Genomic DNA, 72,089 nt, shown 5'->3' with positions numbered 1-72,089 from the left:
ATCAAGAGTATCAAAGTCAAGGCATGAAGAAACGTCACGGAAGTTAGTCACTCATGAACCAGACAGTACATTGAGTGTCAACATTGAAGTGTGGAAGTGATTCATAATTATCAGAAGATTTTCAGAAGAATGGTTGCTGTTCAAGAGTAGTATTAATTCTCTATTAATTGATTAAGTCGTATAATTTAATTAAGAAAATAAATTATATCTGCAAAGATTAATTTATTGATTAATTGAATTAATTGATTAATTAATTCTGAATTAATATTCTGTATTTTCAGAATTGATTTTGAATTAATATTCTATATTAATTCAGCAAGACTATCTTTTGTATTAGCAAGACAATCAATATGACAATCAATAGTCATACCGAAAGTCATGCCAGTTCATTTGATTGTCTTGCCAGTTCAAATGGATTGTCTTGCCGAAAGTCTTTCTAGTTCAAATGAATTGTCTTGCCGAAAGTCTTTCTGGATCAAGTGGATTGTTTTGTTTACTTAACAACAGCAGCTAATTTTTCAACAGAAAGAATTGAATACAGCCAACTACTCAAGAACACAGAAAGAAAAACAGAAAGCAGTGAACTTATTATTCTCAACTGCAATATCTCAGGACATTCATTTCTAGTATTTATAGTTAAATATTAACCACTAGAAATCATTCTCTTGTTCTTCTGTAACTATCTAGCGGATCGAAATCCTTAGAACTTAATCTCAAATCGCTTTTAACATTTGATCATTTTATTGCAAAAATAGAAAAAGTTCATGTCGAATTTATTCTAGATTTGTGATAATTAATTTGAGATTAATCCCTTGTAATAGATACCGTTGTTGTAACACCTTTCAAGTTTAATAATAGTTTTATTTAACTTGAATTTTGTTTCACCTTTTTTATTCCGCATTTTATTCGATTAAACGGTATTGTTTGTATTCAACCCCCCTTCTACAAACATATTGAGACCTAACAATTGGTATCAGAGCCTTCTGATTAACGAACAAATCAAGATCCTAGACTTTTGTGATTCTTTCACTCCTTGAATTTTTATTTACTCAAAAATTCATAATGACTACACAAAAAGTTGGAACCGTTAAAATTCCACTATTCGATAAAGAAAATTATGTTATGTGGAAGAAGAAGATGCTATTATTTTTACAAGTTGCAAATTCCAAATATCTGGAAGTGTTAAAGAAGGGTCCAAAATTCCGATGGTTATGAACCTAGAGGTAATTGAAAATGATGTGGTGATTACCAAAGCTAGAACTTATGTGAAAGATCCTGAGGATTTTTTCTCCTGCTGAAAAAGAAGAAGCCTCCCTGGATGCTAGCCTTCAATTAATTTTAGTAGATTCCCTTGATCCCTTGATGAATTGTAAAGATTCCAAACACATCTGGGAAACTATTGAGGTGATTAATGAAGGCACATAGGAAGTTAGGGAGAACAAGTTAGAAATCCTAACCTCTGAGTATGAATACTTTAAATCCAATCCAGGAGAAGGAATCACTGAAGTGTTTGAGAGGTACAATACATTGATCAACAACCTGAACATTAATGGTAAATATTATTCCATCAGGGAGGTCAACAAAAAGTTCCTTTTAACACTGCCAACTCATCTCGAACATAGAATCACTGCCATAAGAGAAGCAAGAGATCTGAGTGAGATTTCTTTGGAAAGGCTCTATGGTGTGTTAAAGACCTTATGAGTTGGAGCAGATTCAGCAGAAGGAAGTCTACGGGAAAGGAAGAGTGGTCAGCACGTCTACTGCTCTAGTAGCTGAAGAAAAATAACAACAACCACAATATCAACAACAATCTCAACAGTCAGAAAGAATGGTACAGTCTTCCAAGGTTGAAGAAAATATGATAGTAGCAGAATTTGATCCTCCTACTACAAATCAATCAGGAGATGATTTTTATTCCTTGGAAGAACTGAAGCAATTGGAAGATGAGTCAATGGCCCTGATTGTCAAGAGATTCTCCAATGTCAGATTCAAGAGGAATCCCAAGTTCAAGTACAAGTCCAACTACAACAGATTCCAGAAAGGTGGATCTTCATCCTCTAACACCAACGGTGGTGGGTACAAAACAGGGATGGTTGATCGAAGCACCATTCGATGCTTCAACTGCAATGAGCTTGGGACACTTTGCCACATAATACAGGAAGCCAAAACTAAGTTAGGAAGAACTCTTATGATTCTAATCAGAAGAGTAAATCTTGAAAGGGCTTACCTGGCAAAGGGGAAGAAGCTGGGATGATACTGACAGTGAAGATGAAGAAGTTGGGAAATCTTGCTCTCATGGCTAGTGATGCAAACACCTCATCGTCAAGAAAAGAGGTAAAATTTACTGATGCTGAATTAGTTTATCATCTAGGAGGTTCCTTAGATTGTGCTCGTCGTGATAATGAAATGTTAAATCAACAAATCAAAGACCTTGAGAAAGAGGTCAATGAATTAAGACTTGTGCACATTAATCAAGATAAATTAAAAGAACAAGTATCTTTTCTAGAGAATAGAGTTGACTATTATAGACAACTCGAAACTATTCTCAAAGACAAGATCACCGGTCTTGAGGCTAAGGTTAAAGCTTACTTTAATTCTTGTTCGGAAGTCCAAAGAGTTTTACAATAAGCAAGCTGTTAATCAAATATCTGGAATAGGTTATGATTACAATGTTGCTATTGGAAAATTAGGCATAAACTCCCCTCCTCATGTCTGATGCTAAAGGTAGGGAAGTACACATAGTGCTTAAGGGTAGTTGATGAACCCTCTATAAAGAATCAATTGCTGAACCATTTGATGAGACCTCATTTATTATTCAAGAAGAAATCCGGGCTGAAGATCTTGCTAATGAGAAAGCTGTTTCCAAGTCAAGTGTGTCAAAGGTTCCAGTCAAAGTTGTGAAAGCAACTGAGACTAACTCAGACACACATGAGTTGGATAACACAAATGCCATGTCTACCATGCATAAGTTGCCTATTGTTAATCCCTCTCATAAAGCATGTGGTGTTCCTGATTGTATGTCTTGTGCTTTTAATTTGATGTATGCTTATTTTAATGGTAAGCATGTTTCTAGTGATAAGACTACTCCTCGTCAGCATGTGAATAATAGGAAGCATGATAGGTCTAAGACTGCTAGTCCTCCTAAAGCTAGAAAGGAGACATTTATGCCTAAGCCTAAACAGAAATTTGTCAAGGCTGTTCACAAGGTCAAATGTCCAGTCATTGAGAAAGTTGAGAACATTAAAGTTGAGAACAAAGACTTCATGAAAACTCCTTATGAGATTATGAATGAACAGAAATCTTCTATCAAATCTTTCATGTATTTGGTGCCAGATGCTTCGTGCTCAAGGATGGAGATGATCGTCGTGGTAAATTCGAGGCAAAGGCATATGAGGGTATTTTTGTTGGATATGGAAGAAGATCATACAAGGTGTATATCATTGATCAACACAAAGTAACTGAAAGTGTCAATGTTACATTTGATGACACTAAACTCCCTAGTATCCAAACTGAAGATCCTTATGAGAAACTGAAGTTTGATGATATGTCAGATTCAGAATCAGAACATGATCAAGAACCTGAGGTTGTTGCTGGTGAAGAACCTGTTAATCATGATGATACTCAAGGTAATGGTGATGGAAACTTTGGCAACAATGGAGATTCCACTGCTACTGACGGAGAATCTTCAAGTCAACATGACAACAACTCAGGGGGAGATGCTGAAGGATCAACTAGTAGGACACAACATCCCAATGAATTTAAAGGCAAATCATCAAGATCAAATCTTCCAAGACAGACTGTCTAGAATAAAGCTCATCCTTTTAAGTTGATTATTGGCAATCCAGATGTTGGAGTCAGAACTAGACGTGCTACTCAAAATGAGTGTCTGTTCTCAGGATTTCTTTCTGAGATGGAACCTAAGAAGATTGAGGAAGCACTGACTGATCCAGATTGGGTGATTGCTATGCAAGATGAACTCAATCAGTTTGAACATCAACAAGTCTGGAAACTGGTACCTAGACCTACACACAAGAAAGTTGTTGGTACTCGGTGGGTATTCAGGAATAAACTAGATAAAGATGGTGTGGTTACAAGAAACAAAGCAAGACTGGTAGCTAAAGGGTATTCTCAAGCTGAAGGCATTGATTATGATGAAACCTATACTCCAGTGGCAAGACTAGAGGCCATCAGGATATTTCTGGCATTTACAGCATTCTCTAACTTTAAAGTTTATCAAATGGATGTCAAGAGTGCCTTTCTGAATGGAAAGCTGGATGAAGTGGTATATGTAGAGCAACCTCCTGGTTTTGAAGATCCAGATCATTTGGATTTTGTCTACTTTCTTTTCAAGGCTATCTATGGACTCAAACAGTCTCCGAGAAAATGGTATGACACTCTCTCTGAATTTCTTATTGAAAATAGCTTTATTAGAGGTGTCATAGACAAAACTCTCTTCTCTAAAAAGCATAAGAATGATACTATATTAGTCCAAGTCTATGTGGATGATATAATATTTGGGTCTACTAATGATAATCTCTGTAAGAGATTTGCTAAGTTAATGCACAACAAATTTGAAATGAGCATGATGGGAGAGCTGAAGTTCTTTCTTGGATTACAAGTAAATCAAAGGTTAGATGGAACTTTTATTTGTCAATCCAAGTATCTCAAGAAACTCCTTAAAAAGTACAATCTAGAGGATTCTGCATCAGCAAGGACTCCATCAACTACAGCTGTCAAGCTTGGACCATGTTAAAACTCCATTAAGGTAGATGTCACAAGCTACAGAGGTATGATTGGCTCGTTACTCTATCTTACTGTAAGTAGACCAGATATTATGTATGCTACATGCTTATGTGCAAGGTTCCAAGCGGATCCTAGAGATATTCATCTCGTTATTGTTAAACGAATCTTGAGATATCTTAATGGAACACCAAATCTAGGTATTTGGTACCCTAAAGAATCTAATTTTAACCTTGTTGGATATACAGATTCAGATTACGCAGGAAGTGTTGTTGATAGAAAAAGCACCTCAGGGAGTTGTCAATTCCTAGGTAGCAGACTAGTCTCATGGTACAGCAAGAAACTGCAAACAGTTTCAAATTCAACGGCCGAGGCTGAATATATTGCTGCTGGAAGCTGCTGTGCTCAGATCTTGTGGATTAGGAATCAGCTACGGGACTATGGCTCTGTATTGAACAAAATACCTATTCTATATGACAATACAAGTGCAATAGCCATCACCAACAATCCTGTGCAGCATACAAGGACCAAGCACATTGACATCAGGTATCATTTTATTAGAGAGCACGTCATGAATGGTACTGTTGAACTATATTTTGTTCCAACAGAAGAACAAATAGCATATATTTTCACTAAACCTCTTGATGAATCCATATTTACCAAATTAGTTGGTAAATTGGGTATGTTGAATAGGTTTAGTGATTAAACTTGTGAATATCTGAAATCTGTTCTTGAGTGAATTTACAAATGAATTTTTCATAAATGAAAATTTCATTTGTAAATTTATTTTATCATATTTTCCATAATTTCTTGCTTATTTCTATGTAATTTTTATTATCTTATCTTATTTATTTATTCAACTTGTTAATTTTAATGTCTCAGAATATCTTATTTTCTCTAAAAATATTTTTCTATGAATTTTATTTGCTAAAATTCAAAAGAAATCTATTTTTGGACTGAAAATATAATTATCTCTGAAATATTTTAATTTTGTAAATATTCTCTGCAATTTTATTTTTATTATTTTATATCAGTCTTTATTTCAGTTTTCAATAACTGGTTATTATATATCTCTGTGTTTGTATGTCTTTTATATCTACAATGATAATCGGCAAGACAATCAATTGTCTTGCTGAAAGTCATTCCAGTATTATGTCTGTGCATAAGTTTAATTTATACTAGAATGACAATCGGAAAGACAATTGAAATTGTCTTGCTGAAAATCATTCTGGTACATATATGTGTTTAATTTTAATTCAGTTTAATTTTATAACTGGCAAGACAATCGGTATGACTATTGATTGTCATGCCAGTAATAAAATTTATATTTGTTTTTATTTTATACTGGTATGACAATTGGTATGACTATCAGATTGTCATACCAGTTATATTATTACTATTTTTTTGTTTTCTCAAATTGCCTGGTATGACAATCGGTATGACTTTCCTCGATTGTCATACCAGTTGTCTACTTAACAATTTTTTTGCTTGTAAAATCATTCCGTTCTCTTGTTTTTCAAATTCCATCAGTTTTTTTCCTCTCTTATTTCACTCTCTCTCTCTCTCTCTCATTTCGAACAGATCAAAAACCGCCTCCATTGATACTTCTTGCTCGAGTTTTTACTCAGCAAACAAAACTTCACTCCTGTTATATATACATACACGTATATTCATACAGAAGTGCTGCCCATTTTTTTTTATACTTCAATTCGATTTTTCCCCAAAATCAGTTTTTTTGTGTATTTCAATTTGGTTTTGTATCTTGTGATTTTGCATATCTGCTTTTGTGAGTTAAGAACATTAACGAGATACATTACTTTCTAAATTTTTCGGATATAATCGATTTAATTCGAATTATTAAATTAATTTAATTAATTCGAATTTTCTTAATATTACTCTTAAAATTCTGAAAGTGTGCGTCTTATTATAATTTTTAAATGGCTCTCAATTTCCAAATTGTTTCGCATAATCTTGTTGGTTATTTTAATCCAGATAAATGTGATGTGGAAAAATTTAAGCCGTGGATTAGATTTTTAAATGACCATTCGATTGTTAGCTCTGCTATTAAATCAAATGTGATTTTAAATGTCGATCTGCTCAGACTGATTTGCACAACCTCTACTGTGGCCGATGATTTTAAATCTTTTTCATTCACCGTGGCAAACACACAGTATGTGGTTAATGAAATAGTCGTCAATCGGGCGTTAAATTTTCCATTGGACAATTTCTGTAATTTGCCCTCTGAAAATGATATTTTAAACTTTTTCCATGCTATTCACTATCAGGGGGTGATTAACTTAACCAAGTTGTCTAAATCCAATTTGGTTTCTGAATGGGACATTTTCTTCGATACACTTTCTAAAGTGTTTGCCAACTGCACTAAATCCAACTTTCGCAACATCACTTCCACTCTGCAGTATATTGGTCTTGCGGTTGTTTTCAATCAAAGGATCAATTTTGGCAAACTACTTTTACCCATTCTTCTGAGACGTCTCATTACTGCTTTACGTGATCATTCTACAAATCGTAGGGTTTCATGCTACTATGCTCGTTTTCTCATGCTCATAGCAGAACATCTTCTCTCACCTGAGCATAAAGCTCTTTTTGCTAACTCTTCAGTAACTGAACCCCCTCCAGTAAGCAAAAAGATTTACACTCGCCAAGACACAACCTTCAAATTCATGCAAGTTCCAGTACTTGTATTTGCTTTCATGGCCACTTATATTCCTTTACCTATCTTCAATCTTCCCGGTCATGAACAGCAAGCTCAACCTCCAGTGGTTCAAACCACCCAGGATCAAACATCAGATGCTCTTCCTCTGTAGGTAATAATTCCTCAAACTCAAACTATTCCTCCTTCTGTTGAAAGACCCCCAGTGGTTGATAGGACTGACCATGAAGTTGTAGAACCACAGCTTCAATCCCAGGTCATAAAGCCCAACACAGAGTCACAACCTATCTCAACCTCTCCCCCACTGTCTAAAATGTTGCCTAGAAGGTTAGTAGGAAGTAGTATGTTGTTGGATGTGAATGAACCCTCAGCTCTACCTCCACCCAAGAAAAGAAGAACATTTACTGAGGCATCTGAAAGCCCATCCTTGTCCTCCCAACAGGACATGGACTTTGAAATGGCCAATGAACAGTTACTAGAGACATTCTCTCAACAGGATGAATCTATTGAAATTCTCCATAGGGCCATGGCATCATGTACTGAGTCAAGCAAACTTCCATTACTCACAATGGAAGCATACAGACCAATAGATGATACTCAGGACACGGAGCGAGGAGTGCACATTGAGCCGGTTACAGTGCCTGCCATAGTTACGGCAGAAGATCAGTCACATGCTTCTGAGGGAAAATCTGACTCTCAGCCACCTTTAATAGAGTCATTTTCTCCCCTCCCAGATCCAACACCTCTGGCTCCCTCACGGGATTCTCCACTCACAGATTTATCTGGAGAAAGTGGAGGGCAACTCGGTCAATCTATCCCTGAAGCAATTCAGACATCTATTTCACATGAAAAGATAGGTTTGACTGAGGATCGGGACTCGCGAATTCCCATTGCACCACCACTGACCTCTCTTGAAGAGGCTAGGGTGATTTTAAATGTAGGTACAGAAGATCAGCATCAGGAAGACTCCTCACGAGCAATTATATTGAGAGATACACAAGCACGTGAGTTGAGTAAATCAAACAGAAGAGATATTCAAGTGAGCGCACACATAGACACAAACACTGAAAATCTGTTAGCTCAAATTGCTGATCTCAAGGAATAACTTGCAAAAAGTCAGGCTAAAGCTAAATCATTCAAAGCACAAGTGGTTGAACGGTCTTCTTCTTCCACCTCTGTCAATAATCAGCTGGCTCTCATCAGGACTGAAATATCAGATTTAAAGACATCTGTTGTACCAAAGCTTAACTCAATCCAGGCATCTCCAACGTTATCAGCTGAAGACATTTCAAACTTCTGCTCTCTCCATACAAGAATGACTTCTCTTGAAGACTTGGTTGAAATGAATCATTCATTGGATTCCTCCAGATTTCTGAAGATAGAGACGGGTATGGAACATCTGAATGAAGGGATGAAGCACTTGTACTTCATGATCAAAAATTCTCACTGCCCTAATGAAGAACAAAGGACTTTCTTTGAAGGGCCGTTTGGTGGAGGCTCAGGCTCTGGAGGTGGTGGAGGTCATGGAGGATCTAAGGGAAAGTCTGTAGAGGATTCATCAACTAAGGGGGAGAAGGAAGGGAGAAGTAGAAAGGGAAAAGAAAAAGATTCTTCTGCTGGAAGCACAGGCAAGCCTGATGATATCTACTATAGTGGAGACTAGGATGACTTTGATATTTGTGACGTTCCCACTGAACCAGTCTTGGAAAATAAAGATGGTTTCTTTGAAGCTGAGGAGGAAAGTGATTTTGGAGAATGGGAAGAGGAAGCGCAAGTGGATCCTGTTTTTGAGAAAGAGTTTCAGCAGCAGCAATCAGAGTTGAAAAGAAAAGAAGCTGAACTCAAAAAGGTATCCCAGATCATTGACATGAGGAAAGACATCCAAAGAACAGAAACTCTTCAAAAGCAACGTCTTCATGACATTAAAGCTAAAGAAAGGAGAAGAGATGTCAGACTGAAGATTGGTGAAAAATGGGATGAAGCTAGGAGAGTACTTGATATGCCTCAGCTGAGCACAAACAATGATAGGCAGTTTCTACATCTTCTAGACAAGCTGGAGATCTCTAATCCAAACAATGACGTGTACATGAATGCTATAAAGACTGAAGTCTCAAGGATCACAGCTGCCTTTGACAGGTCTCTAAATGAAATGAGCATATTTGTATATTGTCAGAGCGAAGGATCTTTCAAGGTAACACTTCATCTGTTTGAGAATCGTTCTTTATCAGAGATTTGGGTTCTTCTCAACAAAGTCAAAAGAAGCTTAAAATTGAATGAAGTTCTTCGAGAAAGGCTCAAAGAGTTTGCCAGCAGGGCTAGTCCTCAAGTGGTCAACAATCCTCATCAGGTAAGATTCTTTAAGTCTGACTGTCTTCAAATCTGCCAGCTCGATTCACAATCTCTTAAAGACTACTCAGCTAGGCATCTTGTCTGGATGGAACATCACTTAAGAACTGTTGGATATTCATCTATGTTGAAAACTCAAGCAGCTGATTTGATTCAAGCTTATTGTAAAAAGAATATTAAAAGGTACAATCAGTTCAAGAATAAGCTAAAGTCAGTTGGAGTTCAACCAGTCAGGCCAGCCAGCTTCACTTCTGAAAAGGATCATGTCTTTGACAAGGAGTTGCTTCAAGATTTGGAAGAAGGTGAATTCGGAAGGGAAGACAACTGAATTCAAATAGCTCAAAACTCAATGTAATATGATTAGAGCTTTATGAATCAAGATAGACTAATGTAGTTATATGTTCAGACTAGAGGAACATCTATCTTGTATTCACTTGTAAATTTCTTTTGGAATCTGGAAAATGTTAAATATAATCCAGAACTTTTCTGCTATTTACTTTGCATTACTGTTTATATCTTTTTCTTATTTGTTAGTTGAGTTATCCTCTAGGTATTTGTTGTTATTGTCTAACAAACAAATAGGGGGAGATTGAAAGACATATTTCATATCCTATTTCTTTATTCGAGGATTTAACTCAACTCAAATAAGGATGTAACTAGTAAATAGTGGTTCTATCATCATAGAGATCTCTCAAAGTAACATATGTCAAAGGATTAAGCAACATTGTTCTTCTACAGACTTGATGACTTAATTCACTGGAAGAAGCTCAAGAAATTGATCAAGCCTCAGTGATATAAATCAAGATTATGGATTTAATCAAGTGACAGAGATCTCGTCAGGGTATCAATTAATTACAAGGATTTAGTCTGAAGAAAATCAAGGGTATCAAAGTCAAGGCATGAAGAAATGTCACGGAAGTTAGTCACTCATGAACCAGACAGTACATCGGGTGTCAACATTGAAGTGTGGAATTGATTCATAATTATCAGAAGATTTTCAGAAGAATGGTTGTTGTTCAAGAGTATTATTAATTCTCTATTAATTAATTAAGTCGTATAATTTAATTAAGAAAATAAATTATATCTGCAAAGATTAATTTATTGATTAATTGAATTAATTGATTAATTAATTCTGAATTAATATTATGTATTTTCAGAATTGATTTTGAATTAATATTCTATATTAATTCAGCAAGACTATCTTTTGTATTAGCAAGACAATCGGTATGACAATCAATAGTCATACCGAAAGTCATGCCAGTTCATTTGATTGTCTTGTCAGTTCAAATGGATTGTCTTGCCGAAAGTCTTTCTAGTTCAAATGAATTTTCTAGCCGAAAGTCTTTCTGGATCAAGTGGATTGTTTTGTTTACTTAACAACAGCAGCTGATTTTTCAATAAAAACAATTGAATACAGCCAACTACTCAAGAACACCAAAAGAAAAACAGAAAGCAGTGAACTTATTATTCTCAACTGCAATATCTCATGACATTCATTTCTAGTATTTATTGTTAAATCTTAACCACTAGAAATTCTTTTCTTGTTCTTGTGTAACTATCTAGCGGATCAAAATCCCTAGAACTTAATCTCAAATTGCATTTAGCATTTGATCCGTTTTATTACAAAAATAGAAAAAGTTCATGTCGAATTTATTCTAGATTTGGAATAATTTATTTGAGATTAATCCCTTGTAAACGATACCGTTGTTGTAACACATTTCAAGTTTAATAATAGTTTTATTTAACTTGAATTTTGTTTCACCTTTTTTATTCCACATTTTATTCGATTAAACAGTATTGTTTGTATTCAACCCCCCTTCTACAAACATATTGAGACCTAACAAACTTGCTTAACTTGTAAACCAAGAAAGTAAGTTAGTTCTCCCATCATACTCATTTCATACTTACTCTGCATCAGTTTGGCAAACTTTTCACAAAGTTTCTCATCTGTAGAGCCAAAAATAATATCATCTACATAAATTTGAACAAGTATGCAAGAGCCATTAACATTTCTGAAAAATAAAGTTTTATCTACAGTACCTCTTGTAAAGTGATTTTCCAAAAGGAACTTTGATAAAGTGTCATACCAGGCTCTAGGTGCTTGCTTCAGTCCATAAAGTGCTTTCAGTAGATAATAGACATACTCTGGAAAATTTGGATCTTCAAAGCCAGGAGGTTGACCAACATACACTTCTTCCTCCAAATCTCCATTCAGAAAGGCACTTTTGACATCCATTTGATAGACCTTGAAATTGGCATGGGCTGCATAGGCTAAGAAGATTCTGATGGCTTCAAGTCTTGCAATAGGAGCAAAAGTTTCATCAAAATCTATTCCTTCTTGCTGGCAATAGCCTTTAGCAACCAAACTGGCTTTGTTCCTTACTATAATACCATTTTCATCCATCTTGTTTCTGAATACCCATTTGGTGTCTATTGGATTCTTTCCTTTAGGCTTGGGTACCAGCTTCCAAACTTTATTCCTTTCAAATTGGTTTAGCTCCTCCTGCATAGCTAAAATCCAATCAGGATCTAACAACGCTTCTTCTACCTTCTTTGGTTCTTCCTTTGATAGAAAGCTGATGTATAGATATTCTTCCTGAGTTGTTCTTCTTGTTTGAACTCTAGAAGAAACATCACCAATAATCAGTTCAAAGGGGTGATCTTTTGTCCATGTCCTTGGTTGAGGTAGATTAGCTCTAGATGAAGAGACCTCAATGTTGTCTTGATGTGTGATTGAGTTTTGATTGCTAGAAACTCCCCCTGAGTTTATGGATCTTTAATTTGAGAAAGGGGTACTTTCTATGGGTGATCTACCTTGACTTCCTGCTCCTTTTGATAACCCGACGGATGGTGAATTTTGAGTACCGACGGATGAGGCATGTTGTCTACCGACGGATAACACAGATTGCCTTCCGATGGATGAAGCATTTTGTAACTCGACGGATGTTGAGTTTTGTGCTTCATTGGTGGTAGATTTGTCTGTATTATCCTTAGACACTGTTTCTTGATCACTCTCATCATCACTTCCATCACTGACCATCTCAACATTGTCGAATTTGAGGCTCTCATGGTAATCTCCATCTTTCAGTCCTTCAATCTTTTTATCATCAAATACAACATGTATAGATTCCACAACAATGTTGGTTCTTAGATTGAAGACTCTATATGCTTTACCAACAGCATATCCAACAAAAATTCCTTCATATGCTTTAGCATCAAACTTCCCATTTTGATCAGTTTGATTTCTCAGAATATAGCATTTACAACCAAAGACACGAAGAAAGTTTAGAGTTGGCTTCTTGTTCTTGAACAATTGATAAGGAGTCATGCATCTTGCTTGATTAATCAGAGAGATGTTCTGAGTGTAGCATGCAGTGTTTACAGCTTCAGCCCAGAAATATGTTGGTAATTTTGATTCTTCAAGCATTGTCCTTGTAGCTTCAATAAGAGATCTGTTCTTTCTTTCCACTACTCCATTCTGTTGTGGAGTCCTTGCTGTTGAAAACTCATGTAAGATCCCATTTTCCTCACAAAATGCTCTCATGACATAGTTCTTGAACTCAGTTCCATTGTCACTCCTGATTCTTCTAACTTTGAAATCCGGATGATTGTTAACTTTCCTTATGTGATTGATGATGATTTCACTAGCCTCATCTTTAGACTTTAGGAAATATATCCAAGAGAACTTTGAGAAATCATCTACAATTACTAGGAAAAATCTTTTCTTTGAAATTGACAATACATTGACTGGTCCAAATAAATCCATGTGAAGCAGTTGCAGAGGCTCTTCAATTGCTGAATTAAGTTTCTTCTTGAATGATGCTTTGATCTGCTTCCCTTTTTGGTAGGTATCACACAGTCCATCCTTTGTAAACTCCACTAGAGGAATGCCTCTTACTAGTTCTTTCTTTACCAGCTCATTCATGGTCTTGAAGTTTAAATGGGGTAGCTTCTTGTGCCATAGCCAACTTTCATCTTGACTTGCTTTACTGAGAAGACAAGTTACAGATTCTGCTTTAGTTGAGTTGAAGTCAGCTAGGTACACATTTCCTCTTCTCACACCAGTGAGAACCACTTTGTTGTTTTGATTGTTAGTCACAACACAGGCTTCTTTGTTGAAGGTTATTGAGTTGCCTTTGTCACAAAGCTGGCTGATACTCAACAGATTGTGTTTGAGACCATCCACTAAGGCAACCTCTTCAATGATGACATTGTCCTTTGAAATCAAGCCATATCCCACAGTATAACCTTTGCTATCATCTCCAAAAGTAATACTTGGGCCAGCTCTCTCCTTAAACTCTGTGAGCAGGGTAGAATCACCAGTCATGTGTCTTGAACAACCATTATCCAAGTACCAAAGATTCTTTCTGTTTCCCTGCGCACATCAAAATCAAATCAAGTTGATTTTGGTACCCAAGTTTCCTTGGGTCCTGCCTTGTTAGCTTTCTTCTTCTATTTCTTAGGTCTTAACTCATTTGACTTAGGAATTTCAGATTCTTTCTTAGTCATTTGAGTTGGGCCTTTGAAACCATTTAATGCAACAGAATTATCATGCATATTATGGCTAACAGGAAATGACATGCTTGGTGCAAACATGTTATTCCAGTAAGGCATGCTAAATGGCATTTGAGGCATATTGTATGCAGCATAATATGGATTAGGTGCAAATGACATATTAGCAAACTGTGCATTCATGTTCTGTTTAGGCATAGCATTAACAGGCATGGGATGAATGGCATTCATGTTAGGAAATTGAGGCTGAACAGACATGGGAGTAGGCATGGCAAATTTGCAATTAACAGACAAATGATTTACACTACCACAGTTGACACATATTTTTCTAGGGGCATATTTATCAGGTGTGTAGTTATTGTGTTTGTTACTCCCTACTTTACCATTCCTATTGTTTTTCTTTTTAGTATCTGTTTATAACTCTATTTTCTCAAGTCTGTCACTTAACTATTTGACAGTCATGTGACCAACATTAGCCTTTTTCCCTTTCTTAGCTTGACTTGACTCTCCTGAAATAAAGTTCTTGGAAACAGACCCATACTTATCATTTAGCTTGATTGATTTAACTTTGTTAATGGGTTTGCTTACAACCGACGGATGAGGATTTTTATCATTCGACGGATAACACTTTTTGTTGTCCGACGGATAGTCCTCATCATCCGTCGAGTCTACATATGTCAGCAACCCATCTACCAAAATAGGTTTTAGTTTCTCTTTATTCTTTTTCCAGGCTTCATCACAAAAAGACTCAATTCCTTGAACTTTAGTGATTTGAGCATGAACATCCCTGGATGTTTTCCATGCTTTAATCACCTCTTGTTCACGCTCGAGCTGCTTCTTCAAAATTTCTTCCTTTTTTAAGGACTCAGTTAATTCCTCCTTGGCAATCTTACACTCAATTTTTAGTTTCCCAAACTCAACAAACTGAGACTCAAGCACATTATTCCTCTCACTGAAAAACAAGTTATTTTCTTTGATTTTAGCATTTTCTTTAGTGAGAGACTTAAGTGTAACACGCAAATGATACAATTCTGTAGACATGTCATTTATTGCATCATTACACTCAGTTTTAGATAAATGTGCAAGGTTTGTAGTGATTACCTGGTTGCTTGAGGAACTTGTCTCTGTTTCATCAGACTTGGCCATTAGGGCTAGATTGACATAGCTGACATCTTCATCTTCATCCAAACCATCAGCTGCCCAGTCATTCTCTTGTGTAATAAAAGCCTTTTCCTTTTGTTTGAGTAGATTAAAGTATTTTTGTTTATAATCCACAGACTCAAACCTTTTCTTACTGGAATCTGACTTTCTACACTCATTTGCAAAATGCCCTGCCAAGCCACATTTGAAACATTTGAATTTTGACTTATCCACCATGTTTCTATTTGGCTTGGTTGCTCCTAAGTTCTTCTTGAACTTGAGCTTGGAAAATCTTCTTGAAAGAAATGCTAGGTGTTCATCAATGTCCTCCATGTCATCTTGGCTCAATGAATTTTTCACTTTCTGCAGCTAGCCCCTTACCCTTATTCTCACAGACCTTTGAAGTTGATTCTACAGCTTCCATCCTCACTTCCTTCTCCTTTTCCAGATCAGCAACTAGTGCAATGGATCCTCCTTTCTTCTTTCCTCTCTCCAATCTTTCATCCTGCTCTATCTCAAGCTTATAGGTCTTCAGAATGCCATATAGTCTCTCCAAAGTAAACTCCTTATAATCTTGTGAGTTTCTCAATGAGACTGTCATTGGTTTTCATTCCTTTGGAAGAGATCTGAGAAATTTCAGATTGGAGTCTTTAGTCTGATAGACTCTTCCATGCAACTTAAGAGCATTTAGTAGTTTTTGGAATCTACTAAAAATGTTAGTGAGTGACTCACTTTCTTCATTGTGAAAATGCTCATATTGCTGAATCAGGAGCTGCATTTTATTTTCTCTAACTTGCTCAGTGCCATCACAAATTATCTGTATTGTATCCCAAACTTCCTTGACAGTTTTGCAGTTGATGATGTTATCAAACATGTCTGCGTCAACACCATTGAACAGAATGTTCATGGCCTTTTTATCTTTCCTGACTTGTTCAATGTCAGGATCAGACCATTCATGTCTTGGCTTTGGAACAGATGGCTCGTTTCCTGTTGCAGCTCTCATTGGAACATGAGGGCCTCTTTCTATGCAGTCCACATAGGCCTCATCTTGAGAAAGCATATGAAGATGCATCTTTACCTTCCAATGATGGTAATTATCTTTATCAAGAAAAGGAATCTTGACTCCAACATCTTTCATGTTCATCTTGCTGAATTGTTTTGATCTTTAAACTCTTTGTAGATTAAGAGCTTGCTCTGATACCAATTGTTAGTCCCTTAACAATATAGCAAGAATTACAGAAGGGGGGTTGAATGGAATTCTTGAACCTTTTTCTCGAAATAAAAATGTTCAACTCGATTATAAATATATTTGTTTTGATTAGCACAATGTGGAATGTGAACTTAATTGAATCAAAACATAAGTAATTAAAAACAAGAGTCTTTAAAAACTTTCTGGTGGATTTAAACAATTCCACCAGAGATTTATATATAATATATTGAGAGGACTCTGTGTGTAGAAATGCTCACAGCTGCTTACAAATGGAACTACTGAGAATACAGGAAATGCTAAAGATTCTGCTTACAAAGATTTCTCTGTTTTTGTGTTTCTCAACTATCTCAGTTATGTTTCTATTTGCTACTCTCTTGGTTTATATAATACCAAGATTACAAAGTCAAAAAGACCGAACAAATATAAAATCTAACAGTCTTAAGCTTTGCTGCTTTTCGTCCTCTATTACCTAGTTAATGGGCTTCCACAGTGTGTTTGTATACATCTCGACGGCTGTGTGTCAGCTTTCACTGTTCAACTGTTGTTTGAATTCTTCATATGATCATCCATCGACTTTCAGAACATCCGTTGATGATTTGATTGATCATCCGTCGACTGCTAGATTAAATATCCGTTGATAGTCATTTGATCATCCGTCGATGGCTTTGTTAATCATCCATCGGTAGCTATTTTGGCACTTGACTCTATTTCACTTATGCAGAATTACAAGACATCGTTTATGTACAATTAATCAACCTATTCTGCATATCTAGTTAAAGTCAACATGACTTATATGCTACTACAGATTCTATACAAAGGTGCATACATAACTGTGCTACAAACTTATTATTACATAAGCTACTCACTCGATGGATAATAAGTTAATAATCCGTCGGGACTATAATGAGTTATCCGTCGGGACTATAATTCTTATCCGTCGAGTGCTACATCATTTCACTAAGTAAAATCTACTTAGATTTTTTGTTTATGGAATCATCAAGTACACAACATATGCACAACAAATGTAACTCAAGTTCTTCTTGTAAGTTCATTAGATTAGTTTATATTTTCATTTGCGTAATGTACTTGAAGACTAGAAGAAGGAGTCTATTGAAGGTGATCTAAGGAAGCAAATAAAGCAATAAGATATATGATGTAATAAATATTTTTATTTATATACTTAACCACCTTAAATTGACCATGATCTTTATCATGAGCTTGATGAAGATCACATTGGATGGGGTCATAATCTACCATGTTTATTTTAGAGTAGTTAGAATGATGCATGCTTAATTAGATTAACAATGTATGTATATATTAGATACATCACCCATGCCATGCCTGCTAAACAAGATAAAATCTATAACGATTCAAGATTTTAAAATTTAGCAAACGATTATGAGATTCTCGTGTTTATGAAACACATAATAAAATATGAAATTTCTTTATTTCTGACATGGAGCGATTTTGTCACAAGTGGGTTCATTGAACTTGTAAGGTTGTGGGTTTTAAGCGAGACCGTTGTGACTTCCTCACTACATGGAAATTAAACCATTGACATATATTGATTTGAAGTATTTTGTTCAAGAAAAAATTAGGAATCTCTTTATGATGGGATCATGATCGTTTTAATATTAACAAAACCCTAAAATTTATATTAACTTGTTTAAATGCCTTACAATATGTCCAACGCGTTAACCACTAGATTGATAATGAGTGAGTTCACCAAAGCAAAGTACTCCTATCTATCATGGGGGATACATTGAAGTATATTGATATTTTCTGACTACTGGGTTTGACTTAACTAAGTTACCACAATAGGATTTTGAACTTAATGGCATGAAGTTTGGCGAGATTTATTAAATAATTATGAATAAATATTCTTCCACGATACTATCCAAGAGTTATATAGGAGATATAATTGACAAATGTTGTCTACCTCATTAAATCATATTTTAGGATCAAAGCCAAAGTTGAACTAAGACGTGGTAAAATTTGGTTCTTGGCTCACTAGAAAGGATATAGAAGATACTCTTTTCGAATTAATAGTTAGGGCTATTGATTTGATAAAAATAGTGGGAGATATATATTATGAATATATATGAATAATCACTTGAAAATTATTTAATGATCATCAATAGATTAATTCATTTTATGCATTTTAATATTTTAGATATCAAATGGAAAATAACTCAAACAACTTTTCTGTGCGATCAATCCTTGAGAAGGACAAACTAACAAGAACAAACCTCCTTGATTGGCAAAGGAACTTGAGGATAGTCATCAAACAGGAGCGAAAGCTCCATGTCATTGATGTTTATTACCCTTTACCTCTTCCTAAAGGTGCAACGCGTATTCAACAGACTGCTTATCAGAAGCATAGAGATGATGACATGGATGTCACTTGTTTGATGCTAGCGACTATAAGTCCTGACCTTCAGAAATAACATGAGCATATGGATGCTTATGTCATGATTGAGCTTTAGAAATAACATGAGCATATGGATGCTCGGCCTTTTTGGCCAAGCAGGACCTCATGCAGGTTGGTCCAGGGGGTCGTGCAAGTTTCCCGGAGACTCTCCTGCGATTTTTTTTGATTTTTTTGCAAAAATCGGAAAAAATGGGAAAAATTCGATTTTTTTAAATATTCAAGATTTTAAATTTAGCCTCGAATAGGGCCGATTAGTGAGATTTAACCCCGATTAGGGCAGATTTTTGAGATTTAGCTCCTGATTAGGGCCGATTAGTGTATATTACACATAATTAACCTGAATTAAGGGAAATTAGTGACTCGTGTGACATAATTACCCCGATTAGGGTCGTTTAACCTATTCACTCACATGATTAGTGTGAATTAGGCATAATTAGTGTCCTGTGCTTACTAATTAGTCCTGATTAAGATAAACTAGCCCTGATTAGGGCAAGTTAGCCTCGATTAAGACCAATTAGAATGTTCTATCTTAAATTTAGGCTATTCTAATCCTAGTTAGTAGCTTATACATGGAAATTAACCCTGATTAACCCCAATTAGGGCCTCTTAGCAGGTTTCACCCTATAATTAACCTTGACAAAGGTTAAAGGGTGATAAACGCTCATTTTTTAGTCCTGATTAGGACCGTTTAGTGTTAAACAGTGCTCAATTAACATGTGCAAAAGCCTTAAGTGTGTATGCTCACACTATATAAGTCGCTATAAACCTGGAGTTCGCTCCAGACTTTAAATTAAAATGACGATAGCCATGAAGGGCCGATATCCATGCAGAGTTGATACCCATGAAGGGCCGATACCCGGGAAGGTCGGGCTGAAAGTATCATGAGTCGTAAAGAGACTATTGTAACTTTTACGGAAACCCAGGTAGTCACCCCGGAAGTTGGGGGCAAATAATATGGATAAAAAATACATCCTAAAAACACATTAAATATCACATTAATTACACTTGGGCTTCTTGTCGTCTAAACTCATAACAAACTCAAAACGACCCAAGTAGTCCGGGCCCACTAGTAGAGGTCGTCAAGATCCACGAACATGAGTCGTTCATGGGCTAGGCCCGATACGGATAAAAGAGCAGAGACATGTGTCCAAAACGAGCACACACTCCTACAAGGAAGGATCTGGAAGTCCTTCCCTTACAGGAGTCCTAATTACCATCTAAATTGGAGACTTGTCCACCAAGTATTCCAACACAAGTCTAACCCTAGATTTATCTCTATAAAGGGTTCTACCCCTCAACCTAGAACTACGTTTTTAACTTGATTATCTACAATACAGAGATACGTAGACATCTTACAAGGACATACAATTCCAAACGCGAGAACAACCATTAAAGTTCGAAATTCACAAACCCTAACATTAATTATTAACGCACCCTAGTTTCTATTCCACGACTGAGGGTATATATTTAGAAGAAAGTCAACCAAGATCCTAATATCATTTTTATGAATCACAAGTTCAATACATAGTTATATTTAGTTATAACAATAATACATGATCAAAATTATAAAACTCAATTTTGATGCATACCTATAAATGAATGAATAAATGCATAGTTGATCATATATTTAAGATTAAGTAACTGTATATATATGATAATCATTATCATATCATCAATTAACTAATAATTGAGTGCAAAGTCATCCAATTTAAATGAGTTCCATTTTTAAATTAAAGTAAATAAGTTAGATAAGATATTAGCTAAATATATAATTTGATTGTAAAATGTAAATAATACTGGGGTGCAAGTGCCATTTAAACACCAAAATTATTTTTTATTGTTATATATAACAATGTATATATTTATTTTACATTAAGTATTGGACTTGCTATTATGTTTGATAATCCTAGATCACCCCGGGGCCTTCTCCTTGCCGAGCCCGGACTCAAACTCCTTTTGGATGGCGACGGCGGCGGCGTGCGGTGTAGCTGTAGGATGGGAACCTACAAAACAGAACCGGAGGGGGGTGGCGTCCCCGCGGCACCTCCGGCGTGAGAATGAGAAAGGGTTTTTAAGGAGAAGAAGGGCAATGTGGGGATTATGCGAATATATTTATGGGAAGTGCGTGCGTGCATATAAGTATAGGTGAGAGAGAGAGTATGTAAGATTGTACCCTGTAACCTTCCTTCTGTTCTACCTTTTATAGGCCTCCTACTAGGGTATAGGGGTTTGTCCCTTTTCATCTGGACCGTAGGTTGGCCTTTTGGACTGTAGGGCATTTGGACGCCTGGGATGCGTCAGAGTACTATCAGATCTGGACCGTAGGAACGTCTTGGATCCCGGGTACCTGGACGGTGGCGATGTTGCCACGTGTCCTGGGTTCCTCAAGGTCAACGCTGAATGCGTCAGAGTACTATCTGATCTGGACTGTAGGAACGTTCTGGATCCCGGGTGCCTGGACGATGGTGATGTTGCCACGTGTCCTGGGCTTCCCAAGGTCAATGTTGAGTACTCCCTGGGTTCTTGTAATTGGGCCCTGGGCCTCTACTATTGGGCCTGAGTTATTATAGGCTATCATTTGCCCCCCACTCCCTTATACGGGTTTGCCCGGATGGGGGAGTAGAGTAATTACCGTTGTGCCGCGACGCCTTTGAAAATTTTTGGGGGTTATTTGATTTGTTGCCCCTAACTCCGGGGTCAAGTGGGGATGAGACTCCGGGGTTGACTTGGTTAGTCATTTGACTTGAGTTTAAGGTGGGATTCCTTGAAATACTTTAGAAAATTTTTGGGGGTAGTTTGATTTGTTGCCCCCTAACCCCGGGATCAAATGGGGATGAGACTCCGGGGTTGACTTGGCTAGTTATTTGACTTGAGTTTAAGGTGGGATTCCTTGAAATACTTTAGAAAAATTTTGGGGGTTGTTTGAGTTGTTGCCCCCTGACCCTGGGGTCAAATGGGGATGAGACTCCGGGGTTGACTTGGTTAGTCATTTTGAATTTGAATTTTGGGCACGGTTCAGTGGATAAGTACACTCCTGATATTTGATTTGACCGGACTCTGAAAATTTGCGGCTGCGAATCCGGGGTGTCAGACGACTGTTGGGATTCCAGCCGGGGTGTCAGACGACTGTTGGGATTCCAGCCGGGGTCAAAGATACACACGTTTTATGCGTATCTTTTGAGTGTACAGTTTTTAATTCCCCCCCCCCTTTTTGCCTAAAAAGACGCGCCGTGACATGATTGCGGTAGTGGTAATAACTGCTGCAGTTATTAATTTGACGCCAATCAAGGGGTGCCACGTGGCCCCGACGGTTCCTTTAACCCAAAAACCGCTCACATCTTCTTTCTTCCTTCTATAAATACTGGTCTTTTCACTCCCATTTTTGTTTTACGCAAACATTTCCACAGAGAGAGCTAAGAGAGATTTTTCAGAGATTCTTTGGAGCATTTGCTGTTGAAGCCCCATTTCTTTCTCCTGCCCATTCGTAAGTGTCTCGATTATTTTGTCTTCTTGTTTCATTTCTTTTTCGTTTGTTCTCGCAGTGCATGCAACCATTTTGTGCGAGTTTTGCTTCGTTCCTTCGTATTCTTTGCTCGAATTTCTTGGATGTCTAGTTTATTCGACCTTGAATCTCTGTAGTTTACAGATTTTGCATAGCTTTTGCAATGATTTTGTGCTTGATTTGTGTATTTAACATTGATTTTGGTAGTTTTATATGCGAATAAGTGGGTTTTTGTAGTGTAAAAAGTTGTGGGGGGCCCGGGGTGTATTCTTGGTGTATGTGTTTGGTTGTATGTGTTTGGGGTAAGACCCATACACGATTTGTTCCTAAACTTTTTCTGTTTTTGTCTTGTTTTTGTTGTTGTTGGGTTCGGGTTTGGCATTGACTCCGGGGTGCGTTTATATAGACACATATACTATATGCCAGGTAGCCGCTTTAAACGTATTTTCACTCTTAGGAACCGGTATCCCGAGCGTCCTATCGGATTAGGCGAACTTAAATCCTTCTACCCTTCTTCTTCCTCTAGCAGTAGTTCAGTAGAGATGCCTCCCCGAGTTGACCAGCCTCAACAAGTTTTAGCCCAGACCTTAGTTTTAGGCCCCGGGGGTACCCTGTCTAACCCGGATGGGTCTTGGGAGGATGTAGATGAATATTTCGTCCAGTGCAGAGTGAACCCTAAGCCCCTGAGCTTTTATTACAGAGATTTATCCGAGGCATATGGGGGCCTGGATGGTTTGGGAGGCCGGGAGCCTTATAATGAAGATGAAATGAATAGGAAGTTCTTCACCGCCCCGGGGACTAGGTATGAGTGTGGGGCGGTTCATAAAGAGGTCCAGAAGAAATACATGGACGCCGAGATAGATGGCGCCCTTAGACTTGCCTTTAACCTTGATGACACATACCAGTGGAGATGGCCCGAGGAGTATGAAAGGGTATACCACAGACCGGAGGAGGGATGAGTTGGTATTCCATTAGAGCATCTCCGGGGCATGCGCCTCGGATTACAACAGTTCACCAAATCCCTATGCCGGGATGTTTATGGTATCCCTTTTACTCAGCTAGCCCCGAATTCGGTGAAGTGGATCAACTGGTTTTTAGCTTGCTGTCATGCCAAAAATTACCTCCCTACCTTCAAACTTTTCCATCATATTTTCAAAATTAAGAGATCCACCGCTCGGCCGATTTATGAGTTTATGTTTAGGATAGAGGACTGTGGGTATCCTTCTGATAAGATGGTTCTCCCGGTTAGTATATCGACGTCGCTTAAGGGATGGCATCGGGAGTTCATTTTTGTCCGGGGTGGGGATTTGGAGTTCATGCCGCTCCATGAACTTGAAATTAAAACAGATAGGTTTCCGGTCCAGCGACTCGGGCAAGCAGCTCTCGCGATGGTTTATGCCTTCTGTGGGGCACTTGGGACGCAGTGGACCCGGGACTATTTTACTAGCAATGAAAACATGCATGCTGCCGGATGTAAGTCTTTTGCCTTAACTTTATTTTGTTACTGTAACTTTTATTGATTGCTTGTATCCGGGACTGATATTTTGTTATTTTCCTTTTCAGTTATTCCGAAGTTAATTCCATATCCCCCCAATATGTCTGCCTAACTTAAAGATCTGTCGGCCAAACTGCGAAGGATTGGGGGAATGACGAGCTTGGATGCCGGGAAGAAGAAGGTTGGTGAGGGTGATGATGCGGCCCGGAAGGCGGCGCCGTCTCGTCGGGGGAGGACAACGATCGTGATCAACGAGCCCCGGGCCGAGGACGTGCAGCAAAGGGATGTGATAAGGGTTCCGGCACCTCGAAAGAGGAAGAGTGCTCCCGCGGGTTTTGAGGATAAAGGTGATGATATGTCTGAGGGCCCGGTTTCGAGGAAGGCTGCTGTTGACCTGGCCCCGGACACTCCGGAAACTTTGAAGGCCCTGCTTGCTAGTTTCACCCCGGAGACTCGCCGGAGGGAGCTGTTTGAGAACTATGCTAGCACGGCGGAGAGGAAGAAGTATATGAAGGAGCCTCTCGATGACTTCCTGGTCGGGCTTCAGGAGGAGATCACTGTTGTAAGCATTTTTCTTACTTGCCTTCTTCTTGTGTTCTTGTATTTTGTGTTACCTAATTCTTATTTATAATGTTTTCAGGCTAACTCCCAGGTTGCTGGACTGGTTTGCATAACCCGGAGCCTTCAGGCGAAGGCTGATGCTGCCGAGGTCTACAAGACTGAATCCGAGCAGCTATCTCGGGAGATCCAGGAGTTGAAGGAGGCAAGTGCAAGAGAGGCTGCTGCTCATAAGAAGATTCTGGACGAGATCCGGGAGAGACAGGATCGGGCTGAGGCTTCTGTCCGGGAGATAAGGGCTGAAAATCAGAAGTTGAAGGATGATCTTGCCGCTCGGCCCACTCCCGAGGAGGTTCTGGCAGGGTTCCGGGGCACTCCTGCATACTTTGAAGAACTGAACGACAAGGCCCTGGAGAAGATCCAGATCTACTGGAATGTTGCTTCTAAGTATCTTGTTGAAGAGCCTCAGGGTACCATTGATGTCTTCCTGGAGAAGTACATTGAGGAGGAGACTCGGCTGGAGCAGGAGAAAGAAGCCATCCAGGCAAGGGAGTCTGGTGCCGGAACCTCTAGCAACGTTCCTTCCTTCCCCGGATCACCACTTGCTGAGCAGCCTCCCGTACCAGAGGGTGATCCGGAGCAGCCTCATTCTCCTCCCGCCGATCCTGCCGTCGAAGCTTGAAGACTGCCATTTTTTGGCATGTAATTTTTATTTTCCTGTTTTTAGTTTAAGTCATTCCGAACTAAGCCTTTTGGCTTTTTAGACTTGTTTGTAATTTGAATGATCTCGATTTGCCCCCCGGGGTGTGTTTCCCCGGGGTAGTTTAATGTGATTATGCTTCGTTTCCTTCATGTTGATTTGTATGTTAGAACTTCTGGCTTAGGATTTCAGGAATAGTTAGGAATTTTCCTAAGGACACATGGGCTGTGTTTTTGCAGACCCCGGGATGGGGTAAAGTTTTATGAATACTCATAGGCTGAGTTTTTATAGGACCCCGGATAGGGGTAATTTTCCATTTGACAGAAATTTTCAAAGTACACATGGGCTGTGTTTTTGCGGACCCCGGGATGGGGTAAAATTTTTAACTTACAAAAATTTTATGACTCATAGGCTGAGTTTTTATAGGAACCCGGGTAGGGGTAATTTTCCATTTGATAGAAATTTTACCCCGGGATGGGGTAAAAATTTTATACCCTTTTTATAAAATCTTTGAGTACACATGGACTGTGTTTGTTTAAATTTGATGGCAAATAAAGGAGCAACGTAATGAAATTGATTCAAGCTATGGAACGCTTAAAGTAGAGTTTTTCATTCATATTGAAAGCAAAAATTACATTCTGGGGTGAATGGGGACAATGCTTATATCAAAATATCATAGTATGAATGTAGAGGTGTTTCCAGAGTGTGCACCTTTTCCTTATTGGTAGAATTTCCTTAGGCGGGTTCCATGCCAGGTATTGGGGACCTCGGTTTCGCTGAGGTAGTTCAGCTTGTAAGTTCCCGGACGGATCACTTTTTTGACTATATAAGGGCCCTCCCAGTTCGGCTGCAGTTTCCCCTGGTTAGCTGGGTCCGAGGCTTCAGTGTCCCGGAGCACTAGATCTCCCGCCGCATATTCCCTTATCCTGGTCTTCTTCGCAAAGTAAAGCTTTGTTTTTTCCTTGTAGCTTTCCATTTTTCCTACGGCCCGGTCTCTTACTTCATCAAGGAGTTCGAGGTTGGTTCTAAGGCCTTCTATATTGGAGACCTCGTCAAAGTTGGTCACTCTATGTGAAGGGGATCCGGTTTCTACTGGTAACCGGGCTTCAGTGCCGTAGGCAAGCTTGAATGGAGTCTCCCCGGTTCCTGTCCGGGGGTAGTTCTGTATGACCATAAAACCTTCGGGAGTTCATCCGGCCAGTTCTTTTTAGAATCTTCCAGTCTCTTTTCCAGACCTCGGAGTATGGTTCTGTTTGTGACCTCAACCTATCCATTCCCTTGTAGATGGGCAACCGATGTTTTTTTGTGTCTAATCCCGAGCTCTTTGAGATAGGCTTCAAAATCTGAACCCACGAACTGTGGCCCGTTATCCGAGATTAAAACCATTGGGATCCCGAACCTCATTACGATCATGTCTACGAACTTGATGCAGTCTTGCTGATTAATGGTTCTCATAGCCTTGGCCTCCGCCCACTTAGTCATATAATCTATTGCTACCAGAACATAACGGAGGTCCCCTTTTGCCCGAGGGAAAGGGCCCATGATGTCGATTCCCCAGACAGCAAATGGGATCGGGGAGAGGACGGACCCAGGGAGGCTTGAACCTTGTTTCGGTACGTTGCTGAACTTCTGGCACTTGCTGCATTTCCTGACATAGGCAACTGAATCAACGTGGATTGTTGGCCAATAATAGCCTTGTCTGATGACCTTGTAGGCTAGAGCTTTAGCGGCTAGGTGATCCCCGCAGATCCCCTCGTGTACCTCCCGGAGATAGTAATCCGCTTCATTCGGATCAACGCACTTTAGAGTTGGTGCAGAGAACGTTCTCCGGTATAAGTGATTGTTTTCTAAAAAGAAGTGTGCAGCCTTATACTTGAGGTACCGGGCTTTGTTCTGATCTTCCGGAAGGGTACCGTCTTTGAGATAGGCTATGTAAGGCGTCATCCAGTTCTCCGGGCTACTAACACATAATACTTCGTGTCGATCGGTGTTGGGGGCTCCGAGTTCCTCGAAGTAAACCGAGCTGCTTAAATCCGAAGTATTTTGGACGAGTTTGGACAGCTCGTCTGCTTTCGCATTTTCTTCTCTGTTTATCTGCAAGATGGTCGAGTTCGGGATGGTTTCCAGGATTGCTCTAACCATCTCCTGATACCGGGCCAATTTGGAATCTTTTGCGATATATTCATCGTTGGTTTGCCTTACCAAAATCTGAGAATCACTATAAATTGTTATCTTCCTTAATCCAAGGGATTTGGATAACCTGAGTTCGGAGAGTAGGGCTTCATATTCAGCCTGGTTGTTTGTTGCTTTGAAGGTGAAGGTTATGGCCTGCTGGATTGTGAACCCATCCGGGATGGAGAAGATCAGGCCGGCTCCGGACCTTTCGGCTGTAGCCGAGCTATCCACATGTAATGTCCACGAATCCCGGTTGTTAGACTCTTTTTCCCCTTTGGATCTGGTTTCAGGCGTCTCGGAGGTTTCCGGAAAAGTGCATTCCATGACAAACTCGACCAAAGCTTGGGCTTTTATGGTTGTCCTCGGGATAAATTTGATATTGAACTGGCTCAACTCGATTGCCCAATTGACTAACCTCCCAGAGGCGTCTGGCTTGTGGATGATTTTGCGAAGTGGTTGATTAGTGATTACCCTGATTTCCCGGACTTGGAAGTATTGTCTCAGCTTTCTGCTCGAGTGCACAAGAGCCAGTGCGAATATTTCCAAGTTTAGGTACCGGGTTTCAGCATCTTTCAGGACTTGGCTTGCATAGTATACCGGGGCCTGCGTCCCATTTTCCTCCCGGATGAGTGCGGAAGATACCGCTCTTTCCCCGGCTGCGATGTAGAGATAAAGAGGCTCCCCGGGCTTTGCTTTTGAGAAAATAGGCGGGTTCATCAGATGTCGCTTTACTTCCTCAAACGTTGTTTGGCAGTCCGGGGTCCAGTCGATTAGCTTTTTGTTCTGGGCTCCTTTTAACAGCTCGAAGAAAGGCAGGCATTTCTCTGCCAACTTTGGGATAAATCTCCGAAGTACTGCTAGGCATCCTGCAAGCTTTTGGATGTCCTTTTGAGTCCGGGGGACTGTCATTTCCATTATAGCTTTGATCTTCTCCGGGTTGGCTTCTATTCCTCTTTCACTGACCAGGAAACCCAGAAACTTCCCGGAAGGGACCCCAAACGCGCATTTCTCCGGGTTCAGCTTCATGTTGTACTTCCTCAAGTTGTCGAAACACTCCCTAAGGTCCTGGATGTGCCCTGGGATTGTGACCGACTTAGAGATCATATCATCAACATAAGATTCCATGTTCCTGCCCAGCTGATCTTTGAAGATGGTATTCATCATTTTTTGGTATGTTGCCCCGACGTTGATTAACCCAAACGGCATCATAACAAAAGCGTAGACATCCCGGTGTGTGATGAATGCCGTCTTTGTGATATCTGCCGGATTCATCTTGACCTGGTTGTATCCCGAGAAGGCATCCATGAAACTTAACATAACATGGCCCGAGGTCGTGTCTATCAGCTGGTCAATGTTGGGCAGGGGGTAAGAATCTTTAGGACACGCCAAATTGAGGTTTGTATAATCCACACACATTCGCCATTTGCCATTGGGTTTCTTGACCAGCACCACATTTGCTAGCCAATCCGGATACTTAATTTCACAGATTATGTCTGCCTTTAACAATTTTTCGACTTCTTGGTCGATTGCCTGTTGTCTCTCCGGGGTAAAGTTCCTTCTTTTTTGCTTGATTGGTTTTTGCTTTGGATCTACATCCAGACTGTGCATGGCCACAGATTCATCAATCCCCAGCATGTTTTCTGGGGACCAGGCGAACACGTCAGCGTATTCTTTTAGTAGATCGATGAGCTCCTTCTGGAATGTGGTTTCCAGGCCTTTTTCGATTTTGATTTTTCGGGTGGGGTTCCCGGGTTCCAAATCTACCTCGATTGTCTGTTGGGCCGGTTCTACCTTTGTCTTCTCCTTGCTCTCAACAAATTTTTTAATCCGGGCATCAACGTTGGTTATGCCGTATCCGGAGTCCTCGATCATATTCACATCCAAACGGGCCCTTTTACTAAGGTGCTCTCGATGCTTCTTTCTGCTTTGTCCCTTGGACAGGGACATTATCTTCCTCCAGTTTCCCGGTTCCGTTTCTGCCATGACAAGTGCTTGACCATAGCATTTACCTGCCATTTCCCAGTCTCCTTTCAGTTCTCCAATGCCTCCCGGGGTGGGGAACTTGAGTTTCAAGTGAATAATTGAGGGGATCGCCCTGAGCTTGGTGATAGTGGGCCTTCCAAGGATCATGTTATATGAGGAGGTTGCGCTCATCACATAAAATTTCATCATATGAGAGACCTGCCGGGGTGCGGTTCCAAAGATGATGGGAAGATAAATGATACCCCGTATTGGAATCATCGTGTTCCCAAATCCGTACAAGGGGTCTTCAAGACAAGGGTCCATTCGGAGGTGTCCGAGCTCCATCCTGTTAAGTGTATGCTCGAATACAATATTAGCAGATGAACCATTGTCAACTAAAATTCTTTTTACCTCGTTATTTGCGACGTCAAGGGTCACCACTAATGCCAAGTTGTGATCCGGATCGAGACCCTCGTAATCAGAATAAGAGAAGCAGATTGGCTCATCCTCCAGAGTCTGGATCATCATCACATCATTCTCCCGATCCGGGCTCCGAGGTGGAGAGGCCGTGCCTCCGAAAACAACATTCACCACATTTTTGCCTCTTCTCGGGGCTCTGTCTTTGTCATTTGACCCCCTTTGAAGATACTGGTTCATGTTTCCTTTTTTGATTTGGTCTTCTATGAACATCTTGAGGGAGAAACAGTCTTCAGTGGTATGGCCATGATCCTCGTGATAGCCACAATGCTTGTCCCGGGCCCTATTTTTGGGAGGCGCCAGCAAGGGTTTTGGCGGATAATAGAACGGTTTGCTCTTGACTTCGCGCAAAATGTCGGCCCGGGGCCTGTTGAGGGGTGTCCACTCCGGTTTCGGCTTGGGTTCCTTCTTTGTCTTGGGTTTCCTTTCACTCTTTCTTGATTCGGTGTATGTATCCCGGGGTGGGGTTCCCCGGGACTGCTGAATGTAGTTTGCTTGCCTATCAAGCTTGTACCTTTTGTCCCTCCGGGACGACGAGCGTCGCTCCGGAGACTCGTCATCATCATGTATTCTTCTATTCATCTTCATTGATTTGAGGAAATCGTTTTCCTTTATGAACTTTGATGCCAACGCATATGCTGATGCTAGGCTCTGGGGCTCCCTATGAATCAAGTCTTTAACATAGCCTTCACAAGATATCGGGTGCAAGTTTCTTCGAAAAATGTTTACTGCCTCCTTTTCTTCTAAGTTGGAGAGTTGGTTGACTACTTCCTGGAATCTTTTGATGAATTCCGGGAGGGGCTCCTTGCTTCTTTGCTGAATTGTTTCTAGATGACACATCTGCAGCTCGTTCATCCGGTTGGCCCTGAATCTTTTCAAAAATATCTCGCGAAAGTCTTTCCAGGAGTCCACACTCCGGGATGGTATGCGGCTGAACCATTTCTGAGCACCCCCCTTCAACGTTGACGCGAAGAATCGGCATCTAGTCAGGTCGCTGTAATCATAGATATTAGATATTTGCTCAAAATAGTTCAGATGCTCCTCGGGGTCAGCCAGTCCGTCGAAAGAGTCAAAATTGAAGTGCTTCAGCCCTGACTCCCTGGGGGTGGACTCCAGTTTCTTTGTGAACGGGGTTGTGGCCGCCCCTACTTCCATGTCGCCTTCCACTTTCCTTTTAAGGTCCCGAAGGACCCGGGCCATTTGTTCTTGCTTGGATTCCTTCTCGGGCTCTGAGTCTGAAGAAACATGAATCCGGTGAGCCTTTCTCTTTAGTTTGGCCTCCTCCTCCCGGACTCTCCTTTCTATAGATTCCTGGGCTTTAGCCTCTTCTTCTTTCCGGATTCTCTCACGGAGGGCAGCTCTTTTTATTTCATCTCTGGCATCCTCTGGTGGCCTTTTGAAGTTCTTCGCAATCCGGTCGAAGACGGATCCCCGAGATTCTCCGGACCGTTCACCGGACCGCTCTCGCTGATCCCCTGGGCGGGTCTCATGCTCGGCGTCCTGCTTTTCCTTCCACAAGTCCATGGCCGCCTGTATCTGTTCCGGGGTCATGCTTCCCCATGGATTGGTGGGGACCCCTGTGTGTTTGTGGGCAGCTCTTTCAATAACTATTCTCTGGTCTCCTGGTTGGAGATTTTGAGAGGGAGTCTGGGTTATGGGGAGCCCTTCGTCCAGATCTTCCATGTCTCCATCCCTGGGTTGGGGAGGAGGCGGAAGGAAAGAGGCAGAAACTGCTGCTTTGCTTTTTCTCGTAGTCATAGTTACTTAAAGGTGCTATGAACTCAAAATAATAAAATTCGTAGAAACTGATCTAAGAGATGGGTAGTAGCGTTCTTACTGGGAGACGGTGTTTCAAGTTTCTGGGTGGTGGGGCTGCGGATATAAACACCACTGGTCGGAGGTTCTTCCCCTCCTTCTAGCGCCAATGATAATCCTAGATCACCCCGGGGCCTTCTCCTTGCCGAGCCCGGACTCAAACTCCTTTTGGATGGCGACAGCGGCGGCGTGCGGTGTAGCTGTAGGATGGGAACCTACAAAACAGAATCGAAGGGGGGTGGCGTCCCCGCGGCACCTCCGGCGTGAGAATGAGAAAGGGTTTTTAAGGAGAAGAAGGGCAATGTGGGGATTATGCGAATATATTTATGGGAAGTACGTGCGTGGATGTAAGTATAGGTGAGAGAGAGAGTATGTAAGATTGTACCCTGTAACCTTCCTTCTGTTCTACCTTTTATAGGCCTCCTACTAGGGTATAGGGGTTTGTCCCTTTTCATGTGGACCGTAGATTGGCCTTTTGGACTGTAGGGCATCTGGACGCCTGAGATGCGTCAGAGTACTATCAGATCCGGACCGTAGGAACGTCTTGGATCCCAGGTACCTGGACGGTGGCGATGTTGCCACGTGTCCTGGGTTCCTCAAGGTCAACGCTGAATGCATCAAAGTACTATCTGATCCGGACCGTAGGAACGTTCTGGATCCCGGGTGCCTGGACGGTGATGATGTTGTCACGTGTCTTGGGCTTCCCAAGGTCAATGCTGAGTACTCCTTGGGTTCTTGTAATTGGGCCCTGGGCCTGTGTACTATTGGGCCTGAGTTATTATAGGCTATGAATGTTCATGAACCTCCGCATTCGTTTTTCTACCGGGAACTCTGCAGGGTGAACAAAATGTCGATGAAAATTCAGCACCTGAAGAGGGATACACAACGTATTAAGTTCGATGCAACTACTAGTTAATTAAGAAACTGAATCCGACTTGAACATAGTTTCTTATCTGTCAAAAGACAGCGTTTTAATGCTTGAAGCAACCTGTGCATGTGGCTACTTATGCTACTACGTACATTCGCAAGTTTTTTTTCTTGGTTATTACTCAACTACTTTGACAAGCCTCCCTGCTAGGCTGCTGCCACGAGTACCTAAAAGCAACTCCTAGAGTTTGGTCCAAATTTGGACCGAATCTCGGTCAAAATTTGGACTGAACCCCTCTCCAACTCCAATAGTTTGGTCTAAATTTCGGTCCAAATCTCAAAATATTTATTTAATTATTTTAAGATATTATAATAATAAATATATTATTTTTGTATGATGTAAGATATTATTTTTATATTTTATTATTATTATTATTATTATTAATTACTTGTTTTATTTTAAAATTATTAATAAATGAATAATAGAATTCTAATTAAACTTCAAATATATATGAAAAATAGTAAACACATTTAGTTATAATTTTTATAATAAAACCGTTAATAAAACATTACATTCAAATATGAAAAGTACAAATATTAATTAAATTTTAAAACATCGTTAACTAATACTAATTCTCAAAATTAGTATATTCTTCCCATAAATACTCAATTAGTGTATCTCGAAGCGCAATATTAGCCTCCTTATTTCTAATTTTAATGTTTGAATGTATCGTAATTTGAATTCAAGAAATGCAATGATATTTATTTAATTACGTTTAAATATTTTTTAATTTAAATTATTACAAAAATAAATAATAATAGTATCCTAATATCGGTTAATTGCATTTATAAATACCCGAAATCAAAATTTTATGTAATAAACTAAAAGAAATACATTAAAAATTATTATTTTAATCTCGATCCAAATTTGGACCAATGAATAGTGTCGGCCTAAATTTAGGCCGGCACTATTCATCGATCCAAGTTTGGACCGAGATTTAGGCCACTGTTGTGTGAATTTGGACCGAAATCGGTCCAAATTTGGAACTTTAGGCCACTCTGGAGTTGGCCTTATTAGGGGAATTTTGGGGAATTTTGAGTGTAAATCGCGTTCAAGCGATCAACCTTTAACTTAGCAGGCATAATTAACTCGGTACGTATAATTATAAATTCTTCTATTGTGGAATTCGAACCTTTGACCTAAGAGTATAATTATCCCCTCTTTAACCAACTGAGTCAAAACTTGCGAGCTAGACTTTTGTTTCGGTTAAACTCAGATAATTTTGAATGATTATGTAGGTCGGTTCTATAATAAAAGTGAGTATTCTTTTCGGGGAAAGGTTAGTTAATTACGGGGCGTTTGATATGATGTATTCAACAAAGGGAAATGGAAAAAATTAGACCCATTCACTTTGTTGATGTTTGTTTAGTAAAAACAATCATTCTCTTTCCCATTTTTAGTGATAGGTTTACCCCAAATCCTCAAATTCCATTCCCCACCTAGTATTTGAACTACCTTTTTCCCTTTCTCCCTTTTGATTTTCTTATTTCAATTATAATTTAAATTTTGGACCCAAAGAATAGATTGGTATGTAAAATTAATTTAAAATTTTAAAAATGATTTATAATTTAGTTTTTATAAATTAAAAATAATTCTGATATAAATTTATATGTTAATTTATTAAAAAAATTAATGGTTCTATTAAAAATTTAAATATGTTGGTTTGTTATAATGCTAATATATTATATTGTTGTAATATAAATATATTTTGACAATATTGAGATTGCTTAATATTAAAAAAAATCAAAAATAAATATAATCATGTAAATTTTCATTCCGTTTCCGGATTTAAACCAAACACGTACAACAATTCTGGGTCATTACTTTTTTTTCTCCTAATTTTCCTTTCTCAATTCCATTCCGTTTCCCCCCATGAACCAAACGCCCCCTTAATGTTTTAGTAGGGGTTTTACTAATTGTTTTCCCAAATTATTAAAAATTATAGTATTAACATATCTCTAATTAGGATTAATTTAAAAAATCGGGGATTAATCGAAAAAAAATCGGATGCATTTTAATATTTGAAATTATATTTTTAATATTTTTATTTTATTAGTAATTTATAAGTTAATATATATTTATATATTTTAAATTTGGTTAAAATTTCAGTTTCATATATAATAGTTATTTGGGATCCCTATTTATTTTCAATATACACGTGAACAAACATATATAAGGATTAATAGAATTTGGATCAATCTCGTGATTTACAAAAAATAAATAAAAAATTATTCGATAAAGTCGAAGATTTTGAGGACAGTAGTTCTTAATTAGGGGAAAACAGTAATGGTTCTTATTAAGAGGAGACCTTGGTACAGATACATACCTAACCCGTTTATTTAATTAAACACGACCACGACATGAGACAAAATTCATAGCCCAACCAGAACAAATGACTTGGCAATGTAACACTTGTCTGCCCCCTCTTTCCGGTTAAGTTTATTACACGGATGCTCATTTCGTACACCAACATTTTATAAACTCTTCATTTCTCCCTCTTTAGTCTCCTCAAATCAAAAAGACAGTTTATGGGGTTTTATTAATCCTTTCTTCTACTCAGATGGGTCATTTGATTTGTCTTTTCCTGTTTAAATCATCATCATCAGATTGCAGACTATGATCAAATATCCTTTAGTTTATAAACACATATACACATATGTATTGGCAGGATTAAGAGGTTGATTAAGTGTATAATCATAGGTTTAGAGATATGATTAAGGAGAAGAGAGATTATATACATCCCGTGCTGCTCAAATTTGGGGTGACTATAGTTTTCTCACTTGGTGGCTTTCTTTTCTCCAGGTTTAGGAAAAATTTAATTAAACCCTCTCAATCCCCGCCTTCAACTAGCTCAGGTATTTGATCTTTTGACAACATTTTTTACATATGTCCGAATCAGTCTTTACATATATGTTATTTTTTATTATTTTTCTTTCCGTGTTTTGATCCGTTAACTATTGTGATCTGTTAAGTATATGTTGATAATACATGGTCTTATGATGTTTTAATTAAGATTATAGACCAGCGGAGTTTGAAATGGAAGTAGATGGACAGAGAGAAAGTGATGCTAATTCTCTAGGGCCAAGTAAACATGTAAGATTATTTGATTGCTTTGATGCTGCCGTTTTCATTTAGTTATGAGACAGTACTTGTTTCTATTTGTGAATATGTGAGACACATCTGATCTGATAGTTTCTATGACCAATTTAGTCTTCAGCTAAATGTTTAATGATCTGTTAATGTATTTAACATTACAGTATAATGAATTGATCAATTACAAGTTCACACCGTATTACTTTCATCTGACTCATAGGCTGTAATTTGAAAGGTAGGAAGCCAAAGGGCGTGCTTATTATATTATTTTCTTGGACTAGTCTCAACTTTGTAAGTTTTTATTTTATTTTATTTTATTTTATCTTTTAGTGAAGTTAAGCTTGTAATTTGGTTTAACCAAAAAAAAACCTTAACCTCAAGGCAGGTAACTACTAGTATTTTATTTTGACATTTGTTTTATGTTGGATAAATTATCAATCATACATTAGTAATAGAATCCAAACATATGTAACTTAGGTTAAAAAATTCATTTATGTGGTGTTTGGTTAAAGAGAAAATAATGGAGGCAGGAGGGAAGATTTTTCTTAAAAAAAGAGCTAATGCAATTTTTCTATGTTGAGATTTAAGAAGAGAAGTGGTATGAGATTTGGGGTATTTGATTTCTACTGAGGTTGTAAGTATTAAACTGGAGTAATGAATGAAAATTTTGTACATTTACCCATAATATAGTTCAAAACTTCAAATGTCTTTCCATTCCCTCCACTTTCATTCGTCCCAATGATACACAATTAACAATTACCTTTCTGCAAGGTAAGTCAAACAGTCAATAATCAACTTATTACAAATTCCTTTGTATTTCTTTTTACTTGAGAATTTTGTCATTCAACTGAAGTATTTTGGATACTTGTTTCTCCACTTTGTACCTGTAACTTTCAAAATGGTCGAGGGAGAGCCAAATAATACATGTAACTTTTTGAGCAGACAATATGTATTTATTGCCGGGACAAAAAAAGTTTTAATCCCTACTTGTATTCTATTGATACTACTCTTCTTCTTCATCTTCTCTCGCCTGGGGCGCTGAAAACAAGAGGTTAGATTAAGGCAACCTACGTTTGCGCTGGCATTTAATTATTGTAGAAGAATTAACAGTTTTTTAAAAAAAGGTTAGACTAATGTTTTCCAGGGAATGCCATGTTGCACCCTTGTTACTCATCAGGTCTGCCATCTCGCACCCTGTTCATGGCAATACTGTACGTTAAATCAAATTAATCTGTATTAGTTAAATTTTAGAACTACCAAACTATGATTTATAGCATTATGTAGCCAAATTTTTGTGTGCATGTTGCCTATTCATTTAATGTTAGCACTATAAAAGATTCATGCAGAGGAGGAAAATTTTCAGTGCATTTTATTGTAATGAATTAATTGATAATATGTTTGGGATGTAATCGTTCAAACCACGAGTAAAACTTAATACAGTTTTAGCGTAAATTGTCACTTCTCCAAATAGAAATTAATGAATTGATGTAAGTGTTGAGCTTTGGATTTTTGTGAGCTGACAACCTTATCATGTCACTTACAGGAGGACTCAGATCTTCCTGCAGACAATTCCCCTAGTGGCCTCTCTCCAAGTGGTAAATCTACTGAAGAGAAAGAGGGGATTCTTTTGCCAGAGTTTGACGAGATTCTAAAAGAATTTGATATTTCTGCAACAAAAGTCAGGATTCCCGATAAACATGTAGAAGTAGAACCACTAATTTCAGCTACAGAATCACCAACGGGATATAATGTTGTCAATGTGGATGAACAAGAAAAAGAGATAAAGAACCTAAGGAACCTTGTTAACACTCTTAAAATAAGGGAGAGTGCCCTTGAGGATAAACTGCTAGAGTACTATGGTCTTAAAGAACAAGAAAGCGCTGTCATGGAGCTCCGTAATCGTCTAAAAATAAGTAATACTGAGGCGAAGCTTTTTACTCTCAAGATAGAGTCATTGCAGGCTGAAAATAAGCAACTAGAAGCCCAAGTCACGAATTACAGAAAAGTTGTGGCAGATCTTGAAGCTGCAAAAGCACAAATAAAGCTGCTTACGAGGAAACTTAGGTCTGAAGCTGAACAGAACAAGGAACAGATTTTATCTCTTAAACAAAGAGTCACCAAGATGCAGGAGCAGAAGCCAGTGACTGCAAAGAGCAATGCTGACGTACACTCAATGCTTCAAAAGATAAAGGTTATGGAGGAGAAGATAGAGGAGTTGAGGAAGTCTAACTACAATATGCAGCTAGAAAATCAGAGTTTGGATCCTCAATATCGAGTCAATCTTGTTCAAGATAATGAAGAAGTAACTTTTGAATTTTTACCCTCCAGTATCAACATTTGTTCCTTGTTCATATATGTTATTTTATAGCATTTTAAGTTTGGTATGTTTTCTTGCAGGTAGGAACATTGAAGGCAGAAATCCAGCATTTGAGAAAACAGAATGAAGATTTAACCAAGGAAATCGAGCAACTCCAAGAAGATCGATGTGCTGATGTTGAAGAGCTAGTCTATTTGCGATGGATAAATGCTTGTTTACGGTATGAGCTAAGAAATTATCAGCCTAGCCAGGGTCAAACAGCTGCTAGGGATCTCAGTAGAACTTTAAGTCCCAAGTCCGAGGAAAAAGCCAAGCAGCTCATACTTGAATACGCAGATAAAGAAGGTCTTGATGGAAGGGGAATCAATGGCACAGAAATTGATTTGGACCATTCACCATCTTCTCGGGATTCATATGTTTCAGACCCTGGTTACTTGGATGATAGTTCCGTTGATCATTCTTTTACTACTACCACCAAAAACAACAGATCAAGCAGAAGAAAAATATTCGCAGGACTTATTAAGCTTTTACGTGGACACGGTCATAATCATAGCATAGGTTCATCTCAGGAACTACCTGCATCTGTTGAAGATGTCGTAGGGCATGATTCTACTGATTTTGTAGAATATAATTACAAAGTTCCAACGGAAACTGATGGGAAGATTAGCAGATCAAGAACTTCATCTCTTAGTTCATTCAGATATTCTCTAGGCGGTTCATCAAGACTCTCTCTGGAGAGTACATCCAGATCTACTTGGGATTGCCATAGACCTCCCTATCTCCAAGAATTAAGGATTGAGAATAGTACTGATGTAGGATCCTCGTCTGCCTATGAAAACTCCGTTTTCTCCTCAGATGTCTCCAGTTCACATCAAACAAGTCAAGAGCTAGAAAAGGATGACAAAAACAATTTGCTGAAATATGCTGGAGCTTTAATGGACACACAGGGTAAGACGCCGAGACCTCGCAGGAAATCAGCATCCTTTAGTTCCCTATAAGAGAACTTTACCCGCCTTAGAAAAATTCAAAATTATAGTAGATATTAAGTGTTTATATTATAGAAGTAGGTATATCTATTATAGCCTTGTTTACCCTTTGTCCAAGATGAATAATGAATAATGTGCTCTGCAAGAACAGTTTTTTGGCATGAAAGGCATTGTTACATGGATTTGGACTATCCTAGCTAAATTTCTAGCCGGTCACATAACTACCATTTTTACCATTTATTAAGAAGTTGAAGAAATTGTAGAAATAATAAATTTGCATACGATATTATACATATATTTGTATTGTACTATCCCAGTAAAATTTCTTGCCGCTATATAACTACCACTATTATCATTTATTAAGAAGTCGTAGAAATTGTAAAAAAAATTAATTTGCATAAGATGAAACAAACATAAATTTTGATGAATTGAAACCGGTTTTCTAATAATCAGCATAGAAATCATCACCTAATCATCTAATTCGGCTTAACATTTTTCAAAACATCGACCGCAAGTTACAATACAAAAATGGCAGAGTAGATGCACATACCAGTCATTGACACTATTTTTAGCATAATAGAGAAAGCTACATTATTTCTAATTATATTAAAATTTGAGACTAGGTCGTAGAAAAGGTGCACTACTAGGCACTATCACTGTGAATCTGTGACACTCGTTTTAGGCCCTGCAAAATGATCCAACACAAGTAGTAAAAATTATTAACACGCTCTTCATTTTATTCCAATGCATCGAAAATGATACTTACTTATCGCCCAAGAAATTCATTTTTTAAAATGAAAAATGGATATTCTGATTTCGTTTGTACAGAATGAACACAGATTTCTCCATTCGCTTGTACAAACGCGCCGAGAACCAGTGGTATCTTCACAGTCTAACGACGTCGTTCTTACATCTTAAAATCCCGCCAAAAATTAAAGAAAGCGAGTATAAACTGGACTCTACTCACGCGCGTACACACTCGATACACAGCTCTGACAGTTGTAACAAACTCTCCTTCCCACCTTCATTCATCACTTTATATACAACTATACACACAGCTCTCCATCGAGTACACATCTTCAGTACGATCACAACTCACATTTCTCTCTCTCTCTCTCTCTCTCTCTCTCCCTCTCTCTCGTTTTGTGTCTCTAGAAATGTCGTCGCCATCATCATCACCGACATGGACGGTGAAGCTACCGCCACATCCACCGCTACCACCGCCGATAACTTTACCGGTGACATCAAACACGGCGTCTCCGCCGACGACGGTGATGACGCCACCACATCCACCGTTACCTCCGGAGATAACATTGCCGGACGAAACGAAGACAGCGTCGCTTTATGTCGGCGATTTGGACCCGGAGGTGACGCAGATGGATCTCACGCGACTGTTTGGTAGAGTCGGTCCTTTGAACTCTGTTCGTCTCTGTAGAAACAGAGACTATCCTTTTAATTCTCTCTGTTATGCTTACGTCAACTTCATCTATCCACCCCATGGTACTTATCCATCTCTCTTTGTATACATGTGTGTAAATATATCTATATGTATGTTATGTAATTTCTTTTTGATGTAATTTAGAGTTCCTTGAGTTGAAAATTGAAATTGTATGTATGTTGTGCATATTGTGTTTGCATTTCTGGATACTTGTAGTTGATTTACTTAGTTGGGAATTTAGGGTTTCATTGGAAAGTTTGTTCAAATTGTGAATTTGTACGTTTGTAGTTTTGTATATGTATGTATGAATTCGTGCGTTTGTGTCTCTGAGAGAGAGAGAGAGAGTGGTTGATTTACTCTAGATTAGAGTGTATCGTTGAAGAGTGTTTCTAGGTCTTCATTGTCTGTTCCATCATTGTAATTATTTCCTCTGTTTTTTTCTTGTTGACTAATTTAATTGATTCTACTGCGCAAATTTGTTAGATTAGCAGGTATAGAAGAGTATTTTGCTGATTTTAGATTTGATTAACTTCTTGTACTTCATTTAATTTTATCTGAAATTTATGGAGTATTTGATAAAGAACTAAAGAAGATGATAATTCCACTTTCTTAAAAAAAATGTGTTAGTGGTATGCACAAGATGAATTGATGAATTGTCCATTTCGCGTTTGTGTGTTCTGATCAGCTTCGGAAGCTCTGGAAGCCCTCAATTACTACAAGTTGAAGGGAAAGTCTATGAGGATAATGTGGAGCCAGAGAGATCCTCTTGCACGAAAGAATGGTGTTGCTAATCTCTATGTCAAGAATCTTGACTCTTCAATTACCAATGCTCGCTTGCACACCATTTTCTCCAAATATGGAACTATACTTTCTTGCAAGGTGGCTGAGGAAAATGGCAAAAGTAAGGGCTTTGGATTCGTGCAATTTGATTTTGAGGACTCTGCCCTTTCTGCTATAGCTGCTCTGCATCAATCTTTTCTTGAGGGAAAGCAGTTGTAAGCCTCCCCCCCCCCCCCCCCCCCACAGCTTACTCTTTCTGATTTTTTGCACTGTTTCTTATGTTATTTAGTAATGTTTCATCTGTAACATTAGGGTCAACTGCATCATGTAATTTCACCCTACTCATTACATGTATGTATTCAGTTTCAACTGTAGTTGCTTCTTTGATGTTTCGTTACGTGTTTCACACTTCCCTACCATACTTGTTCCATACAGGTCCCCTCCTTTCATTTTGTAGTAAAAACTATAAACTGATATTAGGTGTCTGCTAATCTAAATGTCTACATGATCATTAACTTTCATACCTGTGCTCTAAGTTATTGCTTCTTATCTACTTAATTGAAAGAGTTCTTATACTGTCAAGTCTAGTGTCATAAGTTGCCAACATTGATGTATATATTTGAGGCATTTCTAAGGAGCCTGAACTTTTTAACTGCTTGTCATAGTTTCTTGGTGGAGTAAAAATCTTGTCCAATCTAATTATTTGGTCTATGTATAGATATGTGTCCAAGTTTATAAAGAAGAGTGAGAGGGAGAATACATGTGAAAAATCAAATTTTACAAATCTATATGTGAAGTATCTTAGTGAAGATGTTACAGAGGATGTCCTTCGCGAAAGGTTTTCAGAATATGGGAACATCTCCAGTGTGGTCATTATGAAGGACAGTGCTGGAGTATCAAAAGGATTCGGGTTTGTTGGATTCAATTTACATGAAGATGCTAAGAAGGCCATGGAGGCTCTGAATGGTGCAGTCATTGGTAAGCACACTGTCAACTTTTATCTTTGTATGCATTACAGACTCATCAATGAAACTTAAAACTAATATGCTTCTTTCTGTTGTGAACAGGATCAAATAAGCTGTATGTAGGGAAGGCTCAGAGGAAAGCTGAAAGGAAAGATCAGTTAGTATATGCTAACAAAGAGTTGCTGAACTACCACACACAGAAATTGAAGGCCTCAAATCTATTTGTAAAGAATCTCAACATATCCATCGACGACAGAAAATTAGAACATATCTTTGGTGCTTACGGGAAGGTGACTTCAGCAAGAGTGATGTGTCATTACAATGGGTTTAGCAAGGGATTCGGCTTTGTAAACTTCTCTACTGTGGAAGAAGCAAAGATGGCACTGGATTCACTAAATGGTATTCTTTATATTCTTAACACTCTCTGGACAATGCTTATTCAATATGTGCTTTATTTATCTATTAAATTGAATTTGTTTATTTTCAAGGAACTATTGTGGAAGGAACATGTCTCCATGTGACTGCTGCTCGGTCTAGAGAAGAACGCAGAAAGAATTGGCAAGATTGTTTTGCACTCCTTCCCCCATCTCTCTATACTCCCAACTACAGTGGTTTCCCTTCTCCAAACCTTGCATACAGCTACAGTGCCCCCTTTATTTCAAATTCTGTTTCTGCATCACGCATGAACTCAAGCCAGAAAAACACCAATCAGTATGCTACATCAACATGTACCTTTGCAGCACACAGTTACCAGGGAACTGAAGCACGCAGTTACCAGGGAAGCTATACCACATATGTAAGGGATCTCGTGTGTTTATATTCCTTCGCTTGTTATCTTATGCCAGGTTCTGCCTCTTATATGTCTTGCCTTTAAAATGTAATGCAGATGCCAATGGGACAATCTCAAGAGGTGACAACTACCAAAAAGGTTTCAAGTAACCACCAATATGTATGTTTTATTTCTGTTGTATCTTTCTGATGCTCGAGCTATTGAGAACTTCATTTAACTTAATCTTGTTATCATAAATTATCACAGTATATATTCACTTCGACAATGAATTATTATTTCAGCATCTACGACCATTCCAATTATTGTTTCACATGTGGTTACTGTTTTTTATGTTTGTATCATGCTAATTCTACTCTTATTCATTCATCAGTTTCCTTTACTTAACCACCTAATTACTCTCTGTGACACATTAATTCTTCTTATGCTAGCCCGGGCCTATTGCTAAAGTAAGTGCAATGCATCTGGAAAAGAACAAGTATGGTACTCAGAAGATGTCGCTCTCACAGCGATCCTTGGTTGCTGAAGTTGGAAAAGCTGTTAAAGTAAGGGATGCCTATTCTCAGTCTGGTACCTATGGTGGTGCCAAGCCAGACAAGTTTGTCCGCTGCTTGAACTACTGACCTTGCCACAAAATATGACTCGGTCCTTGTCTCATACTACCACGTCCATTCTCTTCCCTAATCGTATCCAACTGTGAAGACGCTGTAGATTTTCTTCCCCCTAAAATTTCTACCCTTAATATGCTAGTACTGTTTTCTTGGCAATGTAATATACAAACTTTTGTGTCAATACCTTTAACATTCTGCTATGCTAATTGCATTTGATTTTGATACCAGGCCCTGTTTGAAAGGCTGTTGATTTTTTCTTGTTAATTGTATGAAAGGTTGTTATCACTCTCGTCTGGGTTGAATGTTAGGCTTTACCGTTACAAGTAATTAACATGATCATTAGAATTGCTAGAGAACGTTTTCTTAGAAAAATCTTAGTCATTATGTTTTAAAAGCACTTTTTTGATTAGTTGTGAAAGCACCTTTATTAATCAGGAAAGTGATTAGCAAGCAATACACATCAATCATTTGCCTAATCTGAATATCCTCTCCACAGAAAGTACTAGCGTATATATTGTACAAATGGAGTAGATGGGCTTGTTTGATCAGTAGATTATCCAATAAGGTTGATGCCTTCGATAATCAACGAATCAGCAAGAATTTGATTGGCAGCCTCAGAAGGATGCACACTATCCCAAAACACATACTGAGTCGCATTCTTGCAAGTTCCTATGGACTTGGGATTACACAACAATGTAGTAGTCTCCACTTTACCGATTCCACAGCAACCCCTATTCGCCACCAGAAAACCTGACAATAAAGTGGAGAAAATGAATAAATGTGATTGGAACCAAAAGAGTAGCTTGTTGAATTAAACTGGAGTTTCTGAGTACATACCATTTTTTGATGGAGAAGAAATAACATCATAGAGGGGTTTAAAAATGTCAAAGACTGCAATTTTGAGGTCAGGAAACTGCTTCTGGAGTTGTGATGTAGCTGCCTTAATCTTCTTATTAAAATCCTTTGAAACACTATTAATCTTAGATACACACCCTTTCTCATGAAATCCGAACAAAGTTCTAGCTAAGGGAAGACATCCAAGTGGTGGCAGAGAAGTCACTCCTATTCTCCTGGCGCCCAAGCCATGCAAGTCCTATTAGAAACCATGCATGGAAAAAAAGTAATGCTAAATCATTATAAAAATTACGCTGGCAAATTTCTACTTAGAAGATAGCAAGTTAACAGAGTTCTTCAATGTTGATTGAGAATAAGAAAAGTTAATGCACTTACCCTAATGAAGCCTTTATATATATGGACGAGATTTGAAGCATATTGATCTGGAGTGTAGATTTTGTTAATTAGGGGGTTGATGTAATAGTTCTGAAGAAAATCACTACTTCCGAAGCTCGCTAGATACAAGGCTTCCTTCAGTATGGATGCTGCTTTACTACTTCCAGCTACTGCTGCTACTTTGGCTTGATATTGTTTGTAGTACTGCAACTGTTGTGACAATGATATAGCATGCTGCAACCAAATCAACTACTACTATTAATCCCACTTACTGCTATGATCAAATCAATACGAGCTTCCTGATAATTAAATAAATTTTAGAACTCAAACAAGGTAAATTAAAAATGAATGTACATTCAAGAGAGCTGTTTTTTCATCATAGCCAGATGCAGCTGAAGCAAAGTTGGCTCCAATAAGAAGATGCTTCCCGGATGCCTGTGGGCTTAGATATGCTGGTGGGTAAGTTGTAAATCCAAGAGTCTCAGCTGCATCGGCATACATAAGAATTGAGAGGTAAATTGGAACTTCTTCCATGCCATCGTTAAGCATAAAAACACAACAACAACAACTAGTACTACTTACCAGTAATATCAGTGGCTAATTTGCCATTGCAGAACCTTCCAGTAGCTTTATGTTTAACGAAATCCCTACCGTAAGGAGGATAATTAGCCTTGAAGATGGTAAAAGGTAGATAGTCATTGTTTCCAACATCTACAGCTGAATCCCCAAAGGTTATGATTGCTGGAACAAGTGTTGTGCTTTCATTTTGAGCATTCACAATAGCACACACACAAATTACAATCAACAAAACAAGCTTTCCCATTTCTCAACTTAATTATCTGTCTACACAGGATTATTTCATATGTAGTACACAACTCAATTGACTTAAGTAGACTGTCTTACTGTAAAGGTGACATAGATAGTTGACTGGGTTATGAGTTACTTGAGTCTAAAAATGTGGTTAAATAGCTAGCTAGATATTAATGCATGCACGGTTGTAATCAGATGTTTAAATATCAACACTTACTAAATTACTTAAGTAATGCATACAGGGGTAGGATGAATTTATAATGCATGTATCTATTATGTAAAGTTTGTTGGTTGGAAAGATAAAATCAATGTTGGTCACATTACTGGGGGTGGTGGGGCGGTCACGAGGAACTTGTTCAACTATTTCGCCGACGCCATGCAAATCTCATCAGTTACCGATTAGTAGGTTGTAGTAGTTATTGCCATGTTCGCTCCTACAACTTTTATCTTCTTTTGGAAAATTATATCTTCAAATTTATCACACAATGACCACAATTGACAAGGAGATGAAACATCAAGTTTAAGAAGGAGTCTTCTTGCAACTTTATTACAGTACCGTCTTGTTTTGGTTGTAACAATTTATAAATAATTAAAATTTGTTGAAAAATGTTGATGTATTACATGTAAATAGCAAGCTCCCTACATATATTATGGGCATACAGGCATAAATATGCATTCATAAATTAAAACCCTTCACGTGTTAGCCACGTAAATTGTTAAAATATTTGAAAAAGATTTTTTAGAAAATTTAGCCTTGCTCAATTTTTTTTTCCAAGTACAATATTTTTATACCAAAAGAAACGGCACTACATTGTTAAGATAGGCATTCCTCAATCTGGAAACAATAAAAGCCGGCATTAAAACCAAACTAAACTGGGACATGCATGAAGACCACTACTAGCGACATAAAAACAAGAGTAAATTACAGGGGTGTGGCTAAGGTATACACGTATTTTCAAAATATTGACCGGATTGAAGTTACCTTCTCCTTTCAAAAACGTTTCCGCCATCAAGTCTGTTAATTTTACACCGTTAACTCAATAAAAAAACGTAAATTGAAGGGATATAAAGATAAAATACTTCTACTTTTAGAAAAATAAAACAAATGAAAATTATCTGTTGGCACAGTTCTATACATGCAAAGGATTTGATTGGAAATTCGGGGATTTGTGATGTTCATGTTAAGTAGAGAATTGGGGTGTTTCGATGAAAGACAAGTGGTGGTTATTAATCGGAGAGGGGGAAGGGGGGAGATTGTGGTTGTGTTCATATTGTACGTGTGTTGTTTGTTTACAAATCAAATTGACCTAGCCGGAAATTCAGGAGTTTTGTTCATGCACTGCCGGTGAACGGAAAATCAGATGAATTTATATTCAAATAGTTGAATTAACATCATATAAAGTAGTTTGTTTGATGTGGTGTGGTGGGTAAGCGTGGTGAACAAGTCCTGTGCATATAATATGTGTATGTAATGAAGATAAGAGTAGATCAGAATATCACGTGGTCAATTACGATGACGCACACACTCATCTTCTTTAGCGGCCGAATTCTTGCTCGATTTGATCGGATTTTTTTTTGATTTCGACTTGAGAAATTACACGACTGTGTGTTGTTGTTATTTGTTGTTAATCGAGTACTAATGGTGTGATTTGGAGTGAAAACAAGCTAAAAAACCAAGTGAATCGAGCTGTTTTGGCATCGTACGAGGCTGCCGGAAAATTTGACCGGCCGGATTCTGGAAATTCAAATTTCCGGCAGCTGGTGCTTGTTGTCCAGTTTCCAACTCATCCTTTTAAATAATTAATTAATATGAATTGGTTTGAATTTTTATATAATTAATTAATAAATATTTTATTTGATAAATATTAGTGAATTACCCAAATTATCCTTGATAAATTAATGACGTTAGTGCAAATTTGACGGCAGACACGTTTTTGAAAGGGAGAAGGTAACTTCAGGCACTGAAGTCCTTTTATCATACTTCTTCATTATTAATGCATTATTAATATCCGAAGGAATGTTTGAAAATCCGGCCAATATTTTAAAAATGGGTGTGTCCCTTAGTCACACTCCTTAATTTACTCTAAAAACAATAAAAACATAGCTAACGCAAGTCCTATCTCAGCACAAAGTTTAAATTAAAAGCAACAGGTTTGGGTCATTTCTGATCCATTTCTTAAATGATCAGAAGAGAACAACTTTTCCTTAACATTCCTTCGGATATTCTTTAGCACCGAAAAAGTGGGATGCCCCGGCCCCGAGTTGTGAATTCTAAAATTCTTTTCCTTTGAAAGATGATGGATCGCAGTTGTGAAGCTCTACGATTATCGTGATTGCTTGTTCGTAAAAAGTCCCCCCCTTTGGCATTGAGTCCAGTCTTCCGCAAAATTAAAGGGTAATGCTTGCTTTGTGAGTTTGAAGTACGGACAATGCGAATATAAGTGCGAAAAAGATTCCCCATCCATGTTACGGAAAAGATCCCTCATCCATCTTACACAATACACATGTTAGAGCAACTCCAAGAGTCACTTAGAACACTCCTCAAAAAAAATATTATAAAATAAACTCTTAGTCATTTAAAATCCCTATATATATTTTAACTCCAACAATTCTCCTCAAACACTCATCTCTATTTATTGTAATTTATTTTATATTCCATACATACTTTTAATGTTCTAATTTCTAATTGTTATCTGCAATTCTGCATCACTTCTGCATAATGTGATATTTATCACTGTCCAGAAAGAGAATGCACATGAATAAAATTTTAATATATTTCTTATAAACTTAAAATTGTTTATTCACCTTGTTGAAAAACTAAGCACATTGGATGAGAGTACGAGGCACTAACATAATTTTCAACCGAACCAATCTCATGTATTTCAAATTATTGAACCCAGCGTAAACTCTCAGCTATGAATATCGTTGAAATTAATATATACTAATAAAAAATTAATTGAGGAGAGAAGATATGCTCCTCACAATTGAGGAAAGGTTTGAAGATCCTAATTTTCTGGGGAGGGACTAGGAGTGTGTTGGAGATATTTTTCATTTCAATCTTCTCAAATTTTAACTTAGGAGGGTGAATTGAGAGTTTCTTGGAGTTGCTCTTACATCTACACTCATATCAAATGATACCATTCTGTTCTTCGTGAGAAGCCTATTTTTCAGTGCTAGCCAGGTTGTGAATGCACATTTAGGAATATTGAGGCTATGCCAAACCATTTGACCCCAATGTACAATATGAGAAGGACTGAGAAACAAATTGATAATATCCAACGTATTTTAAAATCAGATAAACCTCCCAAAATTGATGATTTGTTGATGGTAAAATAATTACACCTTGTACTAGGTTGACCATCATGTAGAATTGGAGTGTGACAACATTATTAATTTTTTTTCAAGAATACTATATTTACAATAGTAAAGACTCTGTATAATGTTTTCAATTTTCATAGACAGAACAGAGAACATAAATTCACACATATGTCTGTATTCTGCATATGGCTAGCTAACGGTGGTCACGGAGAAGAAGGCCGAGACAGGTCCGTGGATGTCCACAAATGTCTCCAGCAGTAGTAATGCTTTCTACATTTTACGAAATTGCTCAAATTCCATGTTTTAGAAACCCCCCACTTGTTATGAAGACGAAAATGATATGATACTCCCAGTTGCTGATGCAAAGGGATGCCAAAGCTCTTAGATGAGGATTACATTAACTTGATTGATTTGGTCAACAAAATCCTGGCATATTGCATATTATTATTATTATTATTTCATCATCAACTTGTTACATCCATCAATTTATCACATGATTATTAACATCAAGTAGGATACAGAGTCCAGATTTACCAATCTGTACAATTATCATCAAAGTAATTGTACAAGGATGAAACATATACGAGATACAAACAAACAACATTCCAAATGAAATGCGAGTGAGGATGACCGATGAAGTACTAAACGAAACATGCTGCAGCAGCAGCAGCTAGCAGGTCCTATCACGTATGGTGATGCTTAATAGATTGCAATTTTATTCCGGATGCTGTGTATTGTACAGGAAAACATTTGACGCAAATGAGGTAGAACATATATCAATATCTTGCCAAAACATGTTTATGATAGGGCAAGTAGCTACATATATCGGTAGTCACGGAGAAGCAGCTTGTGACTGAGGAGTTACAGGAGTAACACAACAAGGGCAACACGAGCCAGGCGGTCGACGCACTGATGTCTCTTCACAACATAGACATGCTGGGCATATTTTTCCACCTCTCTGCAGCAATTCTGCTGATAAATTTTCAAATTCCACATATTACCAAATGTCTTTCAATGTATAAGAAATACAGCACACATGTATTAATGTTTACCTCGATGTGGAAGTCGAGTTGCCTCACAGAGCAAGGCCGCAGGAAACAGAATCATGACGCACATAAAGAGTGCCCAAATAACGGAGTTAGGTCGAAGATTGATATCTTCCATTGCCTGATTTGTTAACAACGAGTGCAACATTAATATGTAGCTATATGGAACTTGGAATTGTGCATGTTCAATATTGTACTACATCAAGCTTAGTAATTTATACGCAAAACTTATGGGATGAGAATGAAATAATTCAATTTAATCTGGTCAACAAAATCGTCTTATCGATGTTCTTGCACTGATATACGTGTCGTTTACAAAAGTCTCAATCTCTTAAGTTTATTTTCTTAGCTTGATTAAAGTCCAGTACCAGAAAATTGAATGCAATAGCTAAAAGTCATATATGAAGCGTCAGAATCAGAAATTTAAGTTGACATTTTCATCCCCATTAGGAATAGCTCTCGAAATCTCTATTTTTTGTGAATCCGAGCTGAATATTCCTCCGTCCCACCAGATTCTTTATATAATTTTCCATCGTAATTTACACGTATTTTAAGACTATTATAAAATATAGTTCTATAATTTATTTTTAGAATTTTCTTTTTGTATATAAAAATTTAAATATTATATTTTTATTAAAAAAAGTATTTAAATTTATTTAAGAAACCATATTTTATGAAGACTTAAAATACGTGTCAATTTTCTGTCCCACAATATAAACATCTTAGTGGAACCGATGGAGTAGAGTATTTGGTGTGCAGGACACATATTTCCATCATAACTTATTTTATCGATCATTTTTATTAGATACACAAATAGTCGGACAATATTTCGAGGATTTAAGCTATCTGTTTACAACGAAAGTGAACAATTGAAGAAAGGAACAAATTAGATACAAGCACAATACGAAAGGAAATGCGGACAGGATCGATCGATGAAGCACGAAATGGAAGACGCAGCAGCAGCTAGCAGGATATTAATACTGTGGAGGAGGAGGAGGAATTTGAAAACAGCAAATGCAACATTTGTCTGGTGATGGGGCAGGTGCACAGCATTCACAGGCGATGCATATTGGACCATCATCTTGTAGTATCTCTGCACATCATTTTATTTGCATTACAACTTGCCTAAATTTATAATCTTAACTTCCAAGCACGTGAAAATTAGCAACCCCAAAAAAAAACTTTGAAACATGTGTTTACTAATACTATTTTAAACTAACTAGTTAAACACATATACACAAACTTGTTTTTGACAAAATTCGAATTCTCGACATATGTCAAAAATAGCAAATGGATACCACTATATCAATATGTGTAGGCCTGTATATCTTATTATTTTAATATTAACGTGTGTGAAGACTGAAGAATTAGATTTCATAAAATGTAAACAAGTACATAAATGGGTAATTAAAATGTGTAAACACATGATCTAACCTCGATGAGGCAGTCTAGCTGCCTCGCACCGCATTGGCGGTGAGATAACAATGGCGACCAGGAAAAGTGCAAAAACAACGGATTTGAGATTCAAACTTGCCATGGCTAGGGTTTATGGGTATATAAAATTAAAATGCTTAGTCAGAATTCAGAAGTGTTGATCGATTATATACTGGGTTATGCATGTATTTATACTGTAATCTAGAAGGGCATATTCGGATAAAGAAATTAAGGTGATGGTGTGCATTTTTGCTTGTGCATAAATTAAATATAACCCAAAAATGTTTAAATTTTGCACTAGTATATCTAATTGTGCACGAGCAGTAGCTTGTTCCAGATTGTTAGACTACTTTCACATTCTTTTTAATATGAAAAAAACAATGTATTATAATATGTAGTTTGATAGATTATAAGAACTTTACTTATATAATCTGATTATTTTACACCAAACCAGAAAAACAGAACGCCTATCTTTGCTGTAATATATATATATATATATATATATATATATAATTTAAGTTATCTGCAACTAATAAATTAAAGGAAAATGAGCTGGCTTATCTTTGAAAGAAGATTGATTAAATGAACCATACAATTGAATTATCTTGGTCATCGGTGGATACTGGATACTTGAGCAATTCGATTTATTATTATTTCGTGTAGTTATAATTATTTAAAAAATGTTATAAATTTACCCATAAAATTTTTCAAATCTAATGTGTTATATGTACAATTAGCAATTTTTCTAATAATAATGTGCGATCTTGTATATTCACACAAACTAAAATCAGTTAGTTACTTTATTTTGCATCTTAAGATTATTTGCTTAAATCCCGTGCGATGCACGAGTTCCCGTTAATATTTAAATTTTTTATTTATGCCGTCATATTATAATTTTAAAATTATTTATATAAATATTTAATAATAATAAATTTATAAAAAAAAATAATAGGATAACGTGTAGTATTTAGTAGTTTAAGAATTTAGTAGTTTAACGGATATAACACTATTTTTTTTAATAATAGGATAACATTTGGGTAATAGTTTAATAATTTAGTAGTTTAGCGAATATATAATATTGTTTATTTATTTTTTTAATAACTAAAATTAGGAAATAATAATTGAATCAAATTATATCTTATTCTATTTATTAAGGTATAGTATAGATTTTGAATTATTTAACTTGTAAGTCCAGTTTGAAGGCTGTGATATTTTTTCATATGTTCATACTGGTACCGCTCCCGCTCTACCGTCGACTGCTTAACGATGTCAACACTTCAGACTTTTATCATCATTTTGGAAGAAAAAAAACTAGCAATTTGCTTCGAGGGAAAAAAATACCTGGATTACTTGAAGGGTATAATGTGTCTAGATACGTGAATTTTTGAAATTTTTATTTTGTTAGTTGATATTTTTTTATAATTTCTAAAACTCTAAATCAATGTTCCTAACTATTCCCTCGATTTTTTTTTTAATATAGGACGTTTGTTTTTTAACACATATGTTGGCACATGTTTGTTTAGGAGGTTTAGGCGTATAATTAAAATTATGTTAATTTTTTTAAAATAAAAGTTTTGATCTATTATTTTTATTGGGAATTTTTTTTAAAAAAAGTATAAAAGATTTTAGCTATTGGCAAATTGGTCATATAATAAAAAAGGATGGGGGTAGTTACAACTTGGTAGTATTCAAAGCTATAAACTACTGGCCATTGCAATTGTTTGCATGTGATAATATTGTATAACCCTAGGTAACCCATATAAAAGAATCCAAACATGTAATTTATTGACTCTAATGCCCTCCACCAAAGACGCTATTAATATAAACAGTGCTTCATGGGTAATGTAATTGTGGAAGAAGCACTATCCAAAACAAATATATACGAATGGCGAATTCGGGTGTTGGATCAACGACGTGGTGCAGTTGTCCTCTGTCCTGCATTGCCAGCTGAGGCAACTCGACTCCCTAACCGAGGTTAGCTATCAAGTATATATATGTCATATTATTATATACTTTCACACAAGCTAATTTAATTGGGTTGGTGTGTGTATAGAGCTGCTTCAAAGGGGACCATTAATATGTGTAACATGTGTATGTTGTACACCTCCTCCTCCGGGGAAGTGTTGCGCCAAGTGCTGTGCTAATTCTGTGCCTGTAGTCGACCAATCTCAAACTGCTTCTCCATGACATCCATTCACAAACATGTTTATAATGTGGTGTTTCATCTCAACGAGCTTACGTATTTACTGCTCTCATACAGTGCTGCTTTATGTTTAAATAATGGATGTAATTTCCCTTTGTTTTGTATAATGTTACTACTAGCTTCCACTTGATGTATAATGTTTTAAGTAATTAATATTCATTCGCTTGTTTAAGCCTACCATCTATATATCTTTTCAACTTGTGTTTTTTGCTATTCCCAATCTGGTAAATATTGAGAGTGTCGTGCACACTGTTATGTTGTGATGATTAATTCTCTGGTCAAATTCAATTTCAACATGGATCTCACCAGTATAATATATTCCCGTGGAAATATATCTATACTATATATATATATAAAGAGATATATATATTATAATAAACAAAACATTAAAGTTTGGTAATAAAATTACTTAACTACTCTTGCTAATATCCTACTATTAAACGATTAAGATTAATATCCTAATATCAAATCAAATCTATGTCCGCATATACTTCTAATTGCCTCTATCACCTGCATCAATTATCTTGGGTCGCCAGATCTACATGTTCATCGAGATCTCCAAATTCATCGACATCTACATTAGCATCTCTTATTAAGGTGTTTTTTACAAACTCAATTACGTTTTTACTATTCACTGTTGCCACAATTTAAATTGTTTGTTGCTGTATATAATCTATGTATTGCAATAATTTATCAATTCTGTCTATGATATGTATATGTAATATAAATATGATTCTACTCCATTATCCTGAATTTTAGTTCTGCTATATGTAATTTGGATATCAGAACCTGTTTGTACTAAGACGTTCGATGATGATTTAATATTACAGTTCTACATAGCGGGCTAATGCTATGTGATTGTTTCGTCACCCAATTTAGAACATGACATCCCCTTCCACTCTCATCTTTGAGCTCTGGAATTTAAATGAGTAAGTAGGAGATAAATTTTAATTATTAGTGATGTTTTTAAGTTATGTCCCTGCTGGACTGTTGTCAATAAAGTCAAAAAGCAGGGCGGTTTTTCATGATTGATGATAAACTGTTAGAATAACCAAGACATTATATTATATCTTCTTGTGGAAAGAAATTTAGCCAGAATAAGAAAAATATGATATGGACATTAAGTAAATTAAGGAACAATAATAGATATACAATCTAAAATAAATAGAAAATACAGTGCCACCCCCACGAAAAAAACACTAACAGCCTAACACAAAGTTGAACGCAAGAAATTGTATCCATTGAAATCCCTGTACAATATTGTCTCAGATTATTTACTATGGTTGGTGACCATTTTAAACTATTGACTTATTTTTATAATCTGCTAATGCACCCTGAGTTCTCACCTGTTATCGCATAAGAAAAAGATGATATGGACATTAAGTAAATTAAGGAACAATAATAGTTATACAATCTAGAATAAATAGAAAATAGAGTGCCACCCCGCGAAAAAAACACTAACAGCCTAAACAAAGTTGAAAGCAGGAAATTGTATCCATTGAAATCCCCTGTATATTGTCTCAGATTATTTATTATGGTTCGTGACCATTTTAAACTATTGGCTTAATTTTATAACCTGCTAATGCACCTTGAGTTCTCACCGTTTACATATTCACGGCCACAAGTTCACATTAGTACCCACTCAAAATCATATGAAATCATTATCATTTTAAACCTCTAGCCAAAATTTTTGGCAAGCAACTAAGACTTCAATGTATACATAAAGCATCATTTTTAAATCTATAAATCCTGACCATGCTATCAAATACTAAGGGTTGTTCGTGACCATTTTAAACTATTGGCTTAATTTTCAAACCTGCTAATGCAACTTGAGTTCTCACCTGATTATCGCTTACCTATTCACGACCAGAAGTTCACATTAGTACCCACTCAAAATCATATTAAATCATTATCTTTTTAAATCTGTAGCCAAATTTTTTTCCTTATATTCAATATTACAATTGTCTAATGGTTTAGAAATAAACATTTAAGACTTAAATATATACAAAAATCATTGTTTTTAAATCTATAAAGACTGACCATGCTATCAAATACTGAGGGAAGCAATATAGAAATGAAGCCAAGCTTATTAATTTGATATTTTCAAATAAAGTAACACAACTAAGAAACCAATTTATTTTGCTATAAGCAATAACTTTAAAGCATAACCCCAAATTTAAACATTTTTTCCAGAATCTAAGTTTGCATATCATCTCATGTCACAATGTTCCAAGGCTGTGCGAAGAATCAAAATTGAAGGAGAAGGATGATTGTAACAAGATAAACTATTTTGACTGTTAGAGGTATGACAAATTCACATATATCTAGAAATGCTAAATAAAAGAATAAAGAACAACTTACATTAAAAGTTCAACAAGTCTATTTTTTTGTTGAACAGTAACATCACATTCAAGCACCTTATAATAAAAAATAATCTAACACATAAAGGTCATTAAATTTTAAAAATGGCAAAACTAAGTAACTATGATTTCTTGGTACTCAAATTTTCCTGTAAATAAAATGTTCTCCGATTGCAAGGAATGTGATTTTTTTTCTTAGTCTTTCTTTTGTTTGAGATTGCAGGACATGTTCTTTTGGTATCTTAATGTTCTTATTCTATCTATTATTTTCTCCTAACTTTTGTTTATGTTTTTTAGAAGTTTTCTGATTTTAATAAGGGTAATATTCATTTTATTATTTAATCCTTATTTTTTTTATATGTTTTTTAGAAGTTTTCTGATTATAATAAGGGTGTAAACTATTTTAGCAATTGTAAAAACAAGTATTCCTCTTGCTTTCGATAAAAGAAATAGAAGTACAATTACTTTTGGTCAAATTACTTGGAAAGGTCAAATATCCATGTTTAAGTTTTTAAAATTAATATTTTATGTTATTTTAATGTATTTTCTATTGCAAATCATTTCATAGGGGTGTAAACTATTTTAGCAAATTATAAAAATAAGCATTCCTCTAACTTTCGATAAAAGAGAAATAAGTACAATTAATTTTGGTTAAATTACTTAAAGAGCTCAAATCTTGATGTTCAGATCTATCTTAACATTTACTCCAAATTTGTTTCTATGTTTTTAATAAAATTCTAATTAAAAAAGGTGTAAAATATTTTAGCAATTAAAAATATAAGAATTCCTCCTTTACCAGCTTTTTTGTATTATATTTTATTTCATAGTGTCCAATCATTCATATATTAATCTTGCAATGTGATTTGTTTAGTTTCAACATGGCAAGTGCCGACAAAAAAATAGAAGAACTTAGAAAAAAGTACAACCAATTGATTGCAGCTGGTAGGTATTATTTTGATTGTGTTGTTCTTTCATATTGTCTAAATGAATTTCATCTAACGTCTTCTTTATTTTTTATCTTATGGTTCAATACAAGGTTGTGTCTTTGAAGATGTAGATAAATTAGATCCGGAGAAAAGACGATATTATAGAAATAATCGATAGAGGCACCTTAAAGGTATGTTGCTCATTAGTTCTTTATAGTGTCTAATTACTCATATTGTCAACCTGTGAAAATGGCTTAAAATTACAAATAACATATAGCCTGACATTCATAAAAATAATAAATAACTAACTCTGTTTTAATAAATTTTAGTCTTTCATTAATTTTAAAATATAAGTATTTGGTATAGAAATTTAAAATCAAATATTATTTCCAAAATAAAGAACAAGTTAATTTTTTTTAAGTAATTACCCTATTTCATGAAATAAGGAATGACATATGGGCTCTATATGCAATTTATATACTAGAAAAAACATTAAAATGGAAGTGAATAAAAGATAGAATTTCTAAAATAATTATTGAAACAATATAATAATTATTTGAATTAACTAAGATTCCCCATTGAAAGTAGAACTTAATGAAAAATTTTGCATCTCAAACATATGTCATTTATAATTATTTTAATTCTTATAAATTGTCAAAAAATTTCAACAACTAGGATATGTGTCTAAAATTGTGCAATTTTAAACTGTACTAGATATGTTATCAAAATTTCAAGCCTATAAGACAGACACAAATGCAAAATGCCTTCAAAGAAGTGATTTTCATACCCAAGAACATGGAGACAAACACAACGAGAAACGTATTGAAAAAGACATTGAGTGTAACAAAAATATTCAGCAAGAAGATGATGAACAAGAAGATGATGAACATGTATTACACATTATCACCTCTCTTTGATATACATGGAATACTTTTGCCCAATTAAAATAATATGTAGATGTTTTACAAATTCTTTGAAGATTATTACGGAAGGATTTTTAGATATAGACGAGGAGCGCAGGATTAAGCGCAATGAAAAAAGACGCCAGAAGTACAATGAAAAAAAATTACAATCTTCAGGTTTGTATTTATCATTAATTATATTATATAGACTACTAGTAAAACTTTGACTTCATACTTTTAAATTATTTTTGGTATTGATTATTTTGTTAAGAAAAATATATTTTAGTATTGTTTTTTAATTGAATTCAAGTAAAATTATATTACAAGTGCTCAGTATTATTAGAAAAGACTTAGTGGAAAAATAGAATAATAATTAAATTAAATGGTCAATAAATTTAGACTCTATTTCCGGTATCAATTGGCATCGAAGTTTTCATGTACAAACTTATTTGTCACATACATTTGCAAAAATAATGTTGTGATAAATATTGTTTAAGCCAGACCCTTTAGTGATATTTTGGGGTTTCTTTGTCAATTTTTACAAGCATTGATCTTATTCATGTGCACCTTATGTTTTCAACTGAATAAGTATAAGTATCGAATATTTGATCTATGTATCTTAAAACTTTATATGCCCTGCTAGAGTCATATGTCATATCATAATGTCTCGAGGTTTTTAATGTTTTCTGATTGCTTTGATAGGAATGCAAGCTGAACTAAGGGTGGAACGAAACACTGAACAACAACAGACACATGAAAAAAGTATGTTAAATGTTATTAGTCTTATTTTTTTAAATCACTCCATAGTGATGTTACAATCTCAAGATCTTAATATTTTAATTTTATTTGTAGAAATGCAAGCCGAGACGATTGAGCAAAGAGACCAACGTAACACTGAACGAAGACAAACATATCGAAAGAGTATGTTTGATATTGATTAGTTTGTTTAGCAATTGCATATATATATATATATATTAAAAATAATACATGTTTGAAATTATTAAATGATTTTATTGAAAGAATATATTTAATTTTATAAAATTTAACCCCTTATAATGTACTTAAATCGTCAATAGAGAAACATACAAATAATTACTTATTGTAAACCTTCTACACTACTTAAATTAAGAAATGTAACATCTAATCTATAAATATTTTATTCGTCTATAAATAAATAAACTTTGTAATTTTTAATATAGTAGAAAGATGGATTCCTAATTTTCTCCATTCTATATTATGCATATTATTCTTTACGTATAATATAATCACCAAACAAAGTATACTCAGAAAGCAGAGAAACCAAAGTGGGCCAATACCAAACGCAGTACCAATTCTACCACCAAAAATTGTTTAATCTCTATAAATATGTATGTCAAAATGAATGTTGACTTTGTTACTTAAATTTAAATTGAGAAATTAAATTTGCAAGCACAAATACAAATTCTTATTAAAATATTAACAATAAATCTTCTCAATCATTCAAGTTTAATATGATTTTTGGTAAGTAATGTTTAAATTTTTATTTAATTATTGAATAATTTTTATTTAGGGATTGAAAGTGAGACTGATGACCAAAAAGAGCTATGGAACAAGGATCGTCGTAAAAGACACCAAAATGGTATATTTTTTGCTGACATGTTTTCAAAATATTAAAGTATATATTTATATACTAGAGTTATGACTATTGAATATAATTTAGACTAGATTTCAATAATGATTTTTTTTATATTAAAAATGAAGTTGAGCCAGCGGAAATAGAAGAACGCAATAAGAAAAGACGTCAGAATGGCCAAAATGGTATGTTATTATTGACTATTTCTTGCATTTCTAGACTAAGTAGTTTAACTATGTGATGATTTAGTTTGACAAAAGGTTAAAAAAATAAATACATTCGGCAAATTGGTAATTGTAGCTATCTTCATATTTTTTTCATATTATTTTTTAATATGTACACTTATCTTGTGTTACTTGTGAACATTTATTATGTCAGTTTTTCTATTTAATACAGTAGTGGTAACTTTTTATTAATATTTGGTTGAAAATTATTTAGAAACACATGTCATGTTTGTAGGAAGTATAATTTCAAATCAAGGTTGTGATACTTCAAAGCTGATAATAAGACCAACTCTACCGTTTGAAGGTTTGTCAAATAACTCAAGTTCCGCAATTCTGTTATTTTATACATGTTTATTAACACATTTTATGTATTAATTGCAGACTTACCTGTACTAAGCAAGAACATGAGGACTAGAATTAAGAAAAAACATAAATTTGGTAATTTAAATACTCATCTCATGTAGTATTTCATTATTTTAATATACTTAACATCAATGTTTAAAAACTGTAGATATCTTTATTACTTATCACTGATACTCTTTATTTTCTAAATGCAGCTTTGAGTGATGAAATACTTGATATAGGCGTTGCTGTTAAAATATGTTGTCACTGTGGTGCTGTGATGTGGAGGTATGAACAAACTGAACAACAACAGAGACTAAAGTCAGATATGTTTTCTTTATGTTGTGGTAATGGAAAAGTCCTCTTACCATTATTGAGAGAAACTCCTCCCGAGTTGAAATCTTTATTAGACGGGACTCATGATAAAAGTGCACTCTTTCATAAATCTTCACGACTTTACAACACTGCATTTGGATTTACATCATGGGGAGCTCAATGGGATAAAAAAATCAACGATGGTAGGGGGCCTTTTGTTTATCGCGTGCACGGTGTGATTTATCATAATATGGGATCACTATTCCCTGAAGAATCCAAAAAGCCAGTTTTTTCACAGATATATATGCATGACAACCAACAACTTGAGGAACGTTTGAATTTTCCAAATGGAAATGATAAACTTGACATCGAAATAACCAATTCTTTATCGGTGATGTTGAATAGGGAGAATGCTCTGATAGATATTTATCGACAAGTCCGAGAGAGATTTAGGGAATCAGACGTTATTCCCATACATATACGGTTTGTTGCAAATAGATTAACTGATGGTCGATAAAGTAATATCCCACCCAATGCCTTTGAATTTGCCGGATTGGTTATAAATGGGAATTTAAGTGATGCTAGAGATATAGTCATATAAAATAAAGGTGATGGTTTCCACAGAGTATCAGTGCTTCATCCTTCTTTTATGTCCCTTCAATACCCGTTATTATTCCCCCGTGGAGAAGATGGTTATCGAACTGATATTTTATATGCTGGCATGAGTGCGAAATCGGAAAATACAAGAGATATAGTTAGTACAAGACAATACTATTGTTATAGGCTCCAGTATAGAGAGCATGAAGGTCATACCTTAATTGGAGGGGGTCGGTTATTCCTACAATTTATTGTTGATGCATGGGCAAGTATTGAACACACCAGAATTACATGGGTTCTAACGCATCAGACAATATTGAGATCCGATCTATATAGTAATATTGTTGATTCGGTTGATAGGGGAGATGTTGATGCCACAAAAATAGGCAAGCGAATTATTTTGCCATCTTCATTCACCAGTAGCCCACGTTATATGTAACAAAACTATCAGGACTGTATGGCTATTTGTAAGAGATACGGAAGCTCCGATTTATTCATCACATTTACGTGCAATCCTCAATGGCCTGAAATCAAGCAATATTGTGATAAAATACCACACACTAATCCTACTAACAGACCTTATGTTATAGCCAGAGTTTTCAAGAGTAAGCTGGACTTGCTTTTGAAAGATCTGACTGACAATCACGCACTTGGGAAAGTAATTGGAGGTATTCATTTCTCATACAAGTTTAATACTACATACTTATAATTCATAATAAATTTATAAGTATAAACTTTAATTTCCTTGCGGGAAATATTTAATAATTATAACCTTAAATCACTGAAAGAGTGTTTGTAGGTAAAATATTCTAGAAGATATATTATTTTATATTATTATCTAAATTAACTTAATATATCTCTTTTATTTAATATAATAACTATTTTATGAATAAACAACTTCTATTTTTCTCAGTTGGACAATTAAAATATTAAAAGTTTTAGAAATAATAATGTTAAACTAAAGACAATTTAGAAAGTCAGAAGTACGTAACTATAAAACATAACACATAATAAATGTTAAAAATATTTCTTCCAAACAACAAGTGTGATTTAAAGTGTTTGTTTTCATGTGTAATGAGATTTAACTCTCTCTTCTGCTATCAACTTACAGCGAACAAAATTGTTGTTTATTTAAATATTCTATTTTAGATATATCATTTTATAATCATAATTTTAAAAGATTTTCATTTTAGATGTATTATTTTATAACATTTTATAATTTCATATTATTATTTAATATGATGTATCAAATAATCAGTTTGGTCTATAAGGGAATAAGATTGTCCAACAAAATATTAAAAAATATTTAAACACTGTAAGATCAAAATTTTAGAAAGAATAACCTTCTTCATTCTCATATGGTAATCCGTTAGTCTTAATATATTCAAGGTCGTCTAAGAGTTTTCTTAAGTTTTTCCATAACATAAATTGTTTTAAGTTATACAAGTTTCAAGTTTCATTTTTATTATTTGGTCAAACGAGAGAAATATGTATTTCGTCTTTACTTGTTGTCCATTTTTTGCAACTATTTTATTTTTTTAATAACATATGTTTTACAATTTTATTTTCAGTAACTTCAATTTTAAAATGTGTATACGAATAATTTATTCTAATGTCTACAGTTGCTTACACGATTGAATTTCAAAAAAAGGGTTTGCCTCATGCACATAATTATTTGGCTAAAAGAGTCCGACAAATGTCACACAACTGGCGAAATTGATGATTTGATATGTGCTGAAATCCCCGACAAAGAAACTGATCCGATTGGATATGAAGCTATTTTGAAATATATGATTCACAGTCCATGTGGATCATATAATCCAAATTGCGCGTGCATGCATGATGGAAAATGTACAAAGTTTTTTCCTAAAGAATTTATAAATGAAACCACTATTGACAGTAATGGTTATCCAGTTTATAGACGCCGGGATGATAAACGAACAATTAAGCTGAAGGATGTTTCAATTGATAACATGTACCAAATTGTACATAAAATCATACTTGTATATTTACCAATTCCTCATTTGATATTGAAATTTTAATGAGATATATTACTTTCATTTCTGGTTTGTTGTTCCATATAATCGATGACTCATTGTCAAGTATCAAGCTCACATAAATATCGAATGGTGTAATCAAGGTCGGCTAATAAAGCACATGTTCAAGTATGTGACAAAAGGCCCTGATAAAACGACTATAGCTATTGAGAAAGCGAATGATTCAAGTTCCGGTGAATCCAAAAATAAAAAAACTACTAATGAAGTAGTTGATTACATAACATGTCACTACATCTCTTCTGCAGAGGCATGCTGGCGTATATATGGATTTTCAATTCATCATCACAACCCGGTCATCATAAAGTTAGTTTTCCATTTAGAGAATGAACAACAAGTCTGTTTTAAAGAGAATGTCCCCTTACCAATCATACTGGATAGAGTAAACATTATTGGTACTATGTCCGTACAATGGTTTGAGACAAATAAAGAAGACACATCTGGAAGAGACCTGACTTATGTCCAATTTCCTGAGAAATTTTTATGGGATGAATATGGAAAGATTTGGAACCGTCGAAAGAACAACATTCGTCTAATTGGTCGTGTAGTGTACGTACACCCAACCACGAGTAATTTCTTTTATAATGTTTATATGTTACCATTGAATCGAGTCACGGACTAATTTCATGTATTAATTAGATCCCCCAATGCCTTTATAAAAAGTGAGAGACAATTGGTGATGGACTGAGCGAGGCGAGTTTCTAAATTAGATAAAAAGAGGCAATAAAATTCTCACTAAAGTTAAAACCCGTATGTAATTCTTTATATCATCACCTGACAATTCATAAAGAATGCAGAACGGTAATCATATGATATTCTATAAGATACTATTTAAACAACTATATTACATTCTATTCTTCATTAAGGTTTCATTACTTTGTGTTTTTCCCTTTTCCTGCACTCACATTCCATCTAACAATTGTCAAATTGGCATGTTTTAGGCTACAAAATTTGGATGTAAAAGGACAATAATTAATAGTATTATTATGTACTAATAGATGTATCACGCATAGAAAGTAAAGACATGTAACTGTATTCTTAATTATAAGAATATATTTATACATCTATTAATTTAATGTCATTCACAAATACAAATTGTAAGGCAAAAATTAATATGTTGTGCCTTTTTACCCTTTTATTTAAAATAAAATAATTTATAATTTTGGTGGTTTATAAAACATGTTAGTGTGTATGTGTGTACCCATGTAAGTTACAATTAATAATAAATTTTATTGTTGTCTTTTTTAATTCCTAATTTCCATTACAATTAACTCTTAACCCTTTTTATTTTATTGAGATCCTTTGCTTCAGTTACAAAAAAAAAGCCCAAATACTAGGAATAATGTTAATAGATTGTACAACCCTTGATTTAGATCTTGCCAAATTTCAATGTCAGTGCACTTATTCAGTAACCTACAACTTAAATGCAGGTGAAAGGTTCTACTTGAGAATGCTGCTAAACGTTGTACGTGGTGCAACATCTTTTGAAGATGTTCGCACAGTTAATGGTGTTGTTTACAACACATACAAAGAAGCTTGCTTCCATCACGGCCTCTTAGAAGAAGACGATGAATGACATCAAGCAATTACAGATGCTGCAGTTCATCAAACAAGTGCTCAGTTGCGGGAGTTATTTGTAACGTTATTATTATTTTATGATATTTCAGATGTCAGAGCATTATGGGACAGTCACTGGAAAACATTTTCTGATGATATTGAGCTTAGACAAAGACGAGGCTCCGCAATGCAAAATTTCGTAATTGGAGACAATGGACTGGAATGTCTCACGTTATATGATGTTGAATTACAGCTAAGGAAAAGAGGTAAGATATTGCGTGATTTTCCGACTTTACCCAAACTAAATCATGATTTGCAACGTCAAAGTCAAAACACTCTTTTATATGAAGAGAACATGTACGATAAAAATGTATTATCAATTGAGGGAAGGAAATGTCGGGAAATGTTAAATGAGAAATATATAAATATTTTTGAAACAATCGTGGGTAATGTAAGGCTAAAAAAAGGTGGCTTATTCTTTGTTTACGGGCATGGAGGTACTGGGAAAACATTTCTTTGGGGGACTCTAATTAACAATCTTAGGTAAGAAGGAAAGATAGTTCTAGAAGTTGCATCATCGGGAATTGCATCCCTACTGATAGAAGGTGGACGTACTGCCCATTCTAGATTTAAAATACCAATTGTCGTTAATGAAAATAGTACATGCAATATACCTCAACAATCATTTCTTGCCGAATTGATAGTACAAACAGATATAGTGATTTGGCTTGAGGCGCCAATGAACCATAAATACATCTTTGAGGCTGTAGACAGATCTTTTCGCGATCTAATGCGGCACATAGATGTTAATTACCTGGAAAAACCTTTTGGAGGAAAAACAATGCTATTAGGTGGTGATTTTAGACAAGTGCTGCTAGTTCTACCAAAAAAGGACGTGAAGATATTGTCATGGCGTCGATTAACAAATCATATGGGATCATTGTGCAGTTTTTAGACTAGAAAAGAACATGCGCATTGAAACTGGTGTGCCAGCGGTAACAATTTCAGAGAAAACAAATTCCTTATGCATATTGGGTAATTGGTGTTGGTAATGGACAAGTACCCACTATATCTTCAATAAAAGGCAATGAACCATATTGGATTCAGATCCCACCTGAATTATATGTTGAACTGGGAGATGATGGGAAAAAAAGTGATTATAGAGAAAATTTATTACGAGTTGCACAAAATATCTAATGATTCAGACTACTTCAAGGATCGTGCTATATTGACACCGTTGAATGAAGATGTAAATCTCATAAATAAAGAAGTATTAAAACAATTCCCAGGTATCTATTTCAAATATGACTATTTACAAGTACCATACAAATTTTATATGACTGATTGTATATTTATATACATATTTATGGCTTACTAACTGTTTATCATGCTTATATATTCTATTATTTTATCATAATACTAAAGTTCTTTATACACAATAATTTAAGGTGAATCTAGAATATATCGAAGTGTGGACTCTATATGCAAGAGCACCGTAAACTATGAATCAATGGATAACATGTACCTGCTAGAATATTTGAATACGTTGAGAATTTCAGGTGTGCCAAATCATGAACTGGAGCTAAAAATTGGAGCACCGATTATTCTAATGAGGAATTTGGCACCTAACAAGGGATTGTGTAATGGAACAAGATTAATCGTAACGCAGTTGTGTACTCGAGTTAATAATAACCGAAAATCATGTTGGACAGAAGGCCTTTATACCTAAAATTTGCATGAGGCCAACTGATACAACCCTGCCATCACATTTAAAAAGTGCAATTCCCTGTTTCTTTGTGCTTTGCTATGACAATAAATAAAAGTCAGGAACAAACATTAGAGTGTGTGGGACTATACTTGCCAAGTCTAGTTTTTAGTCATGGACAATTTTATGTGGTAATATCAAGAGTTACAAGCCCCTCAGGATTGTATATTGTGTGTGAAGAGGATACTCACCCAATACATGGTATGACAAAAAATGTTGTTTACCATAAGGTATTCAACAACTTATAATTGTGAAGATCATTTTTGGACAAATTTAAACTTTTATTCTAATTATAGCTAAAATCTCTTTTTATTATCTTCAAACCAGGAGACGCTATTATTAATACAAACAATTGATATAGCTTATTCAATTTACAATTAGTTGTGTGCTTGACTAATTTTTTTTTGAAATATATATGTAAAGATGGTTTTTAAATGTTCCGTTCTGGGAATGCGTACAATTCTACACTTGAGAGTTCTTATAATTATTGTTATGTGCTTATGATTGAGTGCACAAGGCAAATACAACAATAGGGTCTGGGCAACTATCTGATGTGCATAGCCTTAGCCTTATTTAATTTTCATATAGAAACGATGTTCACAATTTGAACCTGTTACAAAACCAATGACACATTATCACTGATACAGATTTTGCTGGAGCTAAAATTTGACCAGTTGATCAGTGGTAATCTGTCTCAATTGGAAACGTTTTCTATTACATTTAAAAGCTCCCAACCAAATAATTTGATGATTAGTATTTGGATACACCAAGAAATCTTATATGTGGTGCAAAAATTAGAGTATTTAAATGAAAAATCCATTGCCTATATTTCTACCGACTTTCATCTATGTCAATCTTTAAGATAGTTACTGTGCTCAGCATTTTAATCGCTTAATTGCTAAATCATGCACAAACTGCACTTCTGCAGTTTGAATGAAAGAAGCAAATTGCCACAAATGTCTTATTTAATTATTCATCATTTTCTTAGACATGTATCGGAAATCAAGTTCAGATTAGATTTCTTTTCAATTTAAACTTTATGCATAAAAAAATTAGTACTCCATCAATAATTCCGCCTTATGATAATTTCAATTATTTTTAAAATCCCAATAGGGATAGGTCAATTAGTTTATTTACAAAAAATGATGGCAGAGATAGTCTTCCAAAGTTCATGTATAATTGTTACTTTATTTTATTTGTCACAACCAGTTTTCACTGAACTCTGATGGGCAAAGAGAAGTTGTTTTTCAGTTGTAGTCCAGGTGCGAGACTACTAATAGTTTAATGTCTTTTTCTAATTCAGTTCTAAATTTTTTAAAATTATATGGAGCAGATTAAATATTATTGATGGTGTTTTATTTTCAGTAACCCGTCAAGGTTTGAGGGAGAAAGTCCTAGATTTTGTGATAGAGCTAGGTATAGAAGTAGATCGGGAGATCCTCTTGGTGAATTTGGCGGTGAGAAAGGAGAAGATCCTGCTTACGCTTCATTTAACGGTAATACCAATACCCTACTCATGTTTTTATCAAATCATTTTTTTCCAAGACTATTTATCATTTTGTTAAGAATTTGGTAATTCTGTGTTGAAACAGATACACAATTTTTTTGAACCGATTAATTTAGAAATTATAAAACATAAAATTAGTGAAATTTTGGAGTGATAATTGGTCTCAGGCAGATATATTGATGTGGATCGCACCATAAAGAAACAAAAATAAGAAAAAAAGGGATAAGAGAAGAAAATGATATTTCAAAAGAACACGATCAATCCAGAAACGTGAACTTTGAATCTCAAATTGCTTAGATCAATCCAGAAACTAAGTAATTCGAATCTAACCTTCAAAACAATCCAGTAATTAAAGTTTAGAGGAAAGAAAAACTACTCATAGTTTATCTCAAAACAAAAGTTTTATATCATCCATTATCTCCCTTAAAAGATTACATGAGAGGGGTATTTATAGGCTTAGACAATAACCCAAACCCAATAAGATTCCAAATGAAATTCAATGTCAGCTTGAATTAGCCAATATTTAAATCCTTCCAGGAAACAAATTTAAAAACCAAACCCGAATAGAAAAAAGACAAAAAACAAATCCAAATAGGAAAATAAAATCCTAAGTGCTTAAAATAAGAAAAACCCTTTCAACTGAAAGGTAAAAACTTGCAAGCAAAATTTTAATTATTAATTATACAATAATCAATTACTTGTCCAACTTCATGCATCGCTCCTTTATTCCTTGTTGTCCAAGTAAGCTTCATAACCCATGTTTGCATCCTCTCCAATTGAAAATCACAACGAGTACACATAGCCAAATCCCAATTAACATATTTATTCCTTGATCCTTATCACATACTAAAGAATAAATTTCAAAGATAATATCATTTATTCAAGAATAAAAATACAACATATAGAGAGTTGATCATTTACACATCTTCTCAATCTCTTTTAATAAACAGGACTCTGTGAGGTTGGTAATTAACCAAGTATAATGGGCTCACATATATTACTATTAGTTTACAAATGCTATCGGGTATAATCTATGATACTCAGGCAAGAATTTGGAATTCAATGTGGAGATAAAAAACCAGCAATTAAAAAAAAGGAGAGCTTAATAAGGGCGTTTACCCAGCAAATACGGGTTGAATGCAAATGTTGGTTCAATGCCTGTATACTCAGTTCGTATCAGATATGTCTCGCTAGAAGCATTATTGAAATGGATAAGAACTAAAGAAGCCTATATCATAAACACCAAAGACGTATCTTTGTCGAATTCTAAAGAAAAAAGGTGTATATTATCATGAGACGATCACAAGGTTGGAGTACATGCCCTGTGTAATAGGCAGTAGATATTGTATTATGCTCACATAAATCTAACTTAAAAAAAATCTAAGGTCGCATTTACTACTACAAAATGGTATTACTTATTTTACTTTTAAATGAAAAGTAATTTTTTTATATAAAACAGAATAGCTTATGTTTTGTAGTAATTGCATATATGCCCCAAATGTGTTATGCACAAGGTATTGTGTATAATTGCTACATGCTAAATATAGTCAAAGTTTGCTTTGTGAATTAAGCTTATTTTTAACAATTTAAAACAGTGCTAGGTTGATTATTTCACTTTAAACTCCAATTGTTCCAATCTTATAATCATGAGATGGTCTGAGCTAATTTGTTGATAAAAAAATGCATATTTTGGTCATGATATACTTTGTTTTAAACAATTTAAAAATTACTACATGTGTAATATGAATTGAGCTGTAGATTGGCAACTTTACACCATTGTCAATTGTTTATAAAATATATTTCTGCATGCTGGTTGAAGAAAGTAGGGTAGCAAAAATTCTAAATGGTGTTTTGCGCTTAAAAATTCCCAGGTTTTCTTAGAGTATCCCAGCTTCAAGAAGTGTAGATAGAAAGGGAAAGTAAAAGAATCTTTTACTTTATTTTTATCAAGTCTTACTACTTCGGTAAATTTTATTTGTTCTTTCAGTATAACATTAATCCATATGGAAGAGGATCAAAGCATTCAAAAAGTTTATTCAAATGGTGTAATTTAAGGATGAAAACAGAAAGCTTACTTTTATCATATTGTCAAACATATACTCCCTCAGTCCCACTGGATTGTTTAGGTTACTTTTCGGCACGCTTTTCAATGCTCGTTTAAAGTATACTTCCATAATATATTTTTTTAAAAAAAATTCTGAAAAAAAGTTTCATGTTTAAACATTTATTTAGAATTTTTTTTAAAAAAATATAATGAAATTATACTTTATTAAAGTCTCGGAATACGTGCAAATAGTGTACGTAAACAACTCACCGGGACGGAGGGAGTACTGAGTATGCCAACTATGCTCTTATGATCAAAATGTATTCTTATTTCTTTGATATAATTGTCACCAACATTCAACAAAGTTATCCAGGATATAATGTTTATAGTTGTAGTTTATAACTTCACATGGCAATGTTTATAGCATGGAAATGGATGATTTAATTTAATTATATAAAAATATATAAATATTTTATTTTGCTATACCAATAATGGAGATGTATTGTATTAATCTGTCATTGATCAGTCTGTAGTTTGACAGTACTATAGTTGCTTATATCATGGTTTGCCGAAGGCCCAAGTCAATATTTGGTAGTTTGTATATTCTTCATTTTTTTCATTCTGCTGCTAATATTTATATATATATAGACATTTTTGTTAGAAATTCAAACTCTAGGGAAGTAGTATTAATATCTACAGTTGTCATTTAAGAGGTTATCCATCTACATGTTGCATCAAAACTCAGGGTTTCAGCAATAAGGTCAAAAGAACATCTGGGTTAAGTAATTTGAATAACATGCACCAGCTATATACATTAAGGTTCAAGGCTGGATAATTAATGTTGTATAATATTGTCAAAGCTTCTGGACTATATAGGTAGATTAATCCAGGAAATAAGGTGGTTGTGCTAATTTCAATACACAGCTGGAATATGAACAAAAGAAAGGTGGTAAACACCTACATGTACAACTTTCATGAATTGAAGACAACGTAACTTACTCATCTCCTGGTTCAACAATTGTAGGCTGGTAAAAAGTCTATGTTAGTAATAAATACCTGATGTAAGGAATGATGTCAGCTAGAGTTTAAGGCCTATAAATAGGTCTGATCATTTGTAGTACTTATATATCACACCAAGTGAAGAAAAACTGTAGAGTGCAAGAAAAAGAGCTGAAGCTCCCTGTGAAAAAAAGAAAAAGGTTGTAGCCTGTTAGAAAGAAAAGAAGCTGTAGCTTTGTGTTGGTATTACAAAATAAAACCCAGTTGCTATAAACAGTTATGTTTAAACTATATAAAGTTTTTAGTTATATTTTCATAAAGCCCATACACGTTTCCAACAAGTAGTATCCAAGTCAAGGTTACGTTCGAGAAAAATGGCGAATATGGTACAACCCAATATTCCAAAATTGACGTCCACAAATTACGGGAATTGGAGTATCCAAATGAAGGTGTTACTCGGTTCTTACGATAATTGGGAAATTGTTGAAAATGGGTTCAAAGAGCCCGCTGATGCAGCAGCTGAAACAGCACTTCCAAATGCCGAGAAAACGGCGTTAAAGGAGATCCGAAAAAAAGATAAAAAGGCGTTGTACACAATTATTCAAGGTGTTGATGAATCAACCTTTGAAAATTTTCTGAAGCAAAAACTAAAAAACAACCGTGGGAGATTTTGCAAAAATCATTCCAAGGAGTTGAAAAAGTAAAAAAGGTGCGGCTCCAGGTGCTACGCGGGGAGTTCGAAAATTTAAAGATGAAGAATTCAGAAAATATTGGTGAATTTATTACGCGTTTGAAAGCCGTGACAAATGAGATGAAAAGAAATGGCGAAAGTCTCGACGATGTTCGGGTCATGGAAAAACTCCTCAGTTCACTGAGCAGAAAATTTGATTATGTGGTTACTTCTATTGAGGAGTCAAAAGATTTGTCAACAATTTCGATTGACGAGCTGGGTGGTTCACTTCAAGTGCATGAGCAGCGAATGAACCAGTATGATGATGCAAGCCACTTGGAAAAGGCGTTGCAAAGTAAGGTGTCCATTGGTGATAGTTCTGGGAGTAGCGGTTCTGTATGTGGCAGAGATGGCTTTACAGGTGGCTACCGAGGTGAACGAGGACGTGGAAGACAGTCTTTCAACAGAGGCCATAATTCTGAAGGTTATTAACCATCTGGTCGTGGTCAGAATTTTAGAGGCCGAGGAAGAGGTG

At 35.8% G+C, this 72,089-nt stretch overlaps 5 protein-coding genes and 1 long non-coding RNA gene across 7 annotated transcripts in view; 3 read left to right on the top strand and 3 right to left on the bottom strand.

Moving 5' to 3' along the window:
- Positions 1-26,023: 26,023 nt before the first annotated feature.
- LOC141665221 (uncharacterized) lies at positions 26,024-26,479 on the bottom strand. The gene has a single exon (XM_074471200.1). It carries the CDS (start codon positions 26,477-26,479, stop codon positions 26,024-26,026), a length of 456 nt encoding a protein of 151 aa, XP_074327301.1.
- Positions 26,480-35,029: 8,550 nt separating this feature from the next.
- On the top strand, positions 35,030-39,236 carry LOC141667125 (protein CHUP1, chloroplastic). Its single transcript, XM_074473495.1, has 4 exons — positions 35,030-35,517; positions 35,676-35,755; positions 37,299-38,057; positions 38,153-39,236. Exons 1-4 carry the CDS (start codon positions 35,373-35,375, stop codon positions 39,068-39,070), a joined length of 1,902 nt encoding a protein of 633 aa, XP_074329596.1. The 5' UTR covers positions 35,030-35,372; the 3' UTR covers positions 39,071-39,236.
- An 822-nt stretch (positions 39,237-40,058) lies between these two features.
- On the top strand, positions 40,059-43,863 carry LOC141664149 (polyadenylate-binding protein 6-like). The gene is made up of 7 exons (XM_074470043.1): positions 40,059-40,558; positions 41,182-41,491; positions 41,995-42,254; positions 42,344-42,640; positions 42,730-43,037; positions 43,128-43,190; positions 43,460-43,863. The coding sequence occupies exons 1-7, from the start codon at positions 40,216-40,218 to the stop codon at positions 43,649-43,651; spliced, it is 1,773 nt and encodes a 590-aa protein (XP_074326144.1). The 5' UTR covers positions 40,059-40,215; the 3' UTR covers positions 43,652-43,863.
- A 265-nt stretch (positions 43,864-44,128) lies between these two features.
- On the bottom strand, positions 44,129-45,895 carry LOC141663727 (GDSL esterase/lipase APG-like). The gene is made up of 5 exons (XM_074469523.1): positions 45,452-45,895; positions 45,224-45,354; positions 44,870-45,103; positions 44,477-44,732; positions 44,129-44,389 (listed from the first exon to the last, which is right to left on the bottom strand). Exons 1-5 carry the CDS (start codon positions 45,690-45,692, stop codon positions 44,193-44,195), a joined length of 1,059 nt encoding a protein of 352 aa, XP_074325624.1. The 5' UTR covers positions 45,693-45,895; the 3' UTR covers positions 44,129-44,192.
- Positions 45,896-49,429: 3,534 nt separating this feature from the next.
- On the bottom strand, positions 49,430-50,271 carry LOC141667553 (uncharacterized). Its single transcript, XR_012552663.1, has 2 exons — positions 50,050-50,271; positions 49,430-49,969 (listed from the first exon to the last, which is right to left on the bottom strand). It is a non-coding gene; the product is annotated as an uncharacterized LOC141667553 (long non-coding RNA).
- Positions 50,272-57,082: 6,811 nt separating this feature from the next.
- LOC141668175 (uncharacterized) overlaps positions 57,083-72,089 on the top strand; it is a 20,766-nt gene continuing 5,759 nt past the window's right edge. Inside the window, exons 1-9 of one of the 2 annotated variants that reach the window (XR_012552946.1) lie at positions 57,083-57,157; positions 58,571-58,630; positions 58,721-58,789; positions 59,940-60,008; positions 60,086-60,142; positions 60,262-60,334; positions 64,443-64,835; positions 67,544-67,596; positions 67,700-67,830. Coding sequence is in view for 1 of the 2 variants with exons in the window: in XM_074474902.1 (XP_074331003.1) it covers positions 58,573-58,630; positions 58,721-58,789; positions 59,940-60,008; positions 60,086-60,142; positions 60,262-60,878 (870 nt within the window). In the remaining variant the exon portion in view is untranslated. Of the gene's footprint in view, positions 57,158-58,570; positions 58,631-58,720; positions 58,790-59,939; positions 60,009-60,085; positions 60,143-60,261; positions 61,064-64,442; positions 64,836-67,543; positions 67,597-67,699; positions 67,831-72,089 lie in introns of those variants that run through there. The other variant, XM_074474902.1, reaches the window with a different exon arrangement.

The sequence above is a fragment of the Apium graveolens genome, chromosome 6 (assembly GCF_009905375.1).
Source record: "Apium graveolens cultivar Ventura chromosome 6, ASM990537v1, whole genome shotgun sequence".
Classification (NCBI taxonomy): Eukaryota; Viridiplantae; Streptophyta; class Magnoliopsida; order Apiales; family Apiaceae; genus Apium; species Apium graveolens.
The sequence above is the reverse complement of the archived record's forward strand: the minus strand, read 5'-3'. Positions and strand labels throughout refer to the sequence as shown.

Bases quoted from the DNA above. Each gene is read 5' to 3' on its own strand.
- LOC141667125 (XM_074473495.1), top strand. From the start codon at position 35,373: ATGATTAAGGAGAAGAGAGATTATATACATCCCGTGCTGCTCAAATTT. The intron at 35,518-35,675 runs GTATTTGATCTT...GTTTTAATTAAG, and splicing joins CCCGCCTTCAACTAGCTCAG to ATTATAGACCAGCGGAGTTT. The intron at 38,058-38,152 runs GTAACTTTTGAA...GTTTTCTTGCAG, and splicing joins TTGTTCAAGATAATGAAGAA to GTAGGAACATTGAAGGCAGA.
- LOC141663727 (XM_074469523.1), bottom strand. From the start codon at position 45,692: ATGGGAAAGCTTGTTTTGTTGATTGTAATTTGTGTGTGTGCTATTGTG. The intron at 45,104-45,223 runs GTACATTCATTT...ATTTGGTTGCAG, and splicing joins AAAAAACAGCTCTCTTGAAT to CATGCTATATCATTGTCACA. The intron at 44,733-44,869 runs GTAAGTGCATTA...GGTTTCTAATAG, and splicing joins TATATAAAGGCTTCATTAGG to GACTTGCATGGCTTGGGCGC.
- LOC141664149 (XM_074470043.1), top strand. From the start codon at position 40,216: ATGTCGTCGCCATCATCATCACCGACATGGACGGTGAAGCTACCGCCA. The intron at 41,492-41,994 runs GTAAGCCTCCCC...GTCTATGTATAG, and splicing joins TTTCTTGAGGGAAAGCAGTT to ATATGTGTCCAAGTTTATAA. The intron at 43,191-43,459 runs GTATGTTTTATT...TTCTTATGCTAG, and splicing joins TTTCAAGTAACCACCAATAT to CCCGGGCCTATTGCTAAAGT.
- LOC141665221 (XM_074471200.1), bottom strand. From the start codon at position 26,479: ATGGTCATACAGAACTACCCCCGGACAGGAACCGGGGAGACTCCATTC.